We start from the raw sequence: 50830 nt of genomic DNA on the forward strand, positions 1-50830 counted from the left end.
AAATACTCAGGTCATGGTGAACGATTGGGTGAGTGAGATTACGTCTTTTTCAAACATGAGGTGACACCTAGGTTTCTGCTTTGAGTGGCCAGGTCCACAATGGACACTGACGCCACACACTGAGGTGATAAACATAGAAGGAGCAGTGACTCTGGAAGGAGGATATGTTGATGTCAAGTCCAAAACTGAAGGGGCTGAGATTTTACCCTACGCAAACTAAACATTAGCCTGCCACAGGTGTGTCTGTGTGTGTGTCTGTGTGTGTGTATCTGTTCTTATAGAAGAACTCAAGATTCCTGAGTCAAAGAAATGGACCATTTATTACTCAAAGAAAAAAAACCAGCCAGAGCAAAATCTTACATCAGTTCCCCACATCCCAACAGTCATAGGATGATGCAATGAAAGCCAGATGTTAACTGTATGTGTGCCTGTAGGTGGAGAGGAACTCCGAAATTATGAGACTCAGCTTTTGTCAGGGCTGCTGGTGATATCCTGCAATGTAAGCAAATCTCCAGGAAAGATGGGGAAGGTGTCTCTAGATTTCTTACCCTGAAGAGTAAGCAAGTGTCTCTAGGGAGAGGACGGGAAGGGCTTTAATCTTTACTACCTGAGATGTCTCTGGGGAAACAGGTCTCTAAATCTCTCCAGACGGGTACACTATCTGTAGCTTTTCACGAGTATTAAATACGCCTGGACCCTGTGGGAAACAAGAAATCCACAGAGAATCGTCTCCCAAAAGTTGAGTGTGATGGACCTGACAGATATTCAGGGGGAAATGGCCAGAAGGCAAATCCCAGTGGCTATCATTTATTGAGCATTACTCTGTCCTCACACACATTATGTGATGGAGTTTGGAGGGTGACTATCGTTCACCCTCTTAAATCTCTTTGGACTTTGGATCTAATTGGAAATAAAACACAGGAATCAGAAAGCTTAATAGAGATAAAAATAATTGGGACAATTTTGACCAACTAGGACTCCTATTAGGTTCTGCCACCGAACTTACTCCCTCAGTCACAAGACAGAACAGGGCAGCCGCACACCTCCTCCAGCGGCAGACCAGCTCAGGCGCGGCAGAAGAGAATGGCGGACAGACCATTCAGAACAGAAAAGAATAACCCTGCAGAGGCTGAGACAGCATGTTGAGTTCCTCTTCCCAAACTCATCCATCAGATGAGGAGGCAGGAGGAAGAAGAGAGTCAAAAGCCTGCAATATTCCTCCAAATTTTCCCTTTCCAGGGATTAGAATGGACATTCCATCGCCTCTGGGGAAACAGAGAGAGTGGATGATATTCAGCCCCCATCATAAAGTGCTTTGCACCTGATACCCCATTCTGTAACCACAACAGCTGACCAGGTAGATGGGACTGTCTTCATTTTGCAGACACGCCTAGTAGGTGATAGAGCAGGGTTTGGATCCATTTGAATCCAGAGCCCACGACTTTGTTATTGTTGTTTGTTTTCTCTGAGGAAGATTCACCCTGAGCTCACATCCGCTGCCAGTCTTCTTCTGTTTTGTAAGTGAGCTGCCACCACAGCATGGCCCCTGACAGAGGAGTGGTGCAGGTCCACGCCTGGGAACCGAATCCGGGCCGCCAAAGCACAGGGTGCCAAACTTAACCACTAGGCCATCAGGGCTGGCCCCAGAGCCCATGTTGTTAATGACTTATTCTACTGCCTCTCCATGGCCATGGGACATATCATTCCAGGGCCGGGGACAGAGAAAAAGAGAGTGAGAGCACTAAGCAGGGAATTTCGGTTGGCAAGTCAGCAGCATAAAGGGATGGCAGAAGCCCTGGGAATAGAGGAGATCACTCAGAGAGTACAGAGAGGAAAAGGCTGGAGACAGAAGCCCCCTAGAATATCAGTGTGCAGGGGTGGACGGAGGAGGGGATCCTCAAAGGAGACTGAGAAAGTGCAGCCAGAGAGGTAAGAAAAGACCCGAAAGAGGAGAGAGAGGTCAGCTGCACGGAAGGCTACCGGGAGCTCCAGTAAGACGAGAGCCAGAAAGAGGTCACCCTGGAAAGGGCAGCAGGGGTGGAATGGGGGGGCCCGCTGGGAGCGCACTGAGGAGATTAAGAAGTCTTTTTAAGAAAGATGGCTTGACTGGTAGACAACAGATCCTCTAGTTACCGCAGAATGTAACATTTACCAAAAATATCTAAACAAATTCTAGTGCTAGTGCAAGTTATTTTCATCCATAGCAAATCTGAAGGAGGACTGTTAGATGCTGGGTAGAAAATCTAGAGCAGAAAATGTCTCCTAGTGAGCCAGTTATGCACACCATAGGCAGAAGTTTAAAAAATGTAAATAATTTAAAATCATTTTGACATCCATAAAACCTTATTACTGGAAACAACCCAAATCTCCATCAATAAGAGAATTGTTTTACATTGTGGGACATTCATACATTCACTGCCCGTCGTCCGGGCCCCACTCTCTCTGGGTGCTGGCCTGTACTTTAGCTTATACGTAAACACCTTGATTCTGCTTTTAGAAGAACTGGAGGCCACGCCCTCCTGTCACAACAAAGTGTATGTTGGTCATCGTCCTTACAGAGCAAGAGACTGGGCTTCGGCATCAGAGGGACTGTTGCTAATCTCATCCTCACTGTTTACTCAGTTCCTGCTCTAGAAGATGATGATAACAAACCCTACCTTTGTCTAGTTAACAAAATATAATGCTTGCTCCCTGCCACGCCCTGTTTTAAGCCTTTCCAAATATTAACTCATTTAATCCTCCCATCCCTCACCCCTATGATAGTTTTCTTCGTTTTCTAATGAAGGAACTGGGGCACAGAAAGGTTAAGCGACTTGGCAGGGTCACACAGCTCACGGTGAGCGGAGCTGTGTTCTGAGCCGGGATCTGAACGCCCACCGTCTGGCTACAGAGCCTGTGCCATGCAGCAGGAAGCGAGCCCATGCCCGGACCAGGCACGCGGTGAGGACTCCGCACGCGGCGACTGCAGCGCGCGCAGCGTTTAGTGGCACCTGGTCTTCCGGGAGCCTCGCCTGCTCAGCGCGGCGTGCGGCTGCGAGGGCATCCCCGGAGCTGGGGACCGCCCCCCAACCCCGTCACTCTCCGAATCCTGCGGTGGTCGGAAGCCGGTTCCAGCTCCCCGCACCCGCCGCAGGGGGGCGCTGCCGCCCTCGCCGGCCGCTGGCACGCCGCGGGCGGTCCCCGCGGCCGGACGCGCCGCCTGCAAGATGTCCGTGCGCCGCGGCGAGCGGCCGGCGCGGCCCGGGACCCGCCTCTCCTGGCTGCTGTGCTGCGGCGCCCTGCTGTCCCCGGCCGCGGGCTACGTGATCGTGAGCTCGGTGTCCTGGGCCGTCACCAACGAGGTGGACGAGGAGCTGGACGGCGCCTCCACCGAGGACGCACTGCCCGCGCTGCTGGAGGACTCGGGCAGCATCTGGCAGCAGAGCTTCCCGGCCTCGGCGCACAAGGAGGACGCGCACCTGCCGCCCCCGGCGGGCGCCGCCCGCGCCAGGCCGCCCCCCGCGCCGCCCGGGATGTTCTCCTACCCGCGCGAGAGCGGCCCGCGGCTGCGCCCGGGCACCGCCCGCTTCCTGGCCCACGCCAGCGCCTGGGGCTGTCTGGCCGCCGTGTCCGCCCACGAGAAGGTAGGCTCCCCCGGCCGGAGCGCGTTGCAGGGGCATGCCTCGCAGTGGCCTGGCGCGCAGGCGGCGCGCCCAGGGGACAGGGAGATGCTAGCGACCCCTCACGTGCTCGGATCCAGGTCCAACAGACGTGCCCGGTGGGCTGGTTTGGAGCCTGGACAGGGTGTAAATAATGGAAGCAGACTGTGCTTCGGTTAGCAGGGCAAAGTGGTGGTGGTGGGCGGGGGAGGGACGGTGGCTGACGGCCAGGCTTGGAGCGGATGGGGACTGAAGCGCACTGTTGAGGTGGTCAGTCAAAGAGACGTGCAAATAGCCAGCGCCTGACCAGAGACCTGGACAAAGGAAGCCAGAGCTGCCTTTAGAATCACTGAGTAGGCGCGCGCAGCGCCTCCCAGCCCACAGCGCCGCCAGTGACCTGAACTTTCCCGTCACCTACTGACACCGAACCCAAGCGGGACTGGGAGAGACACGCTACTGGGGCTTTGGTGGAAATTTACATTTTGAAAAATGAAAATCAGGAATTTTTCTGGAAAGGAGGCTTATTGTGCAAAGTGTATAAATGCTGGAATGACCTGTTACCAGAGGCAATTTTTATTGTTCAGTTCACATGTTTTACTCACCTGTTACACATGATCCCACCTTAAGCCAGAATGACATGGATAAATGATGAGGATGGGACGTCCATAAGCATACATCCTCCAGAAAGCTTTTAGGGCCGTTAAGATAAATGTAAGGGTTTTGTTACAGGGCAGTAATGTGAACTCACACTTACTTCATGCAAAAAATAATAATATTTTATGGAATGTGTAGGTCATTGGCCAGGGCACCAGCTCTGGGTCTCCCCTGCTCCGAGACTGTGGCCAAGTCATTGGTTTCGCCACTTTGCTTTCATCATCTAGGAAATTAAGTGGTTGACTAGGTAGTTTTGAAGGTCCTTTTTTGCTTAAAAAAATGATCTAAATCACAACTTTATTCTGATTATGGCAATGATCTTAACCTCTTTCACGGCATCCAAATGGTTTTTCACAGTTATATATTATGCTCCTAAGACACACCTTAAGAAATATAAAGCTTAAATTTGAAGCTCATCTGGGTTTAAAACATAGATTGTTTCAAGCAATTAAAAGTCTAGTGCCAATGTACTAAAGATATTTTGACTTTCGACATCTCTTGTTTTAGCTTTGTTAGTAGTTCCCCTTTCCAATATTGACATTTAATCCAAACTCAATAAATTCAGAGAACATTGACCACATGCCTGCCGTGTGTGTGGAGCGTGACTCTAGGCAGTTTATGACAAGCTGAAAAATCGAATCTGTGAATGAACTTACATTACCATTTTGGAGGACTCCTTAACATTGTGTTTTCTTAAAAGATTAAAGCCATCCCTTGTCACAATTCTACGCACCATAGTCATGCAACACTTCAAAGACAAAGAGAGCCTCTGAGTTCTGAGCTAAGTAACGATGAGGGGTACTCTGTAAAGGGTAAAGCTTATGGAGCCTGGGATGCTGAACCCAGCACGGTGTGGGAAAACCTAAGAAATATATGCGTATATGTGTGAGAATTTCACCCACTCGACTAGATGATCGTGAACGAAAATTGGTATAGCATTTTTCTGCGACTTCCTTTAAGCTAAAAGGGTGAGAAACCAATTTCCCATAAGTTGCTGAATTATATAATGAAATATTATTGACTACAAGAAAAAAATGTAACCAATAAGTGAAAGTGATGTGGCCCTAAAAGAAACAAGAATAGAAAGTTCCTAGAATCCAAACACCAGGTAAGATGTTAAAGTTAAGACAAAGTCGATCTCCAAAGTTGCCAAAAACTTGGGGGAGGCAGTGAAGGCGGTGGGGCCCCCAGCGTCAGCTTGTGGGAAGGATTTTACCATCCCTTGGTAAATTTCATTGCCTCTCCCCCAAATAACTTCAAATTCAATAAAGTGAATGTGTTTGCTATGTAAGTGCAGCTTCAAGAATAATCCCCTAACCATCCGTTCCCAACAGAATGCCATGCTAAGCCCCTCTCTAGAATTCTGAAGCCATCACTGGGTGAATTGGGCAGATTGGGAACCACTGTGCCTTAATGTCCTGCCCGTCAAAACCCTGGTGATGCCCTGCTCCCTTCACATCCCCGGTGCTGTATTTCCTGGCCAGAGACACAAGCTAAGCTCCCAGCTGGGGTCAACTCACAGCCCTACATTGCAAAAGCCTTTGTTGGTGTTTTTTAGATCCCAGGACTGCCATTTGGGAACTGCCTGCCCATCAGCGACGGCCCCTTGAGCAACAGCACTGGGACTCCTTTCTTCTATGTGACACCCAAGGACCCCGTGGTGGCTGATCTGATGAAGAACCCCATGGCCTCGCTCCTGCTGCCAGAATCAGAAGGAGAGTTCTGCAGGTAGACAAGGGTTTGGCCGCACCACACAGGTCCTCTACATAAAGCAGAGAGGCTATGGGGTGGGTCCTATCTGAGTCGTGTGACAGGGACAGGGCCCTGAGATGCAAAGTGATGTCTTCACCAAACTGAAATGGAAAGGAGATACTCTTGGAATCAGATAAATAGGATTCTACCACTCACCAAGCTGTGTGATTTGGGGCAAGTTACTTAACCTTTGGGAGCCTCAGTTTCCTCATCTGTAAAATGGGAATAATTTCTACCTCATAGGGTTATTGAGAGGGTGGGAAATAATTGCAAAGTGTCTTGTACAATCCCAGGTGGGTAAATGGCAGCTCTTATTATGGAAAAGGGCGGGGCTGGGGGTGGGGGTGTTGGTAAAGGAACAGCCAGTAATTTGTCTCCCTAGCACATGCAGCATAGAGTCTGTTTACTGTTTTTCAAATTAATTTCTGTCCCCCTGGGAGAGAAGTGTGCAATAAAGACCCAGAATCCTTTAATATACTTTCTCCAAAACTCTCTAGAAGAAAAGACACTTAAGCACAAATGGAACATTGATCCAACACCTTTGACTCAATTCAAAATGCAGAGCTTGAAATCAAATCCTGCCAGGGAGATGTCTACACCGAGCTTGTGTGGGGCTGCGTGTGGGGGGCACCCGCGAGGAGCAGCAGAGGCAGCAGGTGGCCTCTAGCGACTCCCTTAACCCCCGGGGCCTCAGTCGCTTGACCTGTAAAATGTAGTGACCCTTCAGGAACTCAGATAAGATTCATCCCAACTCCAAAATTTTATTTTTCTTTACACAAAGCATGAAAAATATATTTCATTTAGTAGTTCTTTGGAGGGGGGGGTGGTAGTAATCAAAGCAACAATATACTGTAAAATGCAGCCTAGATAAGACTCTATCGCTCCCCCTTGGGACGCTGACAATGAGAGACTGCATCAGGCTGGAGACAGTTCAGCTGACCCAATTCCCTACCGGGTATGGCAAGAAGCCAGGAAAAGGAATGTTTCCTTTTTCATGGAATATTCTCTCTGTTCTTGGCCAGTCAAGCTTGCTGTTACTAGAATTATAGTCCCAAGATACCTTTCTAAACGTCTGAGGTGTTCCTAATTCAGGCATCCTAAAAGCAGTCGTGCTGGAGGATGTCAACCCCACAACCCAGAACAGACCTGCTCTTGGAGACAGAGTATTGGGTAGCGAACCAAGCACCTTAGCGCTCGGTCACAGAAGGAATTGTCTACTGGAAGGTCCCAGGCAGACGTCAGCAGGAGCCGAAAGCTGGGAGCGGTGAGAAATCCAGCTTAGAGGGGCCTCACGGGGGGAGCCAGATCTGTGAGAACTGGGCACGCTTGCCTGCACAGCCGTGTGTGTGAACCGTCTTCACGGCAGACCACACAGAGAAAGTGCAGACATCTGGGCGGCACGCTGGCGTGACCGGGCGAGGTGCTCATGGCCAGAAGTGACCACCCAGGCCCCACTCAGCCCCCCCCAGGGTATCTCAGCGCACTTGTAACTCTGGCCTGGAAGAGGGGGGCTCGCCGCCGCCCGTTGGTACCCCCATGTCTAGGTCCTCATGTGAAGCTGCTTCTCAGAACTGCCACCCCCTCATACTGCTTAAGCTTCTGAGGTATTAAAACATAACTTAAATAAATATCTATGAAATTAAATTTAGCGTTAGCATCACGCCTCAAAGCAAAGATTACCAGACAGTAAGCCCTGGGGGCTTAGTATCACCCCAGGGGTCACTACTTCCCAGGAACTGCTCCAGCCCAGGTGTGATTCATCTGTGTGAGGTTCACATTCCAAGGTCAGCCTTACATTTTAGGTTTCGCCTCCAGAATCTTGGCAATGTTGAGCACAGAGATTTAACAAGTCCAAGGCAAACACCAGAGTCCTGAATAAACAAGCCAAGCGGGAGCTGCTCGGGCCTCTGGAGCATAACGAGGTGTCAGGTAGAGACGTCCGTGGCTAAGAACTACCCCAACAAGCACGTGGGTGAAGTTCAAGGGACGGCCTGGCAAGGCTACGACAGGCTGCCCCTCCTGCCTGCTCCCAGGAGAGATGGCCAGAGAGACCAGGGTTCATGGTCAAGCACTTCAAAATGTTTCCCACAGAGCAGGGGAATTCAGAAAAACACCCCTTTCTCCTGATGATGATGATAAATCAAGGCCAGCTGCTCCTTTCCCCTTTGGAAGCAGCTCCTACTCAGAAAAATGAAAATTGCCTCCATTCTATGAAGCAGGTGTCCTTGTGAATTGGAAACTTACAGCAGCATTTTGACCGTCACACTTGGTGCATTCTATGTGCTCACATTCCTCTGCTGGTCTGCACAGCTGGGCAAGGGGTGGATCTTCCCTGTTTCATCCTAAGTGGGAGGACAAAGCCAGAGCCGGACCTCTCTACGTGATGCACCCCAGGGCTCCTGTGGGCCTAGAGGGCCATGTTGGTGCTGAGAAGCCCCCAGAAACAGAACCATACACCAAGGTCAGACGGAGAGGAAGCAGCGTGGCTGCTGATGCTCTGAGAGGAGAGGGGATGCCTTCCCAGCCATTTCCTGTATCGCCCACTGGACATTTCAGCTGCAAGCCTGCCTCTGCATTCATCAGGGTTAGCCCTGGTTCCTGCAGAGTCTGGACTGCGACAGGCTGGTGAGCTGCACCTCCTCCGACAGGATGCAGCCCAAGAGAAGGAAGCCCTCCAACAGACTGGCAAACACAGTTCAGGCCTATGGGTGGGAGGAATGCAAGTCTGATTCTACTGCAAGGGCTGAACTGGCCCTCTGTGCTATTAGAGCTTCATGTGGTGTACAAGATAATTGTATATATAATGTGTATGTGTTTAATAAGCAGATAGGTAGAATACATAGATAGATAGGTAGATAGATAGATAGACAGACAAACTTGTGTGTGTGTGTGTGTGTGTGTGTGTGTGTGTGTGTATACTTCCACATATTCAACTATTACCTAGTCTGAGAGCATATACTAGAGTTGCCTCCCCTGGTCTCCCTAGTCCAGTCTCTATCACTTTGAATTCATCCTCAATCCAGCAGGCGAAATAATCTTTTGAAACCCAAATCAGGTCCTGGGGTTCCCCTACTTAAACTCTTTCATTAGGAAAAATAGCAAAATCCCTAACATGGCGTAGGAAGCCCTGCACAGCAGGGCGCCTGCCTCCATCTTGAAATAGATAATAGTGCCCGTTCCTTTGCTGATTGACTTAATATTTGATTTATATCCTAGTTTTATTGAGTTGAGAGCTTTAACCTGAAAGCTTGTTGTAATCAAAGCTGATACATGTGCTTGGCATGTAGCTCAGAAATGCTTTTTTTATTGCGATATAGTCGACATATAACATCGTGTAAGTTTAAGGGGTACAACGTGTTGATTTGATGCGTTGATATGTTGCAATATGACTACCACCATAGCGTTAGCTAACACTTCCATCACGTCACATAATTATCATTTCTGTTTTGTGATGAGAACATTTAAGATCTAGTCTCTTAGCAATTTTGAAGTGTATAATACAGTATATTAACTATAATCACTATGCTGTGTACTAGATGCCCAGAACTTATTCAACTTATAACTGCAAGTTTGTACCCTTTAACAACATCTCCCCAATTCCCCCACCCCCAGGCCCTGGTAACCACCATTCTAATCTGTTTCTACAAGTTTGGCTTTTTTAGATTCCACATAAAAGTAAGATCATATAGTATTTGTCTTGCTCTGTCTGATTTATCTCACTTAACATAATGCCCTTAAGGTCCATCCATGTTGTTGCAGATGTCAGAATTTCCTTCTTTCTTGTGGCTGAATAGTATTCCATTGTGTATATAAGAAATGCTTTTCCTTCAGCAACCCTCACAGGTATGTTGACATATATCACGTCTCCCAAAAATGATGCTTGGATCTTTAACTGGCCTGTGTGTTCAAGATAAAGTTAGATCTAAACTGATATGGGTGGAGGACATGGAGTCTCCAAAAATCTCAGGAAGGTTAATGATGAAGAAAATACACAGCAGACATCATTTGCTTAACTGAAGCTGGGAGAGGCCATTATCTTGAGAATAATGAACAAATATTTCTTCATATTTTATAGGTTTTTAGGAACCTTAAAGAGTTTTTTAGATAAATCTGTAAAATTCAACCTGAGATACTCCATTCCATCTAGTTATGGATTTTTCCCCAAACTTTTCATCACCCTGATCCTCTAGTTCCTGAACCGTCCCTAAAATGTCGCAATAAAATTACTAGATTTAACTGGACACAGTTGTCCTGACTCCCACCCCAGGGCATATTGAATTGGGTGCTATTACTCTTCCCTTCTTCCTGGAGGAGATCATTTGGAAAATGAATCTGAGCGGATAGTAAATAGAAAGTGACTTTCAGTACTGAAAAAACACTGGCTTGGTGGTTTCTATAGGACAAAGTAGCCAAGGAAATCTTCTGGAGTAGAGTGAAGTATCTTATCCGTTCACCACCTCGCCTTTGCCGTTGGTGGACTGGAGAGGGAAGGGGAAGATTCTGAGGACCTTCTGGCTCCCTAGTTTATTGGAGGCAGGATACTCCGAGTGATGAAAGGCAGAATAGCACATCTAGATTGCCACGAGAGTGTTATAAAGCGCAGACTACCACAAATTTAGAGTGTAGCTTGACTTTCAGTTACGTGAAAACAGGATGAGAGGGACATATCATAATACCTGGACAGTATTGTCTCCCCCAGCACAGGACCAGAACGTCTTAGGGGACATGGGGCATAGTTTGAAGGAGGTCCAGGGTGATTCTGACATGCTTTAGGATAATGAGGATGTTGCGTGGGTCTCACATGCCTTTCCTTGGGTTCCAGTAAAGGTCTGCTGAGAACTGTGGTTTAGCCCCAGGATGGCTCATGTCATCTGTAACATGAGGTCCAAATTACAATCTGAGAAGCATACAAAGGGAAGTGGCTTTTCCACCTCGTCAGACATTGCATCCATCCAAACCAGAACCTACAAACGTGTCTTGGCTAATTATTGCTAATTTATTTAAAGTCTGTTTCATTCAATTATTCTATTTACTCCTTGGTGCTGTGATTTCTTCATTTAATTAATTAGATGAATTAGGGATGGGAATCTATTTCCTAGCTCAAGTTAAGATGACAAATTGAGAATAAGATTCCAGCTTACAAGATTCACCAGCAACCAGCAACCCCCTCCTCTCTTCCTTTTCTTCTCCCTTGAACACACATCAGCATGTACAGATGTTCCTGCAACGCAGTGAATTCGTGCTCAGACCAGGGACCCACTTGTATGGAAGTTCAATAAATATTGATTGAGAAAGAAAGCCCACCCGAGAAGGTTTTCTTCCACTGAAACATCTTTCCTTACAGAGCACACAGGCTTGAAGGCCATGCATTTTGGGTTTGCGTCTTCTTAGTGAGCTGAGGCAGGAGCAAGCATTCGGGTCCAGGCGGGGCTCTTGTGTTGAATGACATTCTGCTCAATGGCGTTGGATCAACTTTCATTTTGAAGATCTGGAAATAAATGGAACCAAAAGAGGCTTATCAGAGGCTGTTCCTGAAATGAAAAAATTTCAATTGATAGTTTGGACAAATGCTGAGTTTCAAGGTAGACAGTTGATTATCAAGAAAGGAGGATCTGAAAACACTTTTTCCCTCTTCCTCAAAAGGCCTTTAATGAAAGATTGTCCTGGACGTTGCCATGGGTCACAGCCCCTTTCGCTCTCCCAGGCTGACGGCGTCCCTGCCCGAACAGTGAACAGCAGATCTTGTCTGAGCTCTTTACCTGACGAGGCTCTGGTGTGGTTTGGCATCAGAGGAGATGCAAAGATTCTAGTTTGCAGAAGACTCTAGTTTCTGAAGAGGAGGTGCCAGACCATAAACAGATTGAAGCCCATGCGTGTATAAAACATAGAATGGGAGCCTTTCAGAAGTGATGACCTCTCAGAATAACTTGCTTGGAGGGGTACATATTGCAGAGGCAATTCAACCCTGAAGAACACACACCAAAAAGGTACTGCTCACATAGAGAGTTTAGGACAATGTGCTTGGACGTAGATTCCTGCCCTACCCTGGGTGTAGCCCCTGCATTTCATAGGCACATTGACAGAAGGAGAAACTCCTTTGGTGAAACAGGATAGCTAAGAGGAGGGTGTTGGTGGGAAGGTTGATTTGCCTTTATGCCATGAGTACAGGATAAACACTTAGTGAGCACCAACGGCTAAATTAGTATGTACTGAGTTTAGTCATTTCTTCTGTGTGGAAAATAAAAAGAGATTCCAGAAATATAAATGCCTCTTAGCCACTCATCTCCCCAACTCCAACTTTTTAACTGTTTTTGTAATAAGAAAAGATACCGTTGAATGATAGATGAAAACCTCAGCCCAGCCTAATTTAATTCCATACACAGGCTCTAGGATTTCTTCCCCTAAAACTACGTAGAAGGCACTCTGTTCAGTCGTTCTCTGGATGACCTCCATCAAGTGAACACACAGACCAAGCACGTGCTTGCAGCACCTTGCTTACTAATAGCCAAGATGTATCTCCATCTGCAGTCTGTTCACCTGAGACAGGATGTGGATTTCAAAGTAGAGGGCCCAACCTTAATCAGATAAAAAAGCTGAATGCAATTTCTCTTCATTGAATTTTTTTCATTCCCCTTAAAGTTCTTCTAAATAAATTGCTCTTTGTCCGGATTTGTGTTACCTCTTCTCCTTTGCCCACATATTCCTGTAATCTTGAAGCTAACATTAACCTGAATAGCTTTTTAAAGAGCTGTCTGGGAAGAGTCAGAGAACTCTGCAGAGAGAAAGCTTCATGAGCAGGTGTTCGAGTATTCTGTTCCATCTTCCACTCATTTCTCTGACCAGCTCTCATCACAACCTTCTCTCCTCTTAATTTTGTTTCAGCTCCATGAGGTTTTGTCCCCGTGGTTCCCAGGGGATCCATTTCATGAATCCACTGATGATTCCGGTTCCTCTATCCTTATACTGCCACTTTCCTTCATCTTCCAAGTACCTTCCCTGTCCAGTTCACAAATGTTTTACTCATCTGTTAGACGTGATTCCATCTTGAGCTGAAATGACATGAATTAGTGATGAGGATGTAACTCCCATAAATATGCACCCTCCAGAAAGCTTTTACGGTTGCTAAGATAGATGTAATGGTTTTATTACAAGGCCCTTAGCCTCTGGCAATCACTAATCTATCTTCTATATCTATGGGTTTACCTATTCTGGACATTTCATCTAAATGGAATTATGTAATATGTGGCTTTTGTGACTGGTTTCTTTCACTTAGCACAATGTTTTCAAGGTTCATCATGTTGTAGAAAGTATCGTTACTTCATTCCTTTTTATGAGCAAATACTATTCAGTTATATGAATATACCACATGTCATTTATCCATTGTTATTTATCCGTTCATCAGTTGGTGGACATTTGCTTCCATGTTTTGGCTGTTATGAGTAAGGCTGCTATGAATATTCAGGTACAGGTTTTTGTATGGACAAATGTTTTCAGTTCTCTTTGGTATATACATCTAGGAGTAGAATTGTTGGGTCATATGGTAACTATGTGTTATCTTTTTGAGGAACTGACTAACTGTTTTCTTCAGTGGCCACACCATTGATATTCCTATCAGCAATGTATGAGGTTCCAGTTTCTCTGCGTCCTCACCAACACTTGTTATGGTCTGCCTTTTTTATTATAGCCATCCTAATGGGGGTGAAGTGGTATCTTATCATGGTTTTGATATGCATTTTCCTAATGACTAAAGTTGTTGAGCATAATTTCATGTGCTTATTAGCTATCTGTATATGCCCTTTGTAGAACTGTTTATTCAATACCTTAACCCATTTTTAATTGGGTTATTTCTCTTTTTATTATTGAGTTGCCAGAGTTCTTTATATATTCTGGATAGGATCTTTATCAGACACATAATTTGTAAATGTTTTCCTAATGCATTTTTATCTAATTTTCTCTTCTTTTGTCACTGGGAGAAACAGAAGAACTAAAGATTCAATATTGACTGACATTCCAATTGTGTATATTCTTGGTCAATGTCATTTTGCTTTTATAAGCTGAGCCTCCCCCATCAGAAAAGCACATAATTGAAGTAACTTTCCTGACATAATACGGAAGTGTATCTAAGTTATCTAGTGTGTAGAAATGGTAAGAAAATGCCTGACCAAGAGAAAAGATTTTAATTACCTGGATTACAAAATAATTTGGGAGTGAAAGCTATTATTTTAATAATGTAAAGACAAGGTGGGGGAGATACTGATAATAAATTCAGTTAAATATTAATTAAGCATACTGTGTACAAAGGAACGTACTAAATATTGTGATGAAAATAAGAATCTTTTCCTTCAAGTGATATTTATTGAGCACTCACTGTATACCAGACGTGCGTAGTTAAGACTTAAAGACAAAGGCTCTTCCTTGCTTGTTTGTCAGCAGTCGTGTGACCCGAGACAGCGAGGCCTAACACACAGCATTTGTGTAAAGCGCCCCTGACTGTTAAAGCCACGCCTCTCCACAACAGGGGAGATGAGCAGAATTCCACATTGTAGCTGTGATTTCCACCATGTTAGCATCCCCACTTCCCGACTGTCTGTCCATCCACCTATCCGTCAGTTCCATTTCATCCAACTCAACTGGACCTGTCCTTCAAAAATAAGACACCAACCTCCTGAAATTTCCTTCCTTTCTTCACCTCTTTCTTCCATGTTAAGGCCGTGTTCAGATTTTCTAGTCCCAGTAATTACCAATTTGTTCCCCAGGATGCATTTCACTTTCTGTCTGCCTATGTCTCAGCCCCCGAGGAGTGCACAGTCCCAGGCCCCTCCCTCTGAGAAGCCCTCTCGTCGCCCTGGTCTGCCAGGACAGTGGGGTGTTTGCACGCTCTCCACTGGCTGTTCCCGGTTCATTCACCACTTCTTTCTGCCTTTCTCCTTGAGGTCTCTACAGAGCAGCCTCAGGCTAACTGGACTGCAGGCAAATGTGATTCTCAAAGCAGCAAAGCTTTCCCTGTAAAATGCGACAAGATTCCAGTGTGCTTAGAAGTACTTACAGCCTGGAAGGGCCCTGGCCATCCACTCCTACCTCCTATTGTATAGATTAGGAAAATGAGGGGCTGCGAACTCGAAGAGAAAAATAGATAGTCCGGTATTTAGTCTCCATAACCATCCATTCTCCACTGCATGGTCTCTGCAGACTGTCCTAATCCCTCCGGCTTCTGCTCTCCCTGTAGCTACTTTCTTTCCTTTCAATGAATGAAGCGTTGGAGTGCCAGGCAGCTTCCCTTTTTAATTTATTGTCTGCTGCACATCTCTAAGCAAGATAAACAGTAGGATTTTGGAAGGGACAACTGAATATGCAGTGCAGGGATGGCATTATTAGATAATATGCGTGTTCCATATTAGACCAGAAAGACAACTCCCGGATCCGTTGTAATGCAGGATAAGGAAGAAAGCAAAGCACGCTCTGAGAGTTCCTTTGGTCTATGTCTACAGGGAGTTGCTGTCCTATTTCTGACATACATCATCCAGGCTGAGGCAGGGGGAGCCACGGTGGATCTAAGATGCACAGGCAGCCAGAGCTGAGCAGCAAACCCTGCCTGCCCAGGACAGGGGCCCAGAGTACCGGCAGAGTGAGTGGCAGAGGGCACTTGGATGGAGTCTCAAAAGTGGTTTTGGGGGCATCCAGTCAGAGGCCAGCACTCAGGCGAGGAGCTGTCGGGGCACCCCAGCCCCTATCCCAGAAGATCACCAGATCGTGGGGGTTAGGAGCCAAGAGGGCCCCAGAGCGACCCCGTGGCCTCACAGCCCCAGTCTGGCTGCTAGCTCTGGACCTGGGAATGTGACCGAGGTTTGATTCTGGAACCCTCTGGCTGGCTGCAGTGTAACTAAGTCATGCTCAGGGATCGGCCTGAGACCAGGAGAGCTGCCAGGTTTGCTTGTAAAATGCAGACTCCTGGGCTCCAGCAGTCTCTGAAGAAGGGGGGCTTGGAACCTGCATTTTCAAGGAACAATCCGGGAATTCTTAAAGCACACCTAAATTTGAGAACGGCTAACATTAGAGGAAAGAGCTTCTGATTTGCAGGTCATCGATTTGAATCCTAAGCCCACCAAATAATATCTGCCTGGCCTTGAACAACTTGCTCAATTTGTCTGAGCCTCAGTTCCCTTACCCCTAAAATGGGAATAATAGTCCTCACCAGTGTGCTATGGGAATGAAGTGTTTCAGGGCGTGTGAAGTCCCCAGCACATAGTCAGTACTGATAAATGGAAGCTATTGTCATCTACAGTTGTTTCCTTTCTGTGGAAGCGGGGCTGGCAGAGACAGGAAAAGGAGGTGACAGTTGACAGTGTCCTGTCTACATTGTATACCTCACAAGTATAATAGCAATTGCTTATCTAGCACTTTTTCTGTGCCAAGCAGTGTTCTAAGCACTTGGCGTATATAACCCATGTGACCCTTACAAAAGCCTCATGAGAGAGGTGCTACTGTTAGCCCCTTTTTACAGATGAGGAAACTGAGGCACAGACAGTGGGAGGAACTTGCACAAGGACCCACAGTCTAAATTCTAATGGAGCTGGGACTCAATCCCAGACAATTTAGCTCCTCAGCCCGTGCTGTTCCCTCTGCACCCCCGTCTCCCCAGGGTGTAGTATCAGCTGTGTGCTGGAAGCAGTGACCATCCTCAGCCACCTTTCAGAGAGAACTGATGCAGAAGCTGTGGAACCCACAGAACACAGAAGTATTTTTTAAGTTGTTTTAAGTGGTTCAGATACAATTTCCATCCTATGAGGTGCACTGCAATAGAGGCAAGGAAGGAAACTTGTTTTAAGTACATTCGGACAGATAGATACATGTAGGCGCCTAGTGCAGTAAAGCATTCCCTTCAATAAATCGTTACATTTATTGAAGCATCTACTGTGTGACGAACCACGCTAAGCACTTCCAGGAGTAAAGGTGAAAGACAACGGTATCCCCCTTTGAGAGGAGGAAAAGGATGTCAGACACACATGGAAATACTTGTATTCCAAGCCGAGTACGTTCAATCCTCTAGGAGACATTGGCCTGGAGACAGTTGGCCTCATGCACGAGCCTGTGCGTCTCCTCACTGTACACACTCTCCCTGCTCTGTCCCATCCACTCCCAAAAACCACCCCTCTGTGCCATGGACGCCCAAACTTACATTCCCAGCTGACGTCTCTCATCTGAGCTCCAGACCCCAAACCCTGCTGCTTCCTAGACGTCTCCACTTGGACATCTCACGGACTCCTCAAGCTCAGCCTCTTCCTTCTCACCCTTGGGCCTTTTGGAGCAGACCCTTGGGTGCCGCCCTTGGCTCCTTCCCCCTCACACCTCACCACCAGTCAGCAAGGTTCAACTGGTCTACCTCCCAAACCTCTCCCTGAGCTGATTACTTCTCTCCAGCTTGTTTCTCCCCACCACCTGGCCTAAGCTGCCACTGCTGCACGCCAGTGCTCCTTAAAGACTTCTGACCAGTCTCCCTGGATCCCTGCTTGCCCCTTTCCAACCCACTCTCCATCCTACAGCCAGAGGGATCTTTTCAAAATGCACATCTCATCATTCCACGACTCTGCTTAAAATTCTTCAGTGCTTTCCCATTGTTCATAGGATGAAATTTAAAAATCTTACCATGGCCTCCAAGTTCTCCGTGGTCCACCCCTGGGAAGTTCTAGTCTCTCTGACATTAACCTCCACCACCACTGGTTAATGGTTTGACATTAACCAAACCAACCTTTGTCCTGCTCCTGTGTCTTTTAGCTTTTTTTTGCCTAGGGACCTTTGTTCTTGCTGTTACTTCTGTCTAGAGTACCTTCCCTGCCCCGTCTTGACCTAACTAATTCCCACTCGTTTCCAGATTTCAGCCTTTCCTGACTCGCAGAACATAGGCAGGCTTCCGTGTTATAACATCAAGTGGGTAAAACATTAATTGTACAGCCAGCTCTCTGAAGTCTGCCTCCCCTGGTGGAGTGCAAGCATGGGGCCAGGACTGTGTCCTTCTGGATCTCCACCAGCCGCAACAACTAGCACAGAGCCTTGAACATAGTATGGGGCTAAATATTTATTGGTGGAATATATGGAATTTTTGAGTTGGGCCCTGAGGAATGGTATATGAGTTTTCTATTGCTGCTGTAACAAATTGCCACCAACTTTGTGGCTTAGAACGGCACAAATTTATTCTCTGACTGTTCTGGAGGTCAAAAGTCTGAAATGAGTCTTATGGAGCTACAATCAAGCTCTTGGCAGAGCTAGTTCCTTCTGGAGACTCTGAGAGGAGAATTTATTTCCTTGCCTTTTTCAGCTCCTAGAGGCCACTTGCATTCCTTGGCACGTGGCCCCTTCCTTGCATCACTCTAACCTGTTGCTTCCTTCCACTCTGACCTTCTGCCTCCCTCTACAAGGACACTTGGGATTGCATTGGGCCCACCAGATAATCCAGGATAATCTTCCCATCTCAAGATCCTTAACTTAATCACATATGCAAAGTCCCTTTTGCCAGACAAGGTAATATTCACACACTCTGGTGATTAGGACGTGGATATCTTTGGGGCGGGAGGCATTGTTCAACCAACCACAGGTGGATGTACCAGTTTAAATGCATTTGAAAATGTAACTAGAAACATGGTAATTTATTCTAATATATGCTAAAGCTCTCTTTGGTATTTTGGGGGAGTCATGTTTGTACTTATTTATAATAGATATGTTTTTAAAATACAGACATTAAAATGGCTCAAATACATGTGATTCAATTTTTGAATATAAATTTTAATATATTCTCAGCATATCAAAATGATAGAGAACTGTGAAAACTGCAGAGAAAAGTGTTCTGAATTGAGCTGTCGTGCTAAATGGTGACTTGGCTGTCAGAGTGAACTGTTGTTAGCATCCCTGCTCCTCCCCTGCCTGGAAGTGGACCTAGTTTCCCCTTTTGCATGTCCTGTCTCTTTATGTGTGGTCGGTTGGGGTCACAAGATTTGAGTCAAAAGATTTGACACTGGATGAGAGAAATGTCATGGAGCACTCTTTCCTTTGAATACATATGGCCAAGGCTTCTGAACAACACAAATTTCATTCCAAGAAACTTGGAGAATCCATAGATAAGAACATTGATCTGAGGAGTAGAAAAGGCACCAACAGCATGAAAATGGACAAATTTGTTCAGAGTCTCAAAAAACAGAGGCTAGGGGGGTCTGTAGATGAACAGGAATAACTTTCATAGTTATTCTGGAAAAGACTGTTTAAAAAATGTTTGTGTGCCCCTTAAAATAGGAAGAAGTGAGCACCTACAGGCAGTGTTGGTTGGGGAGGATGGCATGTCACAAAGGCCATCCTTTCCTTGGTAGGTTTACTAAGATGAAAATCTGGAAACTTGTCTACTCACTGTATGTGGATTTCCCTGAAGCATCTGACAGAAAGCCTGTGATGTCCTCATCGACAAGGTAGAATAACATGACCTAGGAGATGATGATACTGAGTAGATTTATATTTTTTTCTCTTACACCTAATTTCACAAAGAATGTGAAACTGTGGCTGGGTGAATAACTGGTTGAATGCCCAAAAGGGGTTGATTAGTAGGGTGAGGTTTAATCTGAATGCTAAATAGGATCTTTCTGGTTCCTTGACCGTTCACCATCCCCTGGGAAGTGCTGGGAACCTGGGAGCTAGTGGAAGGTTCTGGGGGTGAACTGACTGGGAGCTTGATGCAATGAATCCTGTTTGGGAGACATAGAAAAATTGTCAAGAGACGCCAAAGCCATGACTAGGAAAATGGTGCCAAGAAGTGAGGACAAAACTGGGAAAAAATTAACTGGGACAGTATGAGGCATTATACTGGTATGCCATAAAATGAAATTAAATTAAAAATAAAATAAAATTTAAAATGACATGAAATGAAAAAACGTGACATAACATAACATACATACTTCTCTAGAACGATGGAGTAGAGGGTGGTGAACATGACATGCTTCTTCCACTTTGCATTTCTGGAACAATGAGCACCATTCTGGATACCATAGTTTAATGGGGATATTGACAAACCAGGAAGTCTAAGAGCAACCAAACTGGAAACAAACACCACAGTCATAAGTGCTTTCTGCAGATGTCTGAAAGGCTAGCCCAGAGCAGGGGAACTCTGTTCTGGGGTTACCCTGGAGGGCAGAAGTAGAACTGGCAGGTGGAAGCTACGGAAGTCTCCCCATTTTCCTCTCTGCTGCTACCCTCTTATTCTTGCATCAGCATCATGTAGATGGTCCATCCTACACCCCAGCTTCTCCAGCCTAGTTGTCACCACTCACTTCCGTGGCCACACCCCAGATTTAGTAGCAAATGCGCCACATCCGAATCTCCATTCTGAGCATCCTACTCATCCCTTTCTTGCCTGAGTAACCCCTCTGCAACATGCTCGGACCACATGGAGCCCACCAATCCTTCGCCCCCATCACCATCTCACCACCCATCAGCACCTCCTGGCTCTCCTTTCTCTTTGCCCACGTTAGACTCTGTGGACTATCTTTATAATCACCCCAAATACCACCTGCACCTCCTCTGCGCCTCTCTCTCTGGAGCTCCTGCCTGGCTACACCCAACTCCGTTAAACCCTGTTTCCTCCTCCTCTGTTCCTGCACCCAGACAGCTCAGCATTGCAGGGACAAACCACATGGGCCAGGCTGACGCTTCCACTTAAATTCCTGAGCAAAATCCTCCCATGTGTTCTCAACACTGCTAGAAAATCCTTCATTTCCCCAGGAAGATCCCTTCCCACCCTCAGTGTCATGCCTACTCCCTTTTTTTCAGACCAAACCTACTCATCCCCCTCCACTCTCCCTCAGCTGCAGATGACACCCACATTTCTTCAATCAAGTATGAAACCATACGAGGGAACTCTCTCCACTCTCTTCACTAAGCCTGTAAATTTACCTATGTCTGCCACCAGACATTTACCTACGTCTGCCACTATGTCTCAAACAGGAGGTGGGGGAACCCCTCCCCCAGGGACATTTGGCAATGTCTGGAGACATTTGTGGTTGTTACAATTTGGGGGGCGGGGGGGCACTGCAATCTCATAGGTAGAGCCCGGGAATGCTGCTAAATATTCTACAGTGCACAGGAGAGCCCCCACCACAAAGAGTGATCCAGCCTCAAGTGTCAATAGTGCCGAGGTTAAGAAACTCTGATCTATACCGAATGACCTTCATTTACTACTGGCGGGATACATCAGAGAGAGACGAAGCTTAGCGGCATATCCCAGTGGGTTCTACTGGCATTTTGGGTGGGACAGTTCGTTATGCAAGATAGTCCCATGCCTTGCAGGACATTTAGAATTCCTGGCCTCTGCCCAATAAATGCCAGTAGAGCCCCCAATCCAGTCTCTGTGACAACTAAAGATACTCCACAGATTTCCATTGCCTTTTATGGGGAAGAAACCTCTCCTGGTTGAGAACCACTCGACACGGATGGTGATTTTGCCCATCACAGGACTGGGCAGTCCAGTGTATTGAAATTGTATCCCCGTCACTCAAGGATTGCACAAAACAAATTTTTTTCTATATTTTAAAGAATCAAACTAAAGTTGAACAATATTTTAATATCATTTGCTCGGTCTGTGTATGTATATTGGCTTAACTTCCTAAATCCTAAAAGAACATAATATGTTCTTTTCTCTAACATTTTTTTTTTACCACTGAATGCAAATACATAAAAAGACAGACCTTTAAATATACCAACCAACGAGATAGAAAGTGTGTGGGAAGGTTGCATGTATGTTTGTTAGAAAAATGGGTCCCTTGCGAAGCTCTTAGAAAATCGTAGCTCCTAAAAATGTAGGTATAAAAGAAATTGTAGCAAAGGAGAATTACTTATCTCAAAGGAGGTTAAATATTCGCAAGGCAATCTTCTCATTTAGTTGGAAGTGATTTGAGGGCACAGTCACTGTCTTAGTGTTTCCTTGATAACCGGCCCAGGCCATCTAGCCCACTGGTTTACACACAGGGTGCTATAGCTGACTGTTCTCCCTATTCAGCAGCGTTCTAGAACCCCAACAGAATAGGGCCCATGCCTCGGAAACTGTCCCGAGGGACCCATGCCTCATGGGTCCACGCCTGTGGGCGTGAAGCCCACCGCCCAAGAACAGACCCTTTTAGTACTTTGGTCCCTGACTCCCTGGGCTTAAACCGTCACATACCATATTAGACTCTGTCATAGGAAAAACTAAGATTGAAAGGTCAAAAAGAAGTTCCAGGCTGGGTGTGCAAGTGTTTCACCCAGCAGAGCCAACACACAGAGCAGTGGTGAGATGTAATGAATGCAGCCGGGGACCAGGAGGGCGGAGGGTGGTCCCAGGACAGCTCCTGCCACTCTCTGCCCGGGTCCTCAAGCAGTGAGTCATCCTCTGGGCTCTCCAGGTGGCCATGTGAGCAGATCGGGCTTTTCTGGTCCTGCCCTTGAGACTGGAGTCCTCTTGGGTCACAAGCTGCCCATCCTCGCAGGGCACAGGTGGCAGGTCCCAAGGACAGGTGGAAAGGGAGAAATGCCCAAAAGAATGTCCCCTGACCTGAAAGAGAGATGGAAACAGAGCAGCCCAGGGCCCGCAGTCCCTAGGGTCACCCTTTCCAGCAATACACAGATGAAATAACTGAGCCCTCACCGACTGCAGGAGGCAGCAAGCCACCGGAAGATTTCCAAGGATTCCCAGGAATTGCTTCTGCTTCAGGAGGTGACCATCACCCCCTTATCCTTCCTCCCCCTCTACTCAGTCACCTCTGGATGTCCTCTCACCACATCTGGCAGCTCCTGTCACCTGCCACACAGGGACTCTGGCTGTAACAGACTTTTACTAGGGCCTGGGGTAACAGTGGGGAGGGGGCACAGCTAGGGTTGTCAGATAAAATACAGGGTGCCCAGTTAAATCTGAGTTTTAGATAAACAAATACTCTTTTAGTATAAGTATGTCCCAAATATTGTGTGGGACATATTATTCTGAAAAAAAAGTTGTTGTTTATCTAAAACTCACATTTAACTGGGCACCTGTATTTTTATCTACTACATCTAGCAACAGTACCCGTCTGGTACAGGACGGGGCAGAAACCACATCACAGGCAATGCCTGCCCCAGTCGCTGGCACCCCTCACCACAGGGACGGAGGGCACCTGCTCCTTATCTCCGGCCCTGCTGTGCTGCTCGGCATCCCCCACACTCCACATCTCCTCCCTGTGCCCTCTCCTGAGTCTCAGCGGCCTCCCCAAACGAACAAAACCTTTCATGTGTTCAAAATGCAGTAACCTTGGGGAGGACTCCATTGAGAGGACTGCTTGACTCCCTGCCTCTCCTCCCAGACACCGGCCTGGTGCACAGGGGAGGGGCCGTGCCTTGACAATCAAGACTCTTTCAAGTGCTTTCCTAAACAGGAGAACAGCTCTTCCTGGGGTGAATTTGCTGCTACCACCAGCACCTCTACCCCAATCACATACAGATGCACAAATTCAAAAGCAGCTGTGGTCAGTTATTGTTTCTTTAATAGTGATTTTTTTTCTTGCTCCATCAGGAGCCAAGGAATGGAGTTGAGCTAGAGTCAGAGGTCAGGAAATAGCAGATGGTGTGTCAGACGAGGGGACCTGTGCAGAGTGCTAAAAGGGAACAAGAGGAACATGGGGGCACCTGGGGAAGGTTCAAGTGGGCGAACGGGGAGTTCCTTTTGTGTCAATCTCACCCGCATCCCCAGGCTGGGGGTGGATCCGCAAAGGCCCTGGACTAATCCAGAGAGAACAAAGCCACCAGTGGATTCCAAACTGCATCAGCAAGGTCTCTTTCATTATCTTGCTTTATAATTCATGCAATATGAAACATTTTTGTCTGAAGAACAGATAACATTTTAAAATAATTTCTTCCTCCATTTTTATTACTCAAAGACATGTAAAAATGCAAATCAGAGCTTCTGATCAGCATGATATAATTATTTTTGCCTCACTGATTCCAAAGTGATTCAATTCCAACCAAAAGTAAAGAAACTTAGTGTTTTTACATGGTGTCGAGAACTGTGAAGGGTCTAAGATTTCACCCTGTTTGCAAACGTTGCCTTGTTAGTTCTAACTAACCAGTCAGCCTGCTGTGGTTCATGGATGCTGGCAGAAGACACAAGACTCCTGGGTCAGAGACAACAGACTTTATTAATCACAGCAGTAGCAGTAGCCAGAGGGTCAACATTTTATGACAGGGGTTCCCTCAAGCCCCAATTCCCCCAGGGTGATGCAAGGAGGGCCAGGTGACACCTGAGCATGTGGGCTGCATGACAGAGGAGGAGCCCTGAGAATAGAGAATCAAATCTTGTATAATGGAGAGCAAGCCTGCCTGCCCCCAGAGGGAGACAGTGTCTTCACTCTACTAGACAGTAAAACAGCCTGCCCTTTGCCCCAGAGGGAGACACTCTCTCTATCTTCCAAGGCTGTTTGCTCTATAAACATCTGTGGGAAAAGATAGTCCAGAACAAAGGGAGCTCAGTCTCTGCTCACAAGGCGTTCAGAAATGCGAGAGACCCATGGAGAACTGCTTCCGAATAAATGGTAGATATAGTCTTATATCAAGGAAATGTATGAATCTGTGAATATTTTTTAAATACAGGACGTCTTTGCTTTGCATGATACTGGGTTAATGGAAACGTATGCGTACGGGAACCGTGTCCTCGCTCTACGCAGCTCCATCACGACTTTACTGCCTGTATTGAGAATAGTTTGTGGATCCACATTAACAGCATCCAACATTAGATGGGCATGCCTCGACCATAGGATCCATCCTGAAGAGAGACAGAAACTGGAAGCCCTTCTATTAGTGAGGAACCTCTCAATTGCAAGAAACAGAAAAATAAGCTCAGATGTGCGTAGAGAATTGAAGACACTTATGCACACATTTGAAAAGTCCAGAGGTAGAGGCTTTTCTTAGGGGCTCTGCAGTGTCAGCCAAAATGAGGATTTCCCCTCTCTCCTCTCTGCCCTCTCCGGTGTCAGCCTCATCTTAAGGGCAGCCCCACTTGTGATCCATTGTGGTACCCAGCAACTTCCAGGTACACATGCTCCCTGTTTATGTCCAGCAAAAGCGAAACATCTCTCCAGGTAGACTCCAAAGGAGAGTAAAGAGGTTGCCATTCCAGAAGTCCCCAGCAAGTAGCCCCTTAAGCTTTCATGACCAAGCTTGTGCCAATCCCCGAATCCTTCACTATGGCCTGGGGATAGAATGTGCTGGTTGGTGTAGGCAATCCCAGCCCTCAGAATCTGGAGGTGCAATAGGGTTCCCTGAAGCTGAATGAGGGACAAGTGAATGCCCAAACAATATGCAAAGTACCTTGCCAAGAGGAGGGACAATGTCTTCTACGGCCCCTGTTCATCAAAGTAGGCTCTCATAAATTGAAAGCCATCCATCAGTGTCCCCAGGGTACACAGTATCCTCCTTCCTGGTCACCATTGCATTTGCTGACCATTCAAGAGCGGCAGTTGCCAGTAACCTCAGGTGTGTCGCACTCATGTGACTAAGGACGGGATTGCAGTCCACGTTCCCTCAAACGGTATATTAGTTTTCTCTTGCTGCTGTAACAAATTACCCCAACTCAGTGGCTTACAACAACACAAATGTATTATATTACAGTTCTGGAGGTCAGACGTCCCAAACAGGACTCGCTGGGCTAAAACCAAGGTGTAGGCAGGATTGCGTTCCTTTCTGGAGGCTCCAGGGGAAAACCCATTTTCTTGCCTTTTCCAGCTTCTAGAGGCTGCCTACATTCCTCGGCTTGTGCCCCCTTCCGTATTCAAAGCAGCTATCTCCAGTCAAGTCTTGCTCACATCACATCACTCCGACACTCTCTTTTGCCTCCCTCTTCCACTTGTGAGGACCCTTGTGATTGCATTGGGCCCGGCTGGATAATCCAAGATAGTCTCTCTATCCAAAGTCAGCTGATTAGCAATCTTAATTTCCCCTTGCCTTGTAAGGTAACACAGTCGCATCTGCCAGAGATTGGCATGTGGACATCTTTTGGGGGCCATTATCTTGCCTACCACGGGTGGGAAGGAAGTTATACCAAGTTTAGCTGGGTTGTCCACTGTGTAAATGGAAAGTTTTTTATTTACCTGTTTAAATATATAATCTCCTCTCTAGTCTACATAATCACCACTAGTTTAAATGTAATGTGTTATTCTATGATGACTTACATATGAGTGCTAATTTCATTGCTTTCACGCCAGAGCAATTTTGTGAAGAAATTAGCTTTAATAGTGAACAAATAAATTGGGTACAACTGATGACGATCTTGTCCAGTATATGTAAATTTAGTTCCTGTTTACTATTTTTACTTCTTTTCTCCATTCTACCTTAGATTTTTCTACAAAATTCAATACAGATTTAGTTTTTATAGTTATTGTGTAGATTGCATCCCATCAGTCTTTCATCTTAACCCGTAAGAAAAATTCACAATTCAGCAACTACAATTTTGCAGTGTCAAAAACACAGCATAGTGTAATACTTTTAAATGGTACACAATGTTCTCCCATGAAGCAATTTACCTGAATATGTGGGCATGTCCACTATTTCTCTTGTTACGACTCAACAGGATGTGTAATAAAGGAAAACTTCTAGGCAGGTGAAAACAAGTACCTTAAGTATAAGCAAAACATGTTTTGCTTAACAAATGTACCTTTCTCAAGATTTTAATGTAATAATGGATGAGAATGAGTGTTAATGAATCATGCCTCAAGCAGCCATTTTATGACATATACCATCTGTGAAAAGAGGATCTGTCAGAATTTGCTTGGCCAGCTGTGTTGGAGTCCCCAAGACCACCTCAGGCTCAATGATTCACTAGAAGGACTCACAGGATTCGGGAGCTCACGGTTTATTACAGTGAGAGGATACAGATCAAGATTATCAAAGGCCAAAGGTACATGGGGTGAAGTCCAAGAGAAACCAGGCACAAGCTCCCAGGTGTCCCCTTCCAGTGGAATTGCATGGGGACACACTTAATTCTCCCTGCAACGATGTGTGACAACACATGCAAAGCATTGCCAACCAAGGAAGCTCACCTGAGCCTCAGTATCCAGAGATTTTACTGTAATTCAGTCCACATGGGCACTATAATGTCTGCATGACTGATCTTAGCTCTGGGCCCCAAGAAGTCAAATTGATCCAGTGTGGCCCAGGGCCTCAGACACACAAAAACACTCTTATAAAGCAGCATAGTTCAAGGGCTCAGAGGTTATCTTCCAGGAGCCAGTCAAGGACCAGTCATCCTGAAAACAGGCCTTTCTTTGGAATGTGCAGGGTTTAAGCATCCCAGGTCTGCTGAGTTAACCCTTTACTGTACACCAGCAGGTAATGGTATGTGACCTACAGCACATGGATATTATGAGGTTTAAACAAGTCACATGCCTTAAAATATGAGAAGGTATGTAAATGTTAAATAATTTTATGTCATTTCAAAAAGGAAAAAGAAATTATATCATTTTCTCTAACAATAATCAAATTATGAAACTAAACAAATGAATAAGTAGCTAGATAGGTAGATTTGAAATGACTGGCACAACCCACCCAGAAATGTCAAAGTCTGCTTGCAATGGGGCCAGCTCTTACCGTGATACTGGTGGACACCATATTATTAGGATGGTAAAAATATGCGACACTTCCAGGAACCAGATAGAGTGTGTCTTTCCCACATTTTTCTGGGCTGCTTAGATGCTACAACTCCCAATACAGAAAGAGGATCTGCCACAAACAAACAGTCTCCATTTTAAGCCTGAAAAAAAATACTTTCAAGATTTTATAAATTAACTCCCAGCCACATTAGGTATTATCCACTACCTTCCTAATTTAATCCCTTCCACCACCATAGCATCTACCTCTGCAACAAACTCAGTAAGAGAGGCAGAGGAGGAGGCTTTTGATGCTCACTGTTTCAGAATCACCATTTGGTCCTTACCATCTTTGTATTAGCTCAGGCTGCTGTAACAAAAGACCACAGGCTGGGTGGCTGAAACAACAGAAATGTATTTTCTCATCATTCTGGAGGCCAGAAGTCCAAGACTATGGTGTCAGAAGCATTGGTTTCTCCTGAGGCCTCTCTCCTTGGCTTGCAGACGGCCACCTTCTCGCTGTGTCCTCACATGGCCTTTTCTCTGTGTGGGCACTCTTGGTGTCTCCTCCTCTTGTTATAAGGACACCAGTCCCATTGGATTAGGACACCGCCCTTATGACCTCATTAACTTTAATTAATTAATTAGCCTTCTTTAAAGACCCTATCTCCAAATACAGTCACACTGGGGGGTTAGTGCTTCAACATTTGAATTTGAGGGGCACACAATTCAGTCCATGACAATCTTCTTGATATTTCATGATCGATGCCACCACCAATTTAGGCTTTAAAATCCCAGAGCTCTCCAGTCACTCCACCCTTTCAGGCCCCCATGACAATTCAGCAGCAGCAGCAACAGCATCACTATATGAGGGCTTACTACGTGCCAGGCACTATTCTCATTACTTTATGTGAATCTGTGCATGTAATCCTCACGTGGGGATCAAGGGGGCCAATGAACAGCATCCCTCTTCCAGTCCACGATCTAAATCAGGGGCTGGCAAATTTTTTCTGTAAAGGCAGATAGTAAATTTTTTAGGTGTTGTAGGCCATACGGTTTCTGTCACATCTACTCAGCTCTGCCTGTGTAGCACCATAGACAATATGGTAATAAATGAATGTGGCTGTGTTCCAGTAAAACTTTATTTAAGCACACTAAAATTTGAATTTCATATAGTTTTCACATGTCATAAAATATTCTTCTTCTTTTGATTTTTCTCAACCATTTAAAAGCGTAAAACCCGTTCTTACCTCTCAGGCCAAACAAAAGCAAGTGGCAGGCCCTATCTGGCCAGCAGGCCATAGTCTGCCTAACATAGACCAATTGATAAATAAAAGAAAAGAGTAAAGCAGGGGAAATAACAAATATCACCTTTAATGTTGATAAAGCCAACATGGAGAGTGTGGACAAGGAAACTCCAAAATTAGACAGACTTGCATACTGGGTCCCAGGCAGGTCTGCACCCTAGGCCTCCCTGAGTTGTGGCAGGCCGCTTTTTAATTCATGCAGAGAGGACTAGAATAGAATATGTACTTCCTGCAGGCAGATGGGACTAAGCTACACATGTCCAGTGTCTTCTTCCAAATTCAGCAATTAATTTAAGTCTGCGTAGTGGAGAGAGTCAGGAGTGTGATGCTAGTGGAGCCCCCTCATCAGCAAGGGGAAGAAATCTCCCCCTTCTCCTCCCCACCAACACCAACGAATGAGGCAGGACATATTTGTGTCTATTTTTTACAGATGAGGAAACTGAGGCACAGAGATGCTGAGTCACAGCCAGAATTCAAATCCAGGAGGCTGACTTAGAGCTCATAATCTTAACCCCCACACGATGTGCCTTTCGCATCCATCTGCACTTATCAGTATCCATGTATCAGAATGCTCATCTATACTGATTATGCAAAGCAGAAAAGGAAAGAATACTTTGTTTCCTCTTTTCCTGACTAGAACTGGCCTCAAGCAGAAGGGAAATGCAAGATGTCTCCTGCTTCCTTCTCTCCTTTGATGTTGGAGAGCAATCCACCACTTTGATGATGAGGTTTCTCATCTAGCCTTAGATAAGGAAATGCAGTACCAGAAAAATCCTTCAGGGCAATAGACTAAAAAGGGAGAGAAACATTTAGTCTACTTCAAAAAAAGACCTTCTCTGTCTTTAACCTGCTCACATGAACTTACTGTAATCTCGTGGACGCCTATAAGTAAGAACAGAACCTTTATGTATAAAATAACACCATTCCTGACTTCTTGATGATGTTCAGAGTGCTTTTACATACATTTGAACTCTGTGGAGAAGGCAGACAAGAAATTAATATCCTCCCTTTACAGAAGAGGAAACTGAGGCCCAGTCTTTCAAGCTTCAGGTCACTTGGTAAACAGTGACACTGGGACAGATGCTGTGATCTTCCTGTTACTCAGCTACTGAGCACAGCTCTCCCAAATACAAAGGAAAACTAGTCAACATCAGAGCTCTAGCTTTCCAGCCCCTTTTATATACTCAATAGTCAGGAAGGGCGGAAAAATATTTGAGTCAAGCTTCAGCTGAGAATTTTGTGAGTAAACAGATTTCAAAACATGTACCTCTCACTATAAAATGTTCCCAATTTAATTTTTAAGTGGAAAAAATAAGATAAAAACTCTATATATGCTATAATTCCAAGTTTATTAAAAAACACTTGTTTTTATTTGCTAATATATATTTTTATAGTCTGCAAATCTTCTACATGGAAATTGATCATGTTCATAATCTAGAAAAAGAAAAAAGCTCATTGTTTGAAGTTTTGAAAAATGACCATAGATATCATCAATCTAAAAAACAATATGAAGGTAAATGTTCTTTTCAGTACATGCTCACAGGAAGCAAAAGGAAATCCCCAAGGGTCAAAAATGAAGATGAAGCAAAAGACCAGAACCAGGACTTCTCTAGTGGGTTTCTCAGTCTTGGAAAATTAGAGGCTTAGGTTTTAGTACAATGAGAAAAAAGAAACAGTATCTTGGACTAAGTCAGATGAAGAGTTAGAAGTAAGATCCCCATATAAAATCAGACCCCCAAAGAGCTACACTGTCAATTAAATATTGAGAGACCTTATTCATTTTAGATATACTTATCTTATAACTAATTAAGCATAGGTCTTGGGTATCTATTTCTGATATTTGCTGTTTCTACTGGCTCTTGCTTCTTCTTGTGAATTTTGAACTGAGGTCATCTTTAACAGGCTTTATCTGAGAATTGTTTGAGGATTTCCCCAGGGATATTGAACAGCCCATGAGGAAAAAACATACAGATACTGATAGTTAAGGGTCCCTAAACAAAACCACCAAGGCTGATCACCCTACAGTGAAGTCCACTGGTCAAAAAGTCAGTTAGAATTTCCAATCAGCTTTGGGGTGACACATTTTAAATATGATAGCCAAAGAGAATGAATCCTTTGAGAAAGTTTCTACTGTGCAAAACAGATAAAAGGAACTCAGGGAGAATTTAAGCAAGACAGAGAGAAAGAAGTAATTTTTCAGGACAGAAGACAATATATTGCGGAAGAGTAGACTTTAAAATAAAAACACCCAGGGAGTGACGTCAGCATCACGGCAGAGTGAGCTTTCCCCTTAGACTCTCCCCTGCAAGATACAACAAAAAGGACATTCATATACCAACAGAGGACATTCACACAACACAAAAGACATCTGCGAGACCCACGCAGCCTTACATCTGAAGGTGGAGGTTCTGGAACCCCTGGAGGAAGTGGAAGCAGGTAAGGAGAACTCCTCTCCATCCCCAATGGCAGCAACTCTGGGTCTGTGCAGCTCTCAAAGAGAGAGCAGGGAGGGGTGGCCCTCCATGGGAAAACTGTCACTCTCCAAATTCTCTCACAGCCTGTGGGAAACTCCTATATGGAGGAGACTTAACTGTTGCAGGCATGTCTTCATCAAGCTAGCACCCCAGGAGAGCAGATAATGAGGGAAGCAGGAGAAGCCCCCGGGATTGGGCGGGTGAAAGAAAGAGCTCTTCCCTCCACCCAGCACTCCAGCACAGCCAGTTGGCTAGAGCGCCTACAGATTGTGGTGGGCTCAGAATACACAGCTCTTGACCCCCACCCAGTGGCAGCAGGTGGAAGCTGTGACCAGATATTATCAGCATGAGGAAGAACAAACCCACGCCCTCAAACAGTATGCAAAAATATATTAAATCTCCAGACCAGAAGGAAAATGATAAGCACCCAGAAATCAATACTGAAGGCACAGAAATTTATAGCCTAAAAGACAGAGAATTCAAAATAGCTATCATAAAAGAGCACAATGAATTACAAGAAGATACAGATAGACAATTCAATGAAATCAGGAACTTCTTCACAAAAGAGATTGAAACTATAAAGAAAAACCAATCAGAAATGTTGGAGATGAAAACCACAATGGAAAAGTTAAAGAAAAATCTGGAATATTTAAAGAACAGAGCTGACAATATGGAGGAAAGAATTAGAACTATTGAGGATAGAAATGCAGAAATATTCCAGATGGAGGAGGAGAGAGAACTAAGACTAAAAAGAAATGAAGAAATTCTCCAGGAAATATCCAACTCAATTAGGAGGTACAGCATAAGTATTATAGGTATTCCAGAGGGAGAAGAGAGGGAAAAAGGAACAGAGAGCTTGTTCAAAGAAATACTGAGAACTTCCCAAGCCTGGGGAAGGAGCTGGAAATACAAGCAACTGAAGTCAATAGATCTCCTGGATATATCAACATAAAAAGACCCTCTCCAAGGCGTATAGTAGGAAAGCTGGCAAAAGTCAATGACAAAGAAAAAATATTAAGGGCAGCAAGACAAAAAAAAATGTACAAAGGAATTTCTATCAGGCTCCCAGCAGATTTCTTGGCAGAAACTTTACAGGCTAGGAGAGAGTGGAACAATATATTCAAAATTCTGAAAGACAAAAACTTTCAGCCAAGAATACTGTATCCAGCAAAAATATCCTTCAGATATGATGGAGAAATAATAACTATTCCAGATAAACGAAAGCTAAGGGAGTTCATTGCCACAAGACCCCCACTACAAGAAATGCTCAAGAAGGCCCTCATGCCTGAAAAAAAAAAAAAGAGAAATGGGATACAGAACTTTGAGCAAAGAGAAAAATAAGTAGACAAAATCAGAAAAATTGCAGCTTTCTATCGGAATAGGTTAGCAAACACTTAATTATAACATCAAAGATTAAGGGAAGGAAAACACCAAAAATAAATATGACCTCATCATTTTCACCACAAACTCACAACGCAAGATGGAAGAAGTTGTGACAATAATAATTTAGAAGGGGAAGAGGAAAGGGATGGAATTGTCTTAGTCTAAAGAAATAAGAGATCATCAGAAAATGTACTAGCTTATCTATGAGATTTTTTTATACAAACCTCATGGTAACCACTAAACAAATAATCAGAACAGAAACACATATGATAAATAAAGAGAAAACTAAGAAAACCATCATACAGAACTACCAAACTGAGTTGGTAGTCTGAAACACACAGGACAAGAAACAAAGGAAATGCAGAAGAACCAGAAAATGAGCAATAAAATAGCAATATTAAGCCCAGATATATCAATAATCACTCTAAATGTAAATGGATTGAATTCTCCAATCAAAAGACACAGAGTAGGGGGATGGATTAAAAAACAAGATCCAACAATATGCTGCCTCCAGGAAACACATCTCAGCTCTAAAGACAAACACAGACTCAGAATGAAAGGATGGAAGACAATACTCCAAGCTAATGGCAAACAAAAGAAAGCAAGTGTTGCCATGCTTATATCAGACAAAGTAGAATTCAAGATAAAACAGGTAATGAGAGACAAAGAGGGGCAATATATAATGGTAAAAGGGACACTCCACCAGGAAGACTTATCACTTGTAAATGTATATATGCACCCAACACAGGAGCACCAAAGTACATAAAGCAACTATTAACAAACCTAAAAGGAGATATTAACTACAACACAATAATAGTACAGGGTCTTAACACCCCACTTACATCAGTGGATAGATCATCCAGACAGAAGGTCAATAAGGAAATAGTGGACTTAAATGAAAAACTAGACGAGAGGGACTTAATAGATATATAGACTGCACTCCATCCAAACACAGCAGATTACATATTTTTCTCAAGCATGCATGGAACATTCTTAAGGATAGACCATATGTTGGGAAACAAGATGAGCCTCTATAAATTTAAGAAGATTGAAATCATAACAGGCATCTTTTCTGACCATAATACTATGAAACTAGAAATCAACTATAAGAAAAAAACTGGGAAAGTGACAAAGATGTGGAGACTAAACAACATGCTACTGAATAACCAATGGATCATTGAAGAAATTAAAGGAGAAATCAAAAAATATCTGGAGACAAATGAAAATGAAAATACACCATACCAACTCATATTGGATGCAGCAAAAGCAGTCCTCAGAGGGAAACTCATAGCAATACAGGCCCACTTTAACAAACAAGAATAGTCCCAAATAAGCAATCTTAAACCACACCTAAGAGAATTAGAAAAAGAAGAACAAACAAAGCCCAAAGTCAGCAGAAGAAGGGAAATAATAAAAATTAGAGCAGAAATAAATGAAATTGAAATTAAAAAAATAGAAAGGATTAATGAAACAAAGAGCTGGTTCTTTGAGAATATAAACAAAATTGACAAACTCTTAGCCAGACTCACTAAAAAAAAAAGAAAGAAAGCTCAAATAAATAAAATTAGAAATGAAAGAGGAGAAATTACAATGGATACCACAGAAATACAAAGAATTATAAGAGAATACTATGAAAAACTATATGCCAACAAATTGGACAATCTAGAATAAATGGATAAATTCTTAAACTCATACAACCTCCCAAAACTGAACCAAGAATAGAGAATCTGAATAGACCACAACAAGTAAAGAGATTGAAACAGTAATCAAAAACTTCCCCCAAAATAAAAGTCCAGGACCAGATGGCTTCTCTGGAGAATTTTAGCAAACATTCAAAGAAGATTTAATACCCATCCTCCTCAAAATATTCCAAAAAATAGAGGAAGATGGAACACTTCCTAACACATTCTACGAGGCCAACATCACCCTGATACCAAAGCCAGACAAGGACAACACAAAGAAGGAAAATTACAGGCCAATATCACTGATGAACATACATGCAAAAACCCTCAACGAGATATTGGCAAACCGAATACAGCAATACATTAAAAAGATCATACACCTGATCTCACTCATATGTGGAATATAAACCAACACATGGACAGAGAAAACTGGACTGTGGTTACCCGGGCAGTGGGGGTGGGGGGTGGGCACAAGGGGTGAAGGGAGTCATATATGGGGTGATGGACAAACAAAAATGTACAACCCAAAATTTCACAATGTTAGAAACCATTAAAACATCAATAAAAAAAAAATTAAAATTAAAAAAAAAAAAAAAAAAGATCATACACCATGATCAAGTGGGATGTATACCAGGGACACAGGGATGGTTCAACATCTGCAAATCAATCGATGTGATACACCACATTAACAAAACAAGGAATAAAAACCACGTGATCGTCTCAGTATATGCAGAGAAGGCATTTGACAAGATCCAAGATCCATTTATGATAAAAACTCTCAACAAAATGGTTATAGAAGGAAAGTACTTCAACATAATAAAGGCCATATATGACAAACCCACAGCCAGCATCATACTCAACAGTGGAAAACTGAAAGCCATTCCTCTGAGAAGAGGAACAAGATAAGGGTGCCCACTCTCGCCACTCTTATTCAACATAGTACTGGAGGTTTTGGCCAGAGCAATTAGGCAAGAAAAAGGAATAAAAGGAATCCAAATAGGCAATGAAGAAGCAAAACTCTCACTATTTGCAGATGACATGATTTTGTATATAGAAAACCGTAAAGAATCCATTGGAAAACTATTAGAAATAATCAACAACTACAGGAAAGTTACAGGTACAAAATCAACTTACAAAAATCAATTGCATTTCTATACTCTAATAATGAACTAACAGAAAGAGAACTCAAGAATACAATTCCATTTACGATCGCAACAAAAAGAATAAAATACCTAGGAATAAATTTAACAAAGGATGCGAAAGACCTATACAATGAAAATTATAAGACATTATTGAAAGAAATCAATGATGACATAAAGAAATGGAAAGATATTCCATGCTCATGAATTGGAAGAATAGACATAGTTAAAATGTCCATACTACCTAAAGCAATCTACAGATTCAATGCAATCCCAATCAGAATCCCAAGGACATTCTTCACAGAAATAGAACAAAGAATACTAAAATTCATATGGGGCAACAAAAGACCCTGAATAGCTGAAGCAATCCTGAGAAAAAGAACAAAGCTGAAGGCATCACAATCCCTGACTTAAAAATATAGTACAAAGCTATAATAATTAAAACAGCATGGTACTGGTACAAAAACAGACACACAGGGAGATCAATGGAACAGAATTGAGAGCCCAGAAATAAAACCACACATCTATGGACAGCTAATCTTCGACAAGGAGCTAAGAACATACAATGGAGAATGGAAATTCTCATCAATAAATGGTGTTGGGCATACTGAACAGCCATAAGCAAAAGAATGAAAGTAGACCATTTTCTTTCACCATACACAAAAATTAACTCAAAATGGATCAAAGACTTGAAGGTAAGACCTGAAACTATAAAAATCCTAAAAGAAAATATAGGCAGTACACTCTTTGACATCAGTCATAGAGGGATCTTTTCAAATTCTACGTCTACTCGGACAAGGGAAACAAAAGAAAAAATAAACAAGTAGGACTTCATCAGACTAAAGAGTTTCTGCAAGGCAAATGAAACCAGGATCAAAATGAAAAGACAACCCACCAGCTGGGAGAAAATATTTGCAAATCATACATCCAACAAGGGGTTAATTTCCATAACACATAAAGAACTCACACAACTGAACAACAAAAAAACAAACAACCCAATCAAAAAATGGGCAGAGGATATGAACAGACATTTTTTCAAGGAAGATATACAGATGGCCAATAGGCACATGAAAAGATCTTCAACATCAGTAATCATCAGGGAAATGCAAATCAAAACTACACTAAGATATTACCTTACACTCGTTAGAATGGCTATATCACCAACACAAAAAACGACAAATGTTGGAGAGGTTGTGGAGAAACCACAACCCTCATTCACTGCTGGTGGGAATGCAAACTGGTGCGGCCTCTATGGAAAACAGTATGGAGATTCCTCAAAACATTAAAAACAGAAATACCTTATGAACCAGCTATCCTACTACTCGGTATTTATCCAAAGAACCTGAAATCAACAATCCAAAGAGCTTATGCACCCCCACTGTTCACTGCAGCATTATTCACTAGAGCCAAGAAGTGGAAGCAACCCAAGCGTCCCTCGACGGATGACTGGATAAAGAAGATGTCATATTTATATATATACATGATGGAATACTACTCAGCCATAAAAAACAACAAAATCATCCTATTCACAACATGGATGGACCCGGAGGATATTATGTTAAGCAAAATAAACCAGACAGAGAAAGACAAACACAACATGATTTCACTCATAGGTAGAAGATAAACTAACACATGGACAGAGAGGACAGTTTGGTGGTTACCAGGTGGAAGAGGGTTGGGGAGTGGGCACAAGGAATGAAGGGGCACATTTATATGGTGACTGACAAACAATAATGTACAACTAAAATTTCACAATGTTATAAACTATTATGACATCAATAAAAAATAAAAACACTCAGGACAAATAAAGAGCTCTTAAAATTAAAAATATGATAGCAGAAATAAAAAACCTCAACTAAAGCATTAGAGGGTAGATTTGAAGTAATTTCCAAAAAAGTAGAATAAAAAGAAACATGAGAGAAACAATAAGAAAATTAAAGGACTAATCCGAAAGGTCCAACAGTCAAGTAAAATAATTCCAGAAAAAGTGAATTGAGACAATGAAAGGAAAAAATTATCAAAGATGTAATTGAAGAAAAATTCCGCAGAAGCAAAAGACATATGAGTCTCCAGGTTTAAAACAACCCACCAGGTACCCAAAACAATGGATTTTTTTTTAAAAAGCCTATATCAAGGTACATTATCATGAAATTTCAGGAAATCATAGGCAAAGATTAGTTTATGAAAGTTTTCAGAGGGGCAAAGGGAAGTTCCCATACAAAAGAGCAAGGAAGAGAATTGCGTTAGACTGTTGAATAGCAACACTGGAGTGGAGCAATGCCTCCAACATTATTTGTGGAAATTATTTCAAACATAGCATTCAATACCCAGCCAAACTATCAAACATATCCTCAGGGTAAACCATATCCTCAGACATATAAAACTCAAATAATTTTATTTCCTATCTACTTCTTCTCAGAAAACATATATATTTTTGGCAGAATTACTATAACAAAATGAGGAAGAAAGAGAAAGATGCAGGCCCCAGGAAAGACGTGATCCAACACTGGACTAAGGAAATCCCCAGATGATGGTCAAAGAAGTTTTCCAGATTACAGTTATGTCAGTCTTTGTCAGTATTGACAACTCTTAGACTATAGGAACAGTCTTTTCTATAAGACTAAATTCTGGGACCCCAAAACAAAATTTCAGAAAGGTCTCCTTTCACTCACCTCTGGCCCAAAGGAGTCACTTACTTGGGGGCACCATTGGCGGCTTTATGTTTTTTTTTCTTTGAATAATGGAAGTTGTACATAATCATTGTAATATTCAAAGACTATACAAGTATATAAAATAAAAAGGGACTCCTTACCCCACACCTAAATCCCCACAAATCCCTTTCTCCTGAAAGAACCAGAGTTATATCCTTGGGATATATCTTTTCAGAACTTTTTCTTTTTATTTTCTTTTTTTTTGCTGGGAAAGAGTCACTCTGAGCTAACATCTGTTGCCAATCTTCCTCTGTCTCTTTTTTTCTCTCCCCAAAGCCCTAGTACATTACAACTGTATATTCTAGTTGTAAGTCCTTTTAGTTCTTCGGTGTGAGCTGCCGCCACAGCATGGCTACTGACAGACGAGTGGTGTGGTTCCACGCCCGGGAACTGAATCCGGGCCGCTGAAGGGGAGCGTGCTGGACTTTAACCGCTAGGCCATCAGGGCTGGCTCTCAGAACTTTTTCTAAGCATATATAAACATATACACAGTTTTAGGTTTTTTTTAATGGTATCATACTGCACATATTGTTCTTCAGCTAACTGTTTTTACTGATATCTTTTTTTTTAAGACTTTATTTTTTTTGAGCAGTTGTAGATTGACAATAAACTGGAGAGGAGGGTGCAGAGATTTTCCATATACCCCCGACCCCCACACATACATAGCCTCCCCCATTATGAACATCACTCACCAGAATGGTACCTTGCTTACCAAGAATAAACCTACATTGACACATCATAATCACCCAAAGTCCACAGTTTCCCTAAGGGTTCACTCCTGGTGTCATACATTTAATATGTTTGGACAAATGTAAAGTGATATGTATCCATCATTATAGTATCATACAGAGTATTTTCACTGCCCTTAAAAATTCTCTTTGCTCTGCCTAGTCTTCTCTCCCTGCACTGCCCACAGACACACACACACACACACACACACACACTCACTCCTGGCAACCACTGATCTTTTTGTTGTCTCCATAGTTTTGCCTTTTCCAGAATGTCATCTATTTGGAATCAAATATTATGTAGCCTTTTCAGATTGGCTTCTTTCGCATAGTAATATGCATTTAAGATTCCTCCATGTCTTTTCATGGCTTGATAGCTCATTTCTTTTTAGCACTGAACACTATTCCATTGTCTAGATGGACCGCAGTTTATTTATCCATTCACCTACTGAAGGACATCTGGGTTGCTTCCAAGTTTTGGCAATTATGGATAAAGCTGTTATAAACATCTGTGTGCAGGTTTTTGTGTGGACATAAGTTTTCAGCTCCTTTGGGTAAATATCAAGGAGCGTGATTGCTGGATTGTGTGGTAAGAGTATGTTTAGTTTTGTAAGAAACTGCCAAACTGTTTTCCAAAGTGGCTGAGCCATTTTGCATTCCCACCAGCAATGAAGGAGATTTCCTGTGGCTCCACAGCCTCCCCAGCATTTGGTGTAGTCAGTGTTCTGGATTTTGGCCATGCTAATGGGTGTGTCGTGGTATCTCATTGTTTTGATTTGCCTTTCTTTGGTGATATCTGATGTGGAGCATCTTTTCATATGCTTGTTTGCCATCTGTATATCTTCTTTGGTGAGGTGTCTGTTAAAGTCTTTGCCCCATTCTTTAATTGGGTTATTTTCACTTATATCTTTATCATAGACACCTTTAACCTTTAACTATATCTCATTCTTTTTAAACGTATTTCATAGTATTGATAAAACTTAATTTGTTTGTGTTGCCCCACTGCTAAGCATTTGGTTACTTCCAATTTTTGCCATCATAAACAATGCTGTAACAAATATGTTTGCACATGCTCTTTTTTCGCATGTGCTAGTCGGTTTTTTTTTTTTTACCCCTAAGGCGAGCTTTTGAGAAAATGTTCTAGCATGATGTTAAAAAGTCCACAATTAGATAATAGGAGAGAGAATCCATAAACCTTGAGGACTCGTAGTATCTGGGAGATGAAGTGACAGGCTGAGAGGGGCCTTACCTTCCTGCCTGAGACCAGAGGCCCTGGGGTCCGACAGGCCTAGCTGCTCCTCTGTGAGCTCCATGGCCCAGGGCAAGTCGCTTAACCCATCTAGGTCTCATTTTCCTTGTCTCTAAAATGAGGTTAGTAATAACACCTACCTCCTAGGGTTGTGGTGAAGATCAAACAAAATGAGGCAAGGTACAAAGGCATTTGGTACAAAAGTTAACAAATCTTATTATAGCAGCGAATGACAGAAACATCTTAGAAATACCAAAAACACTGTCTGGATGCAAGTGACTAGCATTATCATCATGTTGCCCCATCTTTGAACCACCTTCCCCAACACTTATGGAGAGAATTTGCAAAGTGCACCAGCTGTGACCAAGAAGTGTTTTCTCTTGGGGCTTTAGATGAAGCCTCTATCTGAACATTTGAAGAATCAGATTCTCCTGTTTATGTTTCTTCCAGAAATAGGTAGCCTCACGTGATTAGAGGTGGGGAGAACTTAAAGTCTCCTTTCCCACACCCCCACTGCCTGGCAACTCCTATAACGAAAGCAAGTCTTAGAAGAATTCTGCCACCATGGAAACACTTATTAGCAAGCAGTCACAAATACAGTCACATTACTGTTCTGTTATTTCTAATATTCCTTATTCTAAGTAAGGAACCTCCATATTCTGATGGTGATATCTGAAAGCCTTTATCTCGGTCACTGCTGGATCCAGGGAGATGCATTGCATTAGTCCAGGAGCACCATTCATATTGTCTTTAAGCGAGTGGCGTCCCCTGAGCAACACCATTCTGGACAGTGGCTCCTGACTGGGGTCTTGCAGAGGCTAGCCCTGGCTTGTGCAGTCTTGATGCAGGTGCTTCAGGTGTTATCTACTGCCCCGAGGATGCAGACTGACATCTAACCTACACAGGCACACCTCTCACACTGGCTGTGCCAAAGGATTTTACAGTAATTACAGGCAGTGTAAGAACCCGAATGATATAACCAGCAATGTGACTGCTATTTTTAACTTTTCATGAAATCCTTAGTATTTCCGGCTGATGTCCTGTCATCGTTTTAATATATGAAAAATGTTCTTCGAATGCAGAAAAAATATTGTGGACCCGGAAGATCCCCGATGTGCCCGCTTAACGCTCACTGGCCAGATGATTGCTGTGTCTCCAGAAGAAGTGGAATTTGCCAAGCAAGCCATGTTTTCAAGGTTTGTATATGTTTTAAAGTTGGTTTGCCCAGAAATATACAGTAATAAAAAGCAGAGATCAGGGCTGTGCTATTTGATGCCTCTGAGATGATGACAGTAATGGTCTGGGTGGGAACACTGCCAACCTCATGCTGGCTGTCTTGGTGGCTCAAGGTGGCAGCAGAGGCCGGGCAAATGGCTGACACCGCCTTTGAGAGCAGCTCACATTGAGGGGTTCCAGGCACTGTTCCCTGCATACTTCCAACCTTTTACAATGCCCTGCCTTGAATTGGAAATAACTGAGGCTTTGTGGTCAAGACAACGCCACAAACATTTTCCAGTGTCCACTCTAAGCAAAGCACAGTGCCGGAAGTGAAAGCAGTTTCTCAGTGTGGTCCTCTCTCCCCTACATCTGAACCACTTAGGATGCACACGTAGACACGGCTGTCTGGGCCCACCCCTGACCTGCCTACTGAATTGAATTCTCTGCAGATAAGACAATCCAAATTTTAAAAGTATGTCCCAGGAAATTCTAAAGTTTAAGAATCACTGCTGTAGGGGTCAGAGTGACTGAGAGGATAGCCCACTGTGGGGGTGTACAGGAGTGGTCTTTCAGGACTGTCAGAGTCTGTCTCCATGAGTGAGGAGGGTGTCCACACAGGGGGCAGCCTGGAGTGGAAGGTCAGAGCTGGGGCAAGGAGTGGTGCGTGTCCTTGCAGGAAAACAAGTAGATTAACACTTGTCTGAAGTCATGGAGCCAGCCCTGGTGGTCTAGTGGTTAAGATTCAGCACTCTCACCGCTGCGGCCTGGATTCATTTTCCCAGTCAGGGAACCACACCACCCATCTGTCGGTTGACATACTGTGGCAGCTGTGTGTTGCTGTGCCAGCAGTGTTTCAAATACCAGCAAGGTCACCCATGGTGGACAGGTTTCAGCAGAGCTTCCAGGCTAAGACAGCTTAGGAAGAAGGACCTGGCCACCCAATTCTGAAAAAATTGGCCATAAAAACCCTGGGAATAGCAGTGGAGCATTGTCTGATATAGCGCAGGAAGGTGAGAGGCTGGTGCAGAAAGACCAGGCAACGTTCTGCTCTGCTGTCCACAGGACTCACCAGGAATTGACTCAACAGCACTAGCAACAAAAGTTAGCGGAAGAGTGGGCCGGCCCCGTGGCTTAGCAGTTAAGTGCATGCGCTCCTCTGCTGGCAGCCCAGGTTTGATCCCGGGCGTGCGCTGGCGCACTGCTTCTCTGGCCATGCTGAGGGCAAGTCCCACATACAGCAACTAGAAGGATGTGCAACTATGTCATACAACTATCTACTGGGGCTTTGGGGGGAAAAAAGGGGAGGAGGATTGGCAATAGATGTTAGCTCAGAGCCGGTCTTCCACAGCAAAAAAAAAAAAAAAACAGGAGGATTAGCACGGATGTTAGCTCAGGGCTGATCTTCCTCACACACACACACACACACACACACACACACACACAAAGTTAGTGGAAGAGTAAGACAAAAGCAAGTGGTAAGTTGGTGGGGCCATTTCAACCCCACGGAGATGGGAAGATTTTACAAGGTGGGAAGGGAATCATCAAACAAGGAAACACAGTAAGGAAAGGGGAAGGCTGGTTTCTCACTGCGTGGAGGAGGGTCACAAGGGGAGAAAGCTAGAATGAATCAGGAGTTGGAGTGTGATCGGATGGGTCAGCATGGACTCGCAGTTTTCAGTACACAGAGAAGTAAACGTGTGTGTGTGTGTGTGCGCGCACGCGTATGTGTGCTTTATTTTCAAACTCAGCTGTCATTCTTTCGTTCCAGCCTCTCCTCTCATATGTTATGATGGGCAGTGAGAAGAGGCCAAAATCTTAGGCAGACCACTGGGTTCATTAAATTCATTTCCCATTTTCTACATCGCTGACGGCAACAGTGTTGCCACACTTTCCACCACTACCTAGCAAGGTCCCTTTATCACCAGCTTCCAACAGCCTGATCTTGACCTTCTTTCAAACCCTGTCTGTCTCCTCAAGGTCCTTCCAGCTTCCACTCGCTGCCTGGACCCAAAGCCGGTGTCCCATGGACTAGAATGTGTTACACCTGCGCCGCACTTGCAGGTGCCAAAATTTGTTCTAGTTTTAGTACAAAACTAGTTTGCTTAAAATAACAACAACCATTTTATTATCTCAGCTGCAGGAGTATTTGGAGTGTCCAGGCATCAGATCAGCAACTTACTTTCAAATGCTTTAGGAAGAAACAAAATAGTTCTTTATGCTGTACTTTCAACTTCTCCATAAGTTTATGATTATTTCAAAATAAACTATTTTTTTTTTTTTTTTTTTTTTTTTTTTGTGAGGAGATCAGCCCTGAGCTAACATCCGCCAATCCTCCTCTTTTTTTGCTGAGGAAGACGGCCCTGGGCTAACATCGGTGCCTATCTTCCTCCACTTTATATGGGACGCCGCCACAGCATGGCTTACCAAGCAGTACTTCGGTGCGCGCCCGGGATCCGAACCAGCGAACCCCGGGCCGCCGCAGCGGAGCGCGCGCACTTAACCGCTTGCGCCACCGGGCCGGCCCCATCAAAATAAACTTTTTTTTTTTTTTTAAAGTTATTAACCTAATATTGCATTTGCATTGTTGCAAATATTTTTCCCAATTTGCACTTGGTTTTTTGAATTTTGTTTACATTTTTAGATGTAAATAGAATTTTTATTTTTATGGAGTTTAAAAAAAGTGCCTGACAGCCCCTGCCCCTAAGGGTAATTCATGTGTTTAAGGCTACGCGTAGGGGAGAAGGCAAGTGAGCAAACAGCAGAAGGCAGAATGTGAGTGATGTGCCCTGTCCACTCCGGTTGGCTCTCAACCTGGCCCAACAGTTCGAAGCCTGCTGCAGGAGTGGAAATCTTCCTATGAACAGATTTGTCCCACGAGCCCACAATTCTTTCGACATTTCATACGGAGATGCGTAAAGCCTTTCTTTATGTTTCCTGATAACACTAACCACAGCTCACTGAGCACTTACTGTGGGCAGTGCTCTGTATGTGCTCGATTGCTCCCCACACAGCTGTGGGACCTGAGCACCATCACTGTCATCCCACATGACAGGTAAGGAGACACGGCTTGAGAGGGCAAACGGCCCAGGAGGCATCACAGCCCATGAGCAGTTGGACTGGGATTCGAACCAAGGAACCTGACTCAAGACTTGAGCTGTTCCCCACTCTGTGGGGACAACAGTTTCCTGCCTTCCTAAGGCTGCCCAGACCCCATCCCTGGCTCCCTGGCTTCTGCCGCTGGCTGATTTGAGCAGGTCTCAGTCTAGTCGAGGCCCGGAGTCTGGAGGGTCACATGACCTGGCCAAGGATACGATACATGGAGCCTGACCTGTGCTCTGGGAGGCACACCCTATGATAAGAACAGCTTTATAGTGACCTCTCCTTTGTTTCTGCAGACACCCAGTTATGAGGAAGTGGCCTCGGCAGTATGAATGGTTCTTTATGAAGATGAAGATAGAACATATCTGGCTTCAGAAATGGTATGGAGGAGTATCTGACATTTCAAGGGAGGAGTATTTCAAAGCAGTTCCAAGAAAGGCCTGATGGAGTAAGAAGAAAGTCCTCGGTGTTGCGTAAAATGAAACCCTTTTAAGTGATGCTGCCAGACAGCCATTGACTGCTGTCTCTTTGTCAAAGGGTTCAGAGCAGCCCTGTCACCCTTATAGCAGAACGAGAGGGGGCGACCAGGGAACCCTGCGCTAGACCGAAGATTCAAGTGGTCATTTGCAAATCCCCAGTTCACACAGGTACTTCACATACCTAGTCTCTGTTTACATTGTATTCAATCCAGACTCACCTATTTGGGAATCATTGTTGGTTGTCAAAGTGACATGTTGAGATGGTTGCTGTTCCATTCTCTAAGACAAAAAAAAAAATTATGCCTGTATGTACAATGTGATTGCTTTGTATTGTGAGAGTATTTTTATTGCTTGCTGTGCCAAAGGCAATGTCTTGGTTCTAAGCTCACTGCAACCACGAAGGAACTAAATGTGCATCACACAGCCACAATCTGGTGTTTAGGGTGAGGGTGCAGGACTGTTTGTCTCTGGATTACGCATCATGCTCCTGGAATGCAAATGCATTATTAAGTCACATTTGCTAGAGTGTATTGGTCATTTATGAAGCTTTTCCCACTGCAACATGAGGAAGAGAGAGGACGCAGAGTTTTGTGCCCTGTTCTGTGTAAGCAGGCCATGGTAGGACGCTGAAGAGAAGGGACGGCTTCGGCATCAAGCTCCCCAGATCCCCACTGCTAATGCTCCTGACAGAGGGTCCCCTTCTCTTAGGCATAAGGAGTGACATCCAAAATAAGAAGCACCTCATCTGTGGTGTGTAGACAGGAGAGGGGAGAGAGTGAGCCTGGGAAGGAAGCTAAGGCAACGTATAAGAGAAGGAAGGAAAGAAGTCAGTAACTGAAGACGTGCTCCCTGGCCCCTTGGGCCAGGCCCTTGATGGGATCGCCTCATTTAAGCCATACAACCAATGAGATGCATGTCATCACTGTCACTCACAGCCAAGAAAACTGAGGCTCAGGGAGGCTAAGGCGACATCCAACATCTGACTCCAGAACTCACTGCACGCAATGAACAGAGTGGTACCTGCAAGATTTCTAGTTTTAAGAATGAGACCAAAGAGTTACTGAAATGTACAGGTAGTCATTGAACCAGGAGCATCAGTAAAGTGATAACTAACCTGCTTTGCTTCCTACCAAAAGAAAGAAGTCTTTGCAATTTGATTGTTACTGCAGACTTAAAATTTTCTATGAGTTATATGCAGGAGCTCCTGGTGTTTGCAAGAAACTGCATTGTACCTATGTACACAGCTAACGCCTTCAAGGACCTACGTGTACACATATCCCAGACCTCTTATGTTGAAAGCTATGAAGGATCTAGTACCCAGTTTTCTGTCTTTTTGTAATGGCTATAAACTCTCTTCAGTGGATTAGATATGTTGTATAACATAAAAACACAACACTATATATAGCAAATATACATTTTTAAAATAAATAAAAGTGTTATTAATGGTTACACTTTTGTTTAAAAAATTAAGACATGAAGAGAGTTTGAGTTGTCAAAATGTTTTTTTAAGTGCCTGTTACTAAAAGCATAGTAAGATGCACAGAATTCCTTATTTATCAAAAGCCAATTCTCAAAAGAGATTCTAACAATAGTGGTTTCTAATACGTAAGAATAAGGTAACTTGAGGGTACTTCATATTTTCAGAGTTTAAAATTATTACTGCCCCCAATTTAGAGGTAAGAGGGGAAAACTGGAAGGACAAACCATATACTCCAGAAGTCAACCTCAATCCTTAATTCTCTGAGCATCACTGCCTCCTGGTCCTGCCTTATGGATAATGTTTCTGTGCTCAGTTTGCTTTTATAATCACGTTCCACTTAGCTCAACAAAGGTCACTCTGCTGCTTCAATGGGCTTTGCAGTGTGGGTGCCAATTATAAATGTTATCAGTTATTTATCCAAATTACAGGAAACGAAATCTGAACAGGTTGGATGATAAGAAGAGTGTTGAAAATGCATCTGTCTGAGAATAGTGGGCCCCATTCAGGCCAGTAAGTTTCAGCAAATCTCTGTAAATTTACATTGATTAAAATTTTAAAGGCTGTACTGGAAGTTCTAGACATGGCAATAAGGCAAGAAAGAAAGAAATGAAAGTATCCCTGTTTACAGATGACATGATTGTCTACATAGAAAATTCCAAAGAATCTATTAAAAAAAAAAAAAAGAAAACACCTAGAACTTGTAAGTGCGTTCAGCAAGATCTCAGGATACAGGATCAGCACTTGAAATTTAATCACGTTTCTATATATTAACAAAGTGGAAATCAAAATTAAAAACACAATACCATTTACAGTCTCTCCAAAGAAAAGAAATACGTAGGTATAAATTTAACAAAACACGTACGGAATCTATATGCTGAAAATTAAAAGATGCTAATGAAAGAAATCAAAGACCCACATAAATGAAGAGACATACCATGTTCATGGATTGGAAGACATAAAATAGTTAAGATGTCAATTCTCCCCAGATTCATCTATAGGTTTAACACAATTTCTATCAAAATGCTAGCAAGGTTTTTGTGGACATATTCAAGCTTATTCCAATCATTCCAAGGCAGGGCCCTTGGAACAGCTAAAACAATGTTGTAAAAGAAGAATAAATAGGAGAAATCACTCTACCCAATATAAATATTTATTGTGTAGCTACAGTAATCAAGACAGTGTGGTATTGATGGAGGCATAGACACAAAGATCAATGGAATAGCATGGAGAAGCTAGAAATAGACCCATACAAATATGCTCAATTGATTTTTTATAAAGGTACAAAAGTAATTGAATGGAGAGAGGATAGCCTTGTCAGTAAATGTGCTGCAGCAATTGGATATCCATAGGCAAATAAAAAGAACCTCAACCTAAACCTCATACTTTATACAGAAATTAATTCAAAATGGATTATAATCCTAAACATAAAATGTAAAACTATAAAACTTTTTTTTAAAAAAATAGAAAATCTTTGGGATCTAGGGCTAAGCAAAGAGTTCTTATACTTGACACCAAAAGCACAATACCATAAAAGGAAATTTTGATAAATTAGACTTTATTAAAATTTTAAAATTTTGCTCTGCAAAAGACCATGTTAAGAGAATGAAAAGACAGGCTACATACTGGGAGAAAATATTTGCAAACCATGTATCTGACAAAGGACTGGTACCTTGAATATATGGAAAACTCTCAAAACTCAACGGTTTTTAAAAAATCCAGTTACCTATAGAAAGGAAAACATTGATTATATAGGGGGGAGAAGGGAGAAAAAAATCCAATTAGAAAATGGAGAATATGAACAAACAGTTCACTGCAAAGGATATGCAAGGGGCAAATAAGTACATGAAAAGATACTCAACATCATTAGTTTTAGGGAACTGCAAATTAAAACCACAATGAGATACCACTATGTACCCACCACAATTGCTAAAATATAGTAACAACACCAAATGTTGGCAGGATGTAGAGCAACTGGATCAGTCGTATACAGCTGGTGGGAATGCAGAAAGGAGCAGCCACTCTGGAAAACCATTTGGCAGTTTCTTATAAAACTGTACGTGCAACTTCCATACCACTCAGCACTTGCACTCCTGGGCATTTATCCCAGAGAAATGAAAACTTATGTTCACACAAAATCTTGTATATGAATGTTCATAGCAGCTTTATTCATAACATTCAAAAACTGTAAACAACCAGATGTCCTTTAATGGGTGGCTGGTGAAACAAATTGTGATATAGCCATGCCATGGAATACTACTCAGCAATAAAAATAATTTCTGATACAAGCAACAACTTGGATGAATCTCCAGAGAGAAAAAGCCAATGCCAAAAGGATACATATTGCATAATTCCATTTATATTACATTTTGAAATACAAAATTCTAGAAATGGAGAACAGATTAGGGGATCCCAAGGAGCAGGGTGGAGAGGGAGAGAGGTGGTTGTGATTATAAAAGGGTAACAGAAAGGATGCTAATGGTGATGGAAATGGTCCATATCTTGACCATATCAATGTCAAAATCCAGGTTGTGATGTTGTACTATAGTTTTGCAAGACGCTACCACTGGGGGAAACTGGGCAAAAGTCACACAGGATCTCATTGTACTATTTCTTACAATTGCATGTGAATCTACAATTATCTGCAATTATCTCAGCATCTACAATTATCTCAGAGTAAAAAGTTTAATATAAACAAAATTTAAGGGTTAGCTTAAATAAGGCATTTATGCTCTCTCTCTTGTTGGTCCCTAATGAAATGAAGAACTGAGCTATGTGCCAAAACCTAGCAGAGCAGACAACAATAGTTTTCTTTTGTTAACCATTAATATATGCATTTGTGGAAGAGATACAAGATTCCTTTAAAAGTTTTCTAGACGTATTCAATTTAATATTGAATACAAATTAATAAGAATTCAACACATCTGCTATATAGGTTTTACATGGGACACTTAGAAGGGGAGGATATTTTCAAGTTTCTGACATAAACACGTCGAGTAAGCTACAGGAGTATGTAAGTGTCCAAGTCTGTACATAATGATTCTCCACCAATCTTTATAGCAAAGAACCATATTTCCAGTAATCTTCCTCTAAGTAGTCTGGGAAAGAATTCTTCTGTTTCTGTGAATAAGCTATATCCTGACCCCCGAGTTTTCATTTACAGTGATTGTACATATCCATGATGTTGACACAAAGAGTGTAATTCGGATGTTACTAGTTTCAGTATGCCTTGTATATATTGACTCGCTATAAAAGAGTTGTTTTTTGGTTGAAGTGTGTTTCTACAATTTTGTCAGGAAGTCCATACTTCATTTTTAATAATTTAACCATCAAATACTGTTCTGAAAATAAAGCTTCCCTAGAATAATTTATTGATGCTAATTTGATTGCTATAACAGCAAGTCAATTATTATAAAATTTCAATTGTAATGAAGCTATAGGTTTGTGCTTTGTAATGCATGTGGAGTGTAAAATCTATTTTCAAAACTAGATATGTCTATTTACCCAAAGACTGTTTCATTCCTGATATGATTTCCATGCTTGATTAAATAAAATTATGATATTTATATATAGTCCTTTCATGTAATATTGCAAATTGACATTATTAGATTTCTAAGAACATAGATGCTATTACAATAAATCTGCAGTTAAATTTCCAATAGAAAGAAAAGAATTAGCCGGGTGACTTTCGTTGATAGGATTTTTTAAGGCCCTAAGTACAGTGCACTTAATTTGCAGACATGAAAATGCTGATGTCGCCCCACTTCAGTGTTCCCACTCCCCGAAGCATTTGGCATTTTTAGCATAGTTGTTATTCCTAGAGGTCAGGGCTACGAAAAAGCTGCCTCTCACTGATGAGAAAACATGCCCAAGGGGTCACATATCGAGTGTGGCAAAAAATGACACATGCTCATGAGAGCGATCAATCCCGCAGCCTCCATAGCCCACCCACAAGCACTCCAGCTTCTCAGAGACGTTCTTGTCCTCCACTTAGAGTCACCAATCGGCCATGTTACCAGGACGGAGGGTTCCCCAGGACATTGGACTTTCAGTGGCGAACTCAGGAAAGTCCTGGGTGAACCAAGATGAATTGGTCATCCTACCCCCACTCCACCTCAGACCCCCGTGTCCTGAGCAGGTCATCCAGAACTGAGACACCTTGGACATCTCCCTCAACACCCGCCCACCCCGCCTCCTTCCAGCCCCCTCTCCCGCTGCCAGAGCCC

General features: G+C 43.4%; 1 protein-coding gene across 1 annotated transcript; it reads left to right on the forward strand.

The window, feature by feature from the left end:
• Positions 1–3206: 3206 nt before the first annotated feature.
• On the forward strand, positions 3207–50172 carry CREG2 (cellular repressor of E1A stimulated genes 2). Its single transcript, XM_058534447.1, has 4 exons — positions 3207–3623; positions 5851–6020; positions 41414–41527; positions 44945–50172. Exons 1-4 carry the CDS (start codon positions 3207–3209, stop codon positions 45090–45092), a joined length of 849 nt encoding a protein of 282 aa, XP_058390430.1. The 3' UTR covers positions 45093–50172.
• The last annotated feature ends 658 nt before the right edge of the window (positions 50173–50830 follow it).

This window comes from Diceros bicornis, chromosome 40 (assembly GCF_020826845.1).
Source record: "Diceros bicornis minor isolate mBicDic1 chromosome 40, mDicBic1.mat.cur, whole genome shotgun sequence".
Taxonomy (NCBI): domain Eukaryota; kingdom Metazoa; phylum Chordata; class Mammalia; order Perissodactyla; family Rhinocerotidae; genus Diceros; species Diceros bicornis.

Coding starts and splice junctions, on each gene's coding strand:
- CREG2 (XM_058534447.1), top strand. CDS start 3,207: ATGTCCGTGCGCCGCGGCGAGCGGCCGGCGCGGCCCGGGACCCGCCTC. Junction 6,021..41,413: donor TCAGAAGGAGAGTTCTGCAG/GTAGACAAGGGT, acceptor CTTCGAATGCAG/AAAAAATATTGTGGACCCGG. Junction 41,528..44,944: donor AAGCAAGCCATGTTTTCAAG/GTTTGTATATGT, acceptor TTGTTTCTGCAG/ACACCCAGTTATGAGGAAGT.